Below are 72089 nucleotides of genomic sequence, written 5' to 3' on the forward strand. Positions count from 1 at the left end.
TTTATTCATCCCCTAGGGGAAATTCAGGGTATCTCATAGCTCACACAATAGACAAATATAGACAATAAAAAAAAGAGAGACAATGACTCTCAGTCGTTCACCAATGAATTAAAAGTAAGCACATGATACAATTAAAGTACAATAATATACCAATAATAATAATAAAAATTTTGTTATGTTCTACGTCCGTAGTATTTTGTATGTAAGTAGAGGTGTAGTATAAGACTCAGGAAGCAGGATTACTCGTTAGCCTTTTAGTTAAGCATAGCACGTTAGGTTACAGCATGGTACAGCAGGGAATCATCATACAGCATGTGTACTCTTCTTCTGCACTTCCTGTAGGCATAACATCTTTCTATTAACTACGGCCCATGTGGAGACTCTTGGGAGTACACCCAGGTGGCCAGCATACTCGGCACGATTCCGGCTACAGGTCGCCAACGATGAGCCGGCCTCTGGCCCGGTAATGGTTGCCGTGCCAGAGCCGACTCGGCTCGCCAAAGATAAACCGGCTCTGGCCCGGCTCTGGTTGCCGTGCCAGAGCCGACTCGGGCTCGCCAAAGATAAACCGGCTCTGGCCCGGCAATGGTTGCCGTGCCAGAGCCGACTCGGCTCGCCAAAGATAAACCGGCTCTGGCCCACACAACAGCGGTGTGATTGGCAGAATCGACTGTGATAACAGAGAGGTATAGAGGCTGCTAGAATGAAAACAGGACTGACACATGGGTGTAGAGGCTGCTAGAATGAGAACAGGACTGAAATAGATAGGTATAGAGGCTGCTAGAATGAGAACAGGGCTGAAACAGAGAGGTATAGAGGCTGCTAGAATGAGAACAGGACTGAAACAGAGAGGTACAGAGGCTGCTAGAATGAGAACAGGACTGAAACAGAGGGGTATAGAGGCTGCTAGAATGAGAACAGGACTGAAACAGAGAGGTACAGAGGCTGCTAGAACGAGAACAGGACTGAAATAGAGAGGCATAGAGGCTGCTAGAATGAGATAGATAGATAGATAGATAGATAGATAGATAGATAGATAGATAGATAGATAGATAGATAGATAGATAGATAGATAGATAGATAGATAGATAGATAGATAGATACTTTATTCATCCCCTAGGGGAAATTCAGGGTATCTCATAGCTCACACAATAGACAAATATAGACAATAAAAAAAAGAGAGACAATGACTCTCAGTCGTTCACCAATGAATTAAAAGTAAGCACATGATACAATTAAAGTACAATAATATACCAATAATAATAATAAAAATTTTGTTATGTTCTACGTCCGTAGTATTTTGTATGTAAGTAGAGGTGTAGTATAAGACTCAGGAAGCAGGATTACTTGTTAGCCTTTTAGTTAAGCATAGCACGTTAGGTTACAGCATGGTACAGCAGGGAATCATCATACAGCATGTGTACTCTTCTTCTGCACTTCCTGTAGGCATAACATCTTTCTATTAACTACGGCCCATGTGGAGACTCTTGGGAGTACACCCAGGTGGCCAGCATACTCGGCACGATTCCGGCTACAGGTCGCCAACGATGAGCCGGCCTCTGGCCCGGTAATGGTTGCCGTGCCAGAGCCGACTCGGCTCGCCAAAGATAAACCGGCTCTGGCCCGGCTCTGGTTGCCGTGCCAGAGCCGACTCGGGCTCGCCAAAGATAAACCGGCTCTGGCCCGGCAATGGTTGCCGTGCCAGAGCCGACTCGGCTCGCCAAAGATAAACCGGCTCTGGCCCACACAACAGCGGTGTGATTGGCAGAATCGACTGTGATAACAGAGAGGTATAGAGGCTGCTAGAATGAAAACAGGACTGACACATGGGTGTAGAGGCTGCTAGAATGAGAACAGGACTGAAATAGATAGGTATAGAGGCTGCTAGAATGAGAACAGGGCTGAAACAGAGAGGTATAGAGGCTGCTAGAATGAGAACAGGACTGAAACAGAGAGGTACAGAGGCTGCTAGAATGAGAACAGGACTGAAACAGAGGGGTATAGAGGCTGCTAGAATGAGAACAGGACTGAAACAGAGAGGTACAGAGGCTGATAGAATGAGAACAGGACTGAAACAGAGAGGTATAGAGGCTGCTAGAATGAGAACAAGACTGAAACAGAGGGGTGTAGAGGCTGCTAGAATGAGAACAGGACTGAAACAGAGGGGTGTAGAGGCTGCTAGAATGAGAACAGGGCTGAAACAGAGGGGTGTAGAGGCTGCTAGAATGAGAACAGGACTGAAATAGAGAGGTATAGAGGCTGCTAGAATGAGAACAGGACTGAAACAGAGGGGTATAGAGGCTTCTAGAATGAGAACAGGACTGAAACAGAGAGGTACAGAGGCTGCTAGAACGAGAACAGGACTGAAATAGAGAGGCATAGAGGCTGCTAGAATGAGAACAGGACTGACACAGAGGGGTGTAGAGGCTGCTAGAATGAGAACAGGACTGAAACAGAGGGGTGTAGAGGCTGCTAGAATGAGAACAGGGCTGAAACAGAGGGGTGTAGAGGCTGCTAGAATGAGAACAGGACTGAAATAGAGAGGTATAGAGGCTGCTAGAATGAGAACAGGACTGAAACAGAGGGGTATAGAGGCTTCTAGAATGAGAACAGGACTGAAACAGAGAGGTACAGAGGCTGCTAGAACGAGAACAGGACTGAAATAGAGAGGCATAGAGGCTGCTAGAATGAGAACAGGACTGACACAGAGGGGTGTAGAGGCTGCTAGAATGAGAACAGGACTGAAACAGAGAGGTATATAGGCTGTTAGAATGAGAACAGGACTGAAACAGAGAGGTATAGAGGTTGCTAGAATGAAAACAGGACTGAAACAGAGAGGTATAGAGGCTGCTAGAATGAAAACAGGACTGAAACAGAGGGGTATAGAGGCTGCTAGAATGAGAACAGGACTGAAACAGACAGGTATAGAGGCTGATAGAATGAGAACAGGACTGAAACAGAGAGGTATAGAGGTTGCTAGAATGAAAACAGGACTGAAACAGAGAGGTATAGAGGCTGCTAGAATGAAAACAGGACTGAAACAGAGGGGTATAGAGACTGCTAGAATGAGAACAGGACTGAAACAGAGAGGTACAGAGGCTGATAGATTGGGAACAGGACTGACACAGAGAGGTATAGAGGCTGCTAGAATGAGAACAGGACTGAAACAGAGGGGTATAGAGGCTTCTAGAATGAGAACAGGACTGAAACAGAGAGGTACAGAGGCTGCTAGAACGAGAACAGGACTGAAATAGAGAGGCATAGAGGCTGCTAGAATGAGAACAGGACTGACACAGAGGGGTGTAGAGGCTGCTAGAATGAGAACAGGACTGAAACAGAGAGGTATAGAGGCTGCTAGAATGAGAACAATATTGAAATAGAGAGGTATATAGGCTGTTAGAATGAGAACAGGACTGAAACAGAGAGGTATAGAGGTTGCTAGAATGAAAACAGGACTGAAACAGAGAGGTATAGAGGCTGCTAGAATGAAAACAGGACTGAAACAGAGGGGTATAGAGGCTGCTAGAATGAGAACAGGACTGAAACAGACAGGTATAGAGGCTGATAGAATGAGAACAGGACTGAAACAGAGAGGTATAGAGGTTGCTAGAATGAAAACAGGACTGAAACAGAGAGGTATAGAGGCTGCTAGAATGAAAACAGGACTGAAACAGAGGGGTATAGAGGCTGCTAGAATGAGAACAGGACTGAAACAGAGAGGTACAGAGGCTGATAGATTGGGAACAGGACTGAAACAGAGAGGTATAGAGGCTGCTAGAATGAGAACAGGACTGAAACAGAGGGGTGTAGAGGCTGCTAGAATGAGAACAGGACTGAAACAGAGGGGTGTAGAGGCTGCTAGAATGAGAACAGGGCTGAAACAGAGGGGTGTATAGGCTGCTAGAATGAGAACAGGACTGAAATAGAGAGGTATATAGGCTGCTAGAATGAGAACAGGACTGAAACAGAGGGGTGTAGAGGCTGCTAGAATGAGAACAGGACTGAAACAGAGGGGTATAGAGGCTGCTAGAATGAGAACAGGACTGAAACAGAGAGGTACAGAGGCTGCTAGAATGAGAACAGGACTGAAATAGAGAGGCATAGAGGCTGCTAGAATGAGAACAGGACTGAAACAGAGGGGTGTAGAGGCTGCTAGAATGAGAACAGGACTGAAACAGAGAGGTATAGAGGCTGCTAGAATGAGAACAAGACTGAAATAGAGAGGTATATAGGCTGTTAGAATGAGAACAGGACTGAAACAGAGAGGTATAGAGGTTGCTAGAATGAAAACAGGACTGAAACAGAGAGGTATAGAGGCTGCTAGAATGAAAACAGGACTGAAACAGAGGGGTATAGAGGCTGCTAGAATGAGAACACGACTGAAACAGACAGGTATAGAGGCTGATAGAATGAGAACAGGACTGAAACAGAGAGGTATAGAGGCTGCTAGAATGAAAACAGGACTGAAACATAGGGGTATAGAGGCTGCTAGAATGAGAACAGGACTGAAACAGAGAGGTACAGAGGCTGATAGATTGAGAACAGGACTGAAACAGAGAGGTATAGAGGTTGCTAGAATGAAAACAGGACTGAAACAGAGAGGTATAGAGGCTGCTAGAATGAAAACAGGACTGAAACAGAGGGGTATAGAGGCTGCTAGAATGAGAACACGACTGAAACAGACAGGTATAGAGGCTGATAGAATGAGAACAGGACTGAAACAGAGAGGTATAGAGGCTGCTAGAATGAGAACAGGACTGAAACAGAGGGGTGTAGAGGCTGCTAGAATGAGAACAGGACTGAAACAGAGGGGTGTAGAGGCTGCTAGAATGAGAACAGGGCTGAAACAGAGGGGTGTAGAGGCTGCTAGAATGAGAACAGGACTGAAATAGAGAGGTATAGAGGCTGCTAGAATGAGAACAGGACTGAAACAGAGGGGTGTAGAGGCTGCTAGAATGAGAACAGGACTGAAACAGAGGGGTATAGAGGCTGCTAGAATGAGAACAGGACTGAAACAGAGAGGTACAGAGGCTGCTAGAATGAGAACAGGACTGAAATAGAGAGGCATAGAGGCTGCTAGAATGAGAACAGGACTGAAACAGAGGGTTGTAGAGGCTGCTAGAATGAGAACAGGACTGAAACAGAGAGGTATAGAGGCTGCTAGAATGAGAACAGGACTGAAATAGAGAGGTATATAGGCTGTTAGAATGAGAACAGGACTGAAACAGAGAGGTATAGAGGTTGCTAGAATGAAAACTGGACTGAAACAGAGAGGTATAGAGGCTGCTAGCATGAAAACAGGACTGAAACAGAGGGGTATAGAGGCTGCTAGAATGAGAACACGACTCAAACAGAGAGGTATAGAGGCTGATAGAATGAGAACAGGACTGAAACAGAGAGGTATAGAGGCTGCTAGAATGAGAACAGGACTGAAACAGAGGGGTGTAGAGGCTGCTAGAATGAGAAGAGGGCTGAAACAGAGAGGTATAGAGGCTGCTAGAATGAGAACAGGACTGAAACAGAGAGGTACAGAGGCTGATAGAATGAGAACAGGACTGAAACAGAGAGGTATAGAGGCTGCTAGAATGAGAACAGGACTGAAACATAGGGGTGTAGAGCCTGCTAGAATGAGAACAGGACTGAAATAGAGAGGTATAGAGGCTGCTAGAATGAGAACAGGACTGAAACAGAGGGGTGTAGAGGCTGCTAGAATGAGAACAGGACTGAAACAGAGGGGTATAGAGGCTGCTAGAATGAGAACAGAACTGAAACAGAGAGGTACAGAGGCTGCTAGAATGAGAACAGGACTGAAATAGAGAGGCATAAAGTCTGCTAGAATGAGAACAGGACTGAAACAGAGGGGTGTAGAGGCTGCTAGAATGAGAACTTAAACAGAGAGGTATAGAGGCTGCTAGAATGAGACAGGACTGAAATAGAGGTATATAAGCTGTAACTGAGGGGTACAATTCCCTGACTGTATTAATAATTATGGTATCATTAAACCACTACTGCTTTATGTACATTACTACTGGCCATACAGTACACAGGTATATATGATGAACACTTCCACAATGACACGGTTCCACAACAAATCTTGGTTAGAATAATATTTATTAGCAGCACGAAGATTATCTTACATTACTTTACTTATCAAGATTGAGAATTGCGCTTGTAAGGCGAAGAATGTGCATGAATAGGTCAAGAGCGTAAGTCCATGAGCATATTACGCAGGAGATAATTAATACCACCTGTATCATAGGAATTATATATGGTACACTAGTAGGTCCGCTGGAGATACTAAAAGGGTCCCTCCGGTTGTAAACCAGCAGGGGGGAGGAAGGTTCGAATGCAAAAGTCTGGATCAACGGGGTAATCAATAAGCTCCAGCTACGGGAGGCGGTACATTACTCCCTTGATCGGCAGACGAAAGCAGCAGCTATAATCCAAGTATGCGCGACAGCATAGGTGAAAGCCAGCCAGCCTCTCCTAGAGACGGGCTCGAGTGATGTTCCTCACGGGTAAATCCCACACAGCAGTGGGTGTAGACGATTCTCCGCTCCAACAGCCACAGGACCAAAGCAATATAATAATCCAGCCGGAAAAGGCTCTGCATTCACCGGTGTAGATTCTCCTGTGCACGGTACTTCACATTAACTAGGTCGAACTTGACGTTATTCCACTAAGCTCTGACACTTTTACTGTCCTATTCGCACGCGGTTATAAGTGCTCTATTTAGATGCAAGGTTGCTCACTTCACTTGGTCGTTGACTCGTGATGAAGGCTTTAACGTTTGAGGGTAACACGTTTCTAGGTTAACTAACTGCTGTATCCACCTGCAACGTATTTATACGTAAGGTGAACAATCTAGTACCAGCCTTATTTCTGTCTTGTATTCTTGCGCAGAACCGGGCATGTCCAGGCATGTCTTGGCGGTGACTTTGAACTAGACATTGGGGGGTATGGCCGTGGCGCCTAGGGGATCGCTTCCAATAGGAGAACGAATATTATGGTCTGTCCTGTACCAGGTAAAGGGATATTCTGTGTATATGTACAAAGAATATACAAGGGATATCAAACGATATACAAATATTATACAATATATCTCAAGTAATAAATATATATATTCGGTTTAATCTGACCCTTCGTAACAGCCGCCTCCTAATTAGTCCGCACCTAATTAGATAAGCAGAGACAGATTAACCGCCTTGTCCACTACTCAATGTCCGTTGTGAGGAGTAGGGCAATTCACAAAGTCAGTGGGTCATGGTCGTCATTGGGAGAGTCGGGGAGCCTTGGCAACTCCATCAGCCTCGCCACGGGTCGGGTGTATGTCCGCCCCTAGACGAGCACTTCTGCCGCTCTGACCTTTCCGTCGGCACCAGTGATCACTTTGCTTACGCGGCCGGCCGGCCACGCAGCTCGGGGTAGTGACTGGTCTATGATCACGACGACTGTGTCCACTTTTAAGTTGTCCCCGTCCTTGACCCGCTTCTGACGGGCTGGAAGGGATGGTAGGGGGGTTAGGAGGAAGCGGGCCTGAGACTGCTTTGATCTGTGCTTGGCTGCGCCTCCACCTCCTCCGTCTGTTTCTCTTGTTTGCTCTGTACCCCGTCTGAGGAGGGGCCGGTTCCGGCCGCCCCATCAAGGAGTCGCTTGGGGTGCTGGGTTCGAGGTCAGCTACGTCTGGAGCGCAGCTGAGGGGGGTGGAGTTCCGAACTCCCTCTTGTGCCCACGGTTCTCTCACAGGCCTCTCGCTTAATGTCAATAGCCTCTCAACGGGCTGTACGAGGGAGTGGCCGGTGTCGCTCGCCTTTGTGTGTAGGCAGCGTGTAGACGTGGGTTGACTATCAAGTCCGTAGAGGGGGCCCTGGAGCGTCCACCCCAGTCGGGTCTGAACCGCGACTGGGCATCCTTTGGGTCCGATGTGGGCCGCCTCAATTGGGAGAATGAGGTCCGCGTGGTCGGAGCCGATGAGCAGGGTCGGTGTGGCGCCGTCGATAAGCGGTATAGGTAGTTGACGTAGGTGCACATACTTCCCCATCAGCTGTGGGATGGGGTAGGTGTACTGAGACAGGCCTATGTCGTGGCTGGTGAAGACGTTGGTAATACTATACTGCTTCTCGGGCTGGTCCACCGCTGCTATCTTGAAGGAGACCTTTTCACCCTTTATGGTCTTCTGGTCTCTTCTGATGGTACGTATTGTCATTGTACCTTTGGCACCCCGCAGGCCCAACTGGGCTGCGGCGGAAGCGAGGAGGAGAGTCTTTTCAGACCCATCGTCCAGGACGGCGTAAGTGTCCAGGACCTTGTCCTCGTAGCTCAGGAGCACTCTGACCACTTTGATGAGCACTCGGGGGGTCCCGCTATGCTGGTCAGTGTGGAGCACTCCTGTTGGTCGGTTGCTTTGGATCTTCTGGTGGGCCCCGCACAGTGCTGCGCGGTAAGCGGCGCCCGCCTGGGCCGCCTCACGCCACTGGTCAACTTGGGCGGGGTTCAGTGTCTTATATTCGGCGCACTGTGCCAGCCAGTGTCCGCCGTCGCAGTAGGTACAGTAGGGGGCGGTCTGGTGGCTCTTCGGTACTGGTGCCACCGCCTCGGCCTGGTACATTACCGCGACGGGCCCACTTTGTTGTCCTGGCAGACGCCTGTTGATGTCATGCAGGACCTCCAAGTGGGCGCCGTCGCACCTGCCGCACTTCTTCTTCAAACGGCACTCTGCTGCCATATGGCTGCGCGCGCAGCGGAAGCAGCGGCGGTGGTCTTTTATCCACTGACTCACCTCGTCCGTGGTCAGCTTCTTGAACTTGTCGCATTGATACAGCCGATGTTCCCCTTCACAGTACTGGCATTCAATCTTCCACTCCTCTTTCGTCGAGGGGGTGTTGTGGTTCTTGTGCTGCGGTACTGATTCGGCTTGGTGCATAACGGTCACCGACCGGCGGTTATCATTTGATCCCCGAGGTCCTGGTCTTGGGCTTGGGCCACTCCACACGAACGTGTCCAGTCGTAAGCTGCTGACCTCCCTGGCGAGGAACTCAGATAGGTCTAGGAGGGATGCCTCTGGGCCGTTGGGGTCGCGGTGGTCTCTCTGCCGCCTGAAGCGCTCTTGTCGGGCGGGAGGGAGCTTCTCTAATATCCTTTCTACATTAGAGTTAGCATACAGTTCGTATATCCCCTTTTCCTTTTGGGACCCCAGCATCCCTACCAGGGACTGTACCTTGATAGAGAGGTCGTCCAATGCTCTGTTGTCTCTGGCTGGGGGGAGACGGTCGATGTCTTTTATCTCTTGTATCACGTAGTCCCATATGCGTCCATAACGTTGGTCGAGGGCTACTAGAGCCGCGGTGTATGGGGTACTTGAGTTGGAATATGCCAGCGCTATATTATGCGCTCTGGGCACCTTCAGGTGCTTGAGTAGGATAGCATATTTGTACGTCTCGTCTGGGACATCGGACAGCATAGTCTCTAAGCACATCCGTAGCTCCGTGTACTGTGCTCTGTCCTCGCGTGTAAAATCCGGGAATGTCGGTGTGCCAAGGTACGATGCCATGGATGGCTGGCACATCGGTGAGCGTTGGGGGAGAGGCCTCCTGGGCGAGTCTCCCCGTACGTGTCGTCGTGGGCTGGTACTTGGTGGGTACCGAAGCCCGGGTACCCAGGTGCTGTTCCTCGGTGCTGACGGTGCGTCAAACTCACCCGTGAGTTGAGTCGGGGGTTTGTAGCGCAGTGCCTCGGGGCTGACGTCTGGGCTGTACTGGGCCTCCTGGTCCAGAGTACGTTGCTGCTGGTCGGGGCTGTACTGGGCCTCCTGGTCCAGAGTACGTTGACATTCCTCCTCTTCCTCTTCCTCTGCTAGGTCCTGGAGTCTTCTGTTCAGTCTCTCGGCGACGTCCGGTTCTTCCCGGTTGCTGGGTCTCGTATGGACCGGCCGGGGAGGGGGTTCGGAGGCGTGGACAGGATCCTCCTGTTGGCGGGGTCCCGGGTCGCTTGGTCGGGTAGGGGAATGTGCCCTAGACCCTTGTCGTGATGATCTCCGGGAGTTCCGTGCGGAGAGAGGGGGTGTCGCCATGGCGATCAATTGTTCTACCATCTTCGCCTGCTGCCGGTCGCGCTCTGCTTCGCGCTGGGCATGGGCGGCGTCGCGCTCTGCTTCGCGGTGGGCATTGGCGGCGTCGCGCTGTGCATTGGCGCTGGCATGGGCGGCGTCGCGCTGTGCATTGGCGGCGTCGCGCTGTGCATTGGCGCTGGCTTGGGCGGCGTGGAGCTGTGCATTTGCGGCGTCGCGCTGTGCATTGGCGGCGGCGTGCTGTGCATCGGCGCGGCTTCTTTCAATGTTCTCTTCCGTCTGAAGGCGTCTGGTCTCCAGTCTTATGCGGTCGTCTTCACTCCTTTGTTGCGCCTGGAAGCGCTCTCGCTCGGTTGCAGAATGTTCGCGTTCACTGAGGGCTTGCGCTTGGAGTTGCGCATGAAGGCGCTCTCGTTGGTCTGCAGCTTGTTCGCGCTCGCTCGTCTGTTGCGCTTGAAGTCGATCGCGTTCGGTGGAGGCTGCCAGGGTGGCGATGAGTGCCTGCGCCAGCATCTTGTCCGCGTCGCTGGGGGAAGACACAGGCGGAGGTGATCGGCTTCTGGCAGTGCTTGTTGGAGATCCGTTCTCCTGTCGCGCTCCGAGGAGGTCCATCTCCTGGGTGTGCGTCTCTTCTGTTGGTGGGTCGGGTTCCATCCCTGGAGGGCTTTCTTTATCCTGGAGCTCTCCGGGGACTACCTCGTTGACGTTGGCGGGGGGTAAAGTCATGTCAGGTCCCTCCTGGTCCCCCCCGTGAGCTTGGTCAGTTACGTTCGAACCCACTAGGGTCTCTACTGGCGGGGTCGCCTGGTCGGTAGGGTTTGACATACTTTTACTATCCGCTTTTTCCGCGTTTAACGTCTGTATAAAGCTAGGTAGTAGACTGGCAGCGTAGTCCTCTAGGTAACGAGGTGGCTGCCGTCTGCGCTCCGGGCGATCTAGCTTAGGAGAACCGTTTGTGGAGTGTTCATCATTGGCCATGTTAATATTAATATTATATTAATATTACGCTAATTACCCTCCGGCTCGAAGGACCAATTGTAACTGAGGGGTACAATTCCCTGACTGTATTAATAAGTATGGTATCATTAAACCACTACTGCTTTATGTACATTACTACTGGCCATACAGTACACAGGTATATATGATGAACACTTCCACAATGACACGGTTCCACAACAAATCTTGGTTCGAATAATATTTATTAGCAGCACGAAGATTATCTTACATTACTTTACTTATCAAGATTGAGAATTGCGCTTGTAAGGCGAAGAATGTGCATGAATAGGTCAAGAGCGTAAGTCCATGAGCATATTACGCAGGAGATAATTAATACCACCTGTATCATAGGAATTATATATGGTACACTAGTAGGTCCGCTGGAGATACTAAAAGGGTCCCTCCGGTTGTAAACCAGCAGGGGGGAGGAAGGTTTGAATGCAAAAGTCTGGATCAACGGGGAATCAATAAGCTCCAGCTACGGGAGGCGGTACATTACTCCCTTGATCGGCAGACGAAAGCAGCAGCTATAATCCAAGTATGCGCGACAGCATAGGTGAAAGCCAGCCAGCCTCTCCTAGAGACGGGCTCGAGTGATGTTCCTCACGGGTAAATCCCACACAGCAGTGGGTGTAGACGATTCTCCGCTCCAACAGCCACAGGACCAAAGCAATATAATAATCCAGCCGGAAAAGGCTCTGCATTCACCGGTGTAGATTCTCCGGTGCACGGTACTTCACATTAACTAGGTCGAACTTGACGTTATTCCACTAAGCTCTGACACTTTTACTGTCCTATTCGCACGCGGTTATAAGTGCTCTATTTAGATGCAAGGTTGCTCACTTCACTTGGTCGTTGACTCGTGATGAAGGCTTTAACGTTTGAGGGTAACACGTTTCTAGGTTAACTAACTGCTGTATCCACCTGCAACGTATTTATACGTAAGGTGAACAATCTAGTACCAGCCTTATTTCTGTCTCGTATTCTTGCGCAGAACCGGGCATGTCCAGGCATGTCTTGGCGGTGACTTTGAACTAGACATTGGGGGGTATGGCCGTGGCGCCTAGGGGATCGCTTCCAATAGGAGAACGAATATTATGGTCTGTCCTGTACCAGGTAAAGGGATATTCCGTGTATATGTACAAAGAATATACAAGGGATATCAAACGATATACAAATATTATACAATATATCTCAAGTAATAAATATATATATTCGGTTTAATCTGACCCTTCGTAACATAAGCTGTTAGAATGAGAACAGGACTGAAACAGAGAGGTATAGAGGTTGCTAGAATGAAAACAGGACTTAAACAGAGAGGTATAGAGGCTGCTAGAATGAAAACAGGACTGAAACAGAGGGGTATAGAGGCTGCTAGAATGAAAACAGGACTGAAACAGAGAGGTATAGAGGCTGATAGAATGAGAACAGGACTGATACAGAGAGGTATAGAGGCTGCTATAATGAGAACAGGACTGAAACAGAGCGGTACAGAGGCTGATAGAATGAGAACAGGACTGAAACAGAGAGGTATAGAGGCTGCTAGAATGAGAACAGAACTGAAACAGAGGGGTGTAGAGGCTGCTAGAATGAGAACAGGGCTGAAACAGAGGGGTGTAGAGGCTGCTAGAATGAGAACAGGGCTGAAACAGGGGTGTAGAGGCTGCTAGAATGAGAACAGGACTGAAATAGAGAGGTATAGAGGCTGCTAGAATGAGAACAGGACTGAAACAGAGGGGTGTAGAGGCTGCTAGAATGAGAACAGGACTGAAACAGAGGGTAGAGGCTGCTAGAATGAGAACAGGACTGAAACAGAGAGGTACAGAGGCTGCTAGAATGAGAACAGGACTGAAATAGAGAGGCATAAAGGCTGCTAGAATGAGAACAGGACTGAAACAGAGGGGTGTAGAGGCTGCTAGAATGAGAACAGGACTTAAACAGAGAGGTATAGAGGCTGCTAGAATGAGAACAGGACTGAAATAGAGGTATATAAGCTGTTAGAATGAGAACAGGACTGAAACAGAGAGGTATAGCGGTTGCTAGAATGAAAACAGGACTGAAACAGAGAGGTATAGAGGCTGCTAGAATTAAAACAGGACTGAAACAGAGGGGTATAGAGGCTGCTAGAATGAAAACAGGACTGAAACAGAGAGGTATAGAGGCTGATAGAATGAGAACAGGACTGAAACAGAGAGGTATAGAGGCTGCTAGAATGAGAACAGGACTGAAACAGACGGGTGTAGAGGCTGCTAGAATGAGAACAGGACTGAAACAGAGAGGTATAGAGGCTGCTAGAATGAAAACAGGACTGAAACAGAGGGGTGTAGAGGCTGCTAGAATGAGAACAGGACTGAAATAGAGAGGTATAGAGGCTGGTAGAATGAGAACAGGACTGAAACAGATGGGTGTAGAGGCTGCTAGAATGAGAACAGGACTGACATATAGAGGTATAGAGGCTGCTAGAATGAGAACAGGACTGAAACAGAGGGGTGTAGAGGCTGCTAGAATGAGAACAGGACTGAAATAGAGAGGTATAGAGGCTGCTAGAATGAGAACAGGACTGAAACAGAGGGGTGTAGAGGCTGCTAGAATGAGAACAGGACTGAAATAGAGAGGTTTAGAGGCTGCTAGAATGAGATCAGGACTGAAACAGAGAGGTATAGAGGCTGCTAGAATGAAAACAGGACTGAAACAGAGGGGTGTAGAGGCTGCTAGAATGAGAACAGGACTGAAATAGAGAGGTATAGAGGCTGCTAGAATGAGAACAGGACTGAAACAGAGGGGTGTAGAGGCTGCTAGAATGATAACAGGACTGAAATAGAGAGGTATAGAGGCAGCTAATACACAATCTGAGTGCTTTTTTCTTTTGTAGGGGACCTTGAAGACTTATATTTACTTGTTGAAAAGGACCAAAAGATGTCCCCTTTAAGACAGGACCTTATTCACACACGGAATAACAGCATTTTCTTCCACCATGCGGAGCGTGCCAGACTTCCTCTTTCTTCCTTAAATCTGTTTGCTGTAACCTTGACTCGAAAATATACCCTAAGCTCAACAAGACTGCCTGCTTAAATAAAAATGAATTACACATGAACTGACACTAGATTTGACAGGTTAATTACACAGGCACACGCATGCACGTTCCACACACACACACACACACACACACACACACACACACACACACACACACACACACACACACACACACACACACACACACACACACACACACACACACACACACACACACACACACATTCACACACACACACACACACACACACACACACACACACACACACACACACACACACACACACACACACACACACACACACACACACACACTTTTAAAGAACAACCTTGACCCATCCATTCTTTTTTGTTTAAATGTTTTATTCCTGAGTGCGGATGTAAAACACTGTTCCAGGGATCCCAACAGGGGCGGCCTTTGTTCTCCCACAATGCAACAGCACTCCCTTACGTGTGCTCTTCAGATGGAGTGAGGCGCGGCCGGGGGTGGTTAGCCATTGTCTCTCGGACAGGTGCGGTAATTACATTCTCCCTTCACACAGTCCCTATCTCCGCACGCCACCACTGCCGCGCCTCTTAAACCCCATTATATGCATGCCAAGCGGAACAAAGGGCCCACACACAAAAGTATCCGGCACTCGGGAGCGGGGGCTGACCCCTATTGGGGCGTAAAGATCAAGTTGTGTCACAGTCTCTCGTAGTTTATGGATTGTCACTTTAATTCACGGGTCCCCGCAGCGCGGTGGTACAGTGTAGCGTGTTGGCCGCAGGATATGGTTAAGCGCATTAGGAGAAGCACCTCCTTCTCCACGAGGCGGGGGTCGGGTTTATTCTCCGTTCAAAAGTTTTGAGGATTTTTGCTGATGGTGTCGTGAATTTGCATTTATTTATATATATTTTTCTCATTTACTGCGTTTTTATATGCCTGTAGTGCACAGTCCCTAGAGTGTTAGGGGAAATGTTATGTACGACACATTGCAATAATGGTCTATCTGTGCAGAATTTGAACAGAAAACTACGCAAATACGGTATATTCGTGAACCTTTGAGAGTTAAAACAAAGCTAATGTGTATATAAAAGTAAATAAATAGTCCTGCAGTCCTGTAGCATAGTGGGTAGAGCATGGCATTCACAGTAGAGTTTTGATCAGGCCCCAAAAAAACTCAGGCCTGACCATACATGAACCTTTGTAGGTTCTGTCCGAGCTAGAGCTTCTGGTCGGGGGCCAATCGGGTTCAGGCGGCCAATCAAATTTCTAGTATGGAGCACGCCCCCCCAGCTATGGACCCAGTGAGTACACAAGTTCAAGTGCAACTCAAGTTCAGATCTATGTTACTCTATTTCATTAGCACTAAAAGTGAATTTTCTGTATTGTATCAGAAACTTCAGAATGTTATCTTTCAAAAGAGACCAGGCTCATGCATGTGCTATTAGTATAGTTTATAGTTAACTATAGTTTATAGTATATGTTGTGAAGGATCAGATTAAACCGAATATATATATTTATTTATGGATATATATTTAATAGTATTTGTATATCGTTTGATATCCCCTGTATATTCCTTGTACAATATGCACTGAATATCCCTTTAGTCTACTAAACAGCCCATAATAGTTTCATTCTACCATTGGACGAGAACCTGGCGCCAGCAGCCATACCCCTAGGTTCAAGTTCAATCGTGCCGACCAACATGTCGTGGCAAGCCCGGTTCCGCGTAGGAATACGTCTGGCGAAATACGAATGGTACTATTTGTTCACAGCGCATATATATATGGCGCAAGTAAAGTAGAACCTTCTTTTAGTCCATTAGTTCTTTACCCTCCAACCGAGTAACAGACGCGAAGCCTCACCCACGACGCACGTGTGGTGCAGTAAGGCCTACTTGGCCTCAGAATAGGCATTGAGATATCGTGTGGATTAATAGTTGAATTGTCATAGTTTGGCACTATACCGTCGAGTTGGACGTATTTCTATTAAGCTAATAATAGTCTATTATGTATGGTGCATCGTTCGGTTAGAGTTATAAAGTGAGCAGCACCCCCATCGTTCCTGACGTTATCTGGAGTCTTAACCAGGCTGGGCAGACCACTTGTGGTGCTTGCATCCGAGGAGCTCCGGGCCAGGACGAGTGGACCTGTACATTGGATTACTTTACCCGGACAACGGCGAGCCTTCCACAGCTTGGATTATCTACATGCTTTGGGTGCTTTGATTATTCCATGGATAACGGCCAACACTGCTGAGTGTTGGAACTACCCCCCGGAGAGGAGTCCAGGTGAGACGGCGCTCTACCCCGAGTGAGGTCGCCTCACGTCTCTTCATCTGTGGACCGGCAGCTACCGTCCACCAGAGGGTCCAGCTGTATTCATCTGCGGACCGAGGTTCTGTGGGCATCGTGTTCAGGACTCTGAATTCTCCCAAGAAATCGTCGGCCAGATGGGATACCGCCAGCGGCTCTTCTAACCCCCCCTCCTACTGTCTTACAACCAGCGGGACCCCCCCCCCTTAGTGTATCCAGCTATAATCATTTAAGTACCATCGCTATAGTTCCCTAAAGAACCGGGTTGTATACTTACTCCCTGCGTAACCAGAGATTGGACATTCAATGTTGATTTACCTACGAATACTCATTTGCCATACAAGTGCATTTCAAATCATAAATGTCATCAAGTGAACGTTGTATATACCCTTTGCTATATAAAATATTCGATTTGTACATTTGTGTGGACTTCGTTTCATCAGGTGGGAAAGTGTTCATCATATCTATATCATGTACTGGATGGCCAGAAGTTAAAGTACAAGAGGTAGTGGTTTAATACCATACTTATCAATACAGTCAGGGAATTGTACCCCTCAGTTACAATTGGTCCTTCGAGCCGGAGGGTAACTAGTGTAATATTAATATAGTGTTATTAATATTAAAATGGCCTATGATGAACACTCCACGAAACGGTCCTCCTAACGTAGAACGCCCGCAGCGCAGACGACAGCCACCTCAGTACTTAGAGGATTACGCTGTCAGTCAACTACCTAGCCTTCGACAAACGGTAAACGCGGTAAAAGTAGAAAGTAAAATTATGTCTGACCTTAACGACCAGGTTTCCCCGACCACAGAGGCCCTAGTAGGTTCTAATGTAACTGACCAAGCTCACGGTGGGGACCAGGAGGGAGCTGACATGCCTTTACCCCCCGCCAATACCGAAGAAGTAGTCCCCGACCAGCCCCGGGAGGAAGACAACCCTACAGAGAGAGAACTCTGCACGGAAGAAGAGGAGGAGAGCGCCGAGGAAATAGAGCTCCAGGACTCCCCAACGAGTACACCCAGGAGCGGCTCACCCAGGAGCGGCTCACCTCCACAACCGTCTTCCCCCAGCGAAGCGGAGAGGATGCTACAACAGGCGTTCCTCGTCAGCCTGACAGCCTCTACCGAACGCGATCGACTTCAGGGTGAACGCGATCGACTCCAAGCACAGACGCTTAGCGAGCGCGAACATTCTACCATTGAAAGAGAACGCCTCCAAGCGCAGCAACGGAGCGAAGAAGAGCGCATACGCCTGGAGATGAGACGCCTTCAGACGGAAGAGAATATGGCAAGAGACCGAGCAGACACCCAGCGTGCCGCTGACGGTGCCCAAAGAGAGGCAGAGCGCGACCTCGCTCTCATCCAGCGCGAAACCGAGCGCGACAGACTACAGGGCGAGCGCGACAGACTACAAGCCGAGCGCGACAAGCTACAAGCGCAGCTAATGGAGCAGCTGATCCTCAAGGCAACACCCTCTCCCTCCGCCAGGGGTTCAAGGAACTCGTCGAGACAACAGTCAAGGGCAGCGTCTCCTAACCGAGCAAGCGACCCTGAACTTGACCAACAGACCAAGCCTATACCCCCCGCAGACCCCCTTCCCAGACCGGTCCAAGCGAGACCCAGCTACAAAGAAGGAGCGGCATACACTGCGGAGAAGCTAAATAAACGACTACAGGATCTGGAGGACCTGATAGAAGAAGAAGAGGGAGAGGAGGAGAACCAAGCCCGACGACAGCACAGTACTCCACCGGACCAGGAGGTCCAGTACAGCCCAGGCTATACCCCCGCGGCGCTGCGCTACAGACCCCCGACTCTATTCACGGGTGAGCACGACGCACGACCAGCCCCGAGGAATAGCACCTGGACCAGCGGGCCATGGTACCCTGTCGGTACCAGCCCACAGAGAGGCGCAAGAGGAGACTCGCCTAGGAGGTCTCTCCCCCAACGCTCGCCGATGTATCAGCCATCCACGGCGTCATACATTGCCACGCCGTCGTTTCCAGACTTCACCTATGAGAATCGAGCACAGTACACGGAGCTCCGGATGTGCTTAGAGACAATGATGGTGGATGTCGCTGATGAACGTCACAAGTATGCAATATTACTGAAGCACCTGAAAGTACCGCGAGCGCACAATATAGCGCTAGCCTATGCCACCTCTACGACCCCATACACCGCGGCCCTAGCAGCGCTGGACCAGAGATATGGACGTATATGGGATTACGTAATCCAAGAGATAAGGCATATTGATCGCCTACCCCCAGCAACAGACAATCGCTCATTAGACGACCTGTCAATCAAAGTGCAGTCCCTGGTAGGGATGCTGGGAGCGCAACGGGAAAAGGGCATGCATGAGCTATACGCCAACTCTAACGTCGAGAGGATTTTGGAGAAGCTGCCACCCGCAAGACAAGAGCGTTTTAGGCGGCAGAGAGACTACCGGGATCCTAACGGCCCCGAACCATCCCTCCTTGATCTAGCCGACTTCCTGGCGAGAGAAGTCAGCAGCTTACGACTGGATACGTTCGGGCGGAGCACGCCAAGCTCCAGAGAGGGACCCAGGAGAATAAATGATGGAAGAAGATCGGTGACTGTCATGCACCAATCAGAGTCAGTACCGAGCAGTAAGAGCCACAGTACCCCCTCGAGAAAAGAGAAGTGGAAGATGGTGTGCCCCTACTGTGAGAAAGAACACTGGCTGTCACAATGTGACCTGTTCACAAAGATGAATGCAGAAGAAGTGAGTCAATGGATAAAGTCCAACAGGCGCTGTTACCGATGTGCGCGCAGTCACATGGCAGCCGAATGCCGCCTAAAGAAAAGGTGCAGTCGGTGCGACGGAGCCCATCTAGATATACTACACGACAGTAACAGAAGACGGCCTTCACCTGCACCATCGAGCGGCACCAAGGCAAGTGTCATGTACATTGACCCCGCCAGCAGCAGCGGCGCCCAAGTGCTCTTAAAGGTAGTCCGTGTGACATTGAGCTACCAAGATAAAGTCATGGACACTTACGCCGTCCTTGATGACGGGTCAGAGAAGACCCTTCTGCTCGCGTCCGCTGCGGCCCAGCTGGGACTGCGGGGGAGCGAGAACCAAATGACGATTCGGACAATAAGAAGAGATTTAAAGACGATAAAGGGCGAGAATGTCTCCTTCACTATCGCAGCAAACGGGCAGCCAGAGCGACGGTATAGGATTACAAATGCTTTCACCAGCCAAGAAATAGGACTATCGCAGTACACCTACCCCATCGCCAAGTTGATGGATAAATATGTGCACCTGCGTCAACTACCTATCCCGCTCATAGACGGCGCTACCCCGACCCTGCTGATAGGCTCCGACCATGCAGAACTCATAGTCCCGATTGACCGGGTCCATACAGGACCCCGAGGCTGTCCTGCAGCAGTCGAGACCCGCCTAGGGTGGACACTACAAGGCCCCCTCGCTAAATCTCTCAACCGAACAGCAGCCACTAGCTGCCTCCACTCCAGAACGACAGAAGAAGACACCACTCTCCTGCAGCATGTCGAGAGGCTATGGACACTAGAGACAATGCCCTTTAAGAACGAAAAGAAAGATATTCGTTCTAAAGAAGACATTTACGCCATCAACCTACTCGAGCAAGGGACAAAGAGAGTCACAGTCGGCGGAGTGATGAGATACGCAACTCCACTCCTGAGGCGAGAGGGAATGCCCACCTTTCACACAAAGAAAGACGCCACGGAGCGCTATCTATTGAACACAGAGCGGCGCCTAGCCAAAGACCCCGCTCAAGAGAGTGTGTACCGCGCTGAGATTGAGAAGCTAATCACAGCGGGACACGTGACAAAGATTGACATTAAAGAGGCCGATCAGACGACCGAATCATGGTACGTGCCGCACCACAAGGTCCATCACAACGGCAAGGATCGCATTGTGTTTAACTGCAGCTACCAGATCGGATCCCAAAATCTGAATAAAGAGCTCTTGCCCGGCCCCACACTCGGCCCCTCCCTACTAGGCGTGCTACTGCGCTTCCGCCAGGACAAGGTGGCTATCAGCGGGGATATCAAAGGGATGTTCCTGCAGGTGAGACTAGTGGAGGAGGACAAGCCCCTGCTGCGGTTCCTATGGAGAGAGAGGATCGGAGATGAGAACCCAGCCATCTACCAGTGGGAAGTACTCCCCTTCGGAACCACATGCAGCCCGTGCTGTGCTACATTTGCACTACAGAAACACGTCGCAGAGGACCCAGCAGCAGATGAAGAGGTCCGACACAGTGTGAAGAACAGTTTCTACGTGGACAACTGTTTACAAAGCGTTTCGACTCAAGAAGAAGCCGAGGCTCTCCTAATCAAGCTACGCGCCTCCCTGATCAAAGGCGGCTTTGATCTCAGGCAGTGGGCCAGCAGTGACCCGCACGTATTGCGCAGCCTCTCCCCCGCGGACAAGGCTGCCAGCAGCGAGACCTGGATGGCGACCATCCCAGGAGAAGCCCAAGAAATGACACTAGGACTAGTCTGGCGCTTCAAAACAGACTCGCTCCACTATAGACACAAACCCCTGACTCCAGAGCAGGGAAGGTCGACGGCGACACCGACCACCAGACGGAGTGTGTACAGAACACTCGCCAGACAATATGACCCGTTGGGATGTATTCTACCTTACACCACCAGGGCAAAGATGATTGTACGAGCACTATGGGACAAAGACCAGGGCTGGGACGACCCAATACCCGCACACCTTGCCTCCACATGGAGAGAGTGGGAGACGGAACTCCGCTCACTCCCAGGCGTCAATATACGCTGCAGCTACTTCCCATCCACAGTGAGGCCAGAGACATGCAAGATTGATCTACACGTCTTCAGCGACGCCTCCGAAGTAGCCTATGGATCGGTGGCCTACTTGCGTGCCCAAGAGAAGGGAGGAAAGATACACACTGCTTTCATCCTGGCTCGCTCAAGAATAGCCCCACGAAAGCAACAATCTATCCCGCGTCTAGAGCTCTGCGCAGCCCTAGCAGGAGCGCATCTAGCCACGTTAATCCAACGTGAACTCACCATTCCGGTGCACAGAACAATCTTGTGGTCAGATTCCACGACAGTACTCACATGGATCAAGTCTGATTCATGCAGATACAAAGTCTTCGTGGGAGTCAGAGTCACCGAGATTCAAGAGTTAACAGAAGCAGCGAGCTGGCGGTATGAGGACACCAAACACAACCCCGCTGACGTCATCACCCGGGGAATGTCCCTGGATGACCTCACCCGTCGCAACATCTACAGTGTCGGACCAGAATTCCTCAAGCTCCCGGAAGAAGAGTGGCCTACGCCCACCCCACGGGAAGCAAGTAAAGAGGAGGCTGAGAACAAGAAACCTATGTTCTGTGGACTGAGCACAGTCGCCTCCACAGACCCCAACATAGATGACTGCATTACCCTACAGAGTGCGCAACTAAAGACATTCCTGTGGCACCACCCAGAGAGTCAGTCCACCACTGACATTTCAGCAGCTGACTACGAAGAAGCAGAACTTCTTCTACTACAACGAGCCCAGAGAGACTCGTTCCCCGATGAGCTAGACTGTCTACAGGGAGGAAAGCCCGTCCCATCAGACAGCAGACTGCTCCACCTGGCACCCGAGAGTGACGCCCATAATCTCATCAGAGTGGGTGGTCGCCTGCGGAGAGCCCCCGATCTACCGGATGACATTAATTACCTGATAGTCTTGAACAGCCGAAACAAGGTCACAGAGCTGATCATAAAGAAATACGACGAGGATGTACACCACGCAGGAGCAGAGAGAGTCTTCGCGGAGATCAGACGTCGCTATTGGATACTTCAAGGAAGAGAAGCGGTGCGACGCTTCCAGCGAACCTGTCTAGACTGCCGAAAGTGGCGCGCGCAGCCCAGCATACCACGGATGGCTGACCTACCCCCCTGTCGCCTCCGACTCGGCGACAAGCCATTCCACTCCACAGGCATGGACTGTTTTGGCCCGTTGTATATAAAGAGAGGAAGAGGAACCGAGAAGCGGTGGGGTATTGTATTCAAATGCATGACCACCAGAGCGATACATATCGAGCTCCTTCCGACCATGAGCACAGACTCATTCCTTATGGCCTTCCGAAGATTCACATCACGGAAAGGAAAACCGTCTACATTGTTGTCTGATCACGGGACAAACTTCAAAGGCGGAGAAAGAGAGCTGAGAGAGAGCTTCCAAGCTATGGGCCCAGAACTTAAGACCCACCTCGCTCCATCCCAGATTGACTTCCAGTTTAATCCCCCGAACGCACCCCACTTCGGTGGAACCTGGGAAAGAGAAGTACGTTCTATAAAGACAGCCCTGTACGCCGTGCTTGGGGCCCAGACTGTGGCGGAGGAAGTCCTAATGACAGTCCTCACGGAGATCGAGGGAGTATTGAACTCCAAGCCCCTCGGTTACGTCTCAAGTGATGTAGCAGATGTCGACCCAGTCACCCCCAACACACTCTTAATGGGGCGGCGGGACCCCGCGCTACCCCATACAATGTACAGGCCTGAAGAAGCGAACGGCCGAAGAATGTGAAGGTACAGTCAAGTACTAGCTGACAAGTTTTGGAGCAGCTTCCTACTCCACTACCTACCGTCTCTACAGACCCGCCAGAAGTGGGTAAAAGAGAGAGACAATTTGACAGAAGGAACAGTCGTCATGATTATCGACCAGTCACTACCCAGAGCTATGTGGCCGGCTGGCCGCGTAAGCAAAGTGATCACCGGTGCCGATGGCAAGGTCCGAGCAGCTGAAGTACTCGTCCAAGGGCGAACTTACACACGACCCGTGGCGAGGCTAATAGAACTGCCCCGACTCCCAGATACTATCGATGATGACCATGACCCCATGACTTTGTGAGTTGACTGACCCTTACAGCGGACCTTGAGTGGTAGACAGTAGGGATGTCCCGATCCGATCACGTGATCGGAATCGGCGTCGATCACGTGCTTTTCAGAGGATCGGGGATCGGGAAAAAATAATAATAAAAATCGGCAGTCAAAAAAAGAAAAATTTTATTCAACAAACATGACCATGTCCACGTCTTAAACTCATACGGAGGCCTTAGTTTTGGTTTTAAATTACATATAATATATCATCATTAATGTATTTATTGTCACACAGAGCAGAATAATTATCCACAACAAACACATTCCCCTTTAATTTTCACCGTTGCAACAAACATTCCCTTTAATTTAGACGCTACACGCTACACGCGACCACATTGAATTGATCACAACAACAACACGTCGCTCCCGAAACACGGTTAATATCCACTGACTTGAGCAGCTAGACTTAATGTCAGAGGTTTGGAACTAAGCATTTTAAAATATAAAGTCAAGCCAGTTGCAATGTTTGCAAGGAGGAGATTCCGCGTGGAGGAAAAACTCATGAAGCAGCAGGCTGGAGGCGAAGTTTTCAGACTAAGGATAACGTTACGTGACTGAGGATGATCGTCGCCGTTTCAGACCAGAATGGACCATTACGTAAGTCGAACACTGAATGTATACTAATGTGCAAACATATATTGAAACTTTTAATATTTCTCATATGAAGCAGAAGCACATTTCTCAGGGTGAATATAATAACAAAAGCCTCCGCTCTCGCGCCCCGGACTATTATACTAGGCAACTATTATACTGGGCTTGTCTCGCTCTGCCAGTTTCTGACAAAAATGCGTCAAAATTGATTACTAATGTGAAAGATCGGATCGGAAACGATCGGATCGATAGATATTTAAAATCACATGCTCGGGATCGGATCGGAAGCAAAAAAAGGCGATCGGGACATCCCTAGTAGACAGTGCGGTTAATCTGTCTCTGCTTAGCTAATTAGGTGGGACTAATTAGGGAGCGGCTGTTGTGAAGGATCAGATTAAACCGAATATATATATTTATTTATGGATATATATTTAATAGTATTTGTATATCGTTTGATATCCCCTGTATATTCCTTGTACAATATGCACTGAATATCCCTTTAGTCTACTAAACAGCCCATAATAGTTTCATTCTACCATTGGACGAGAACCTGGCGCCAGCAGCCATACCCCTAGGTTCAAGTTCAATCGTGCCGACCAACATGTCGTGGCAAGCCCGGTTCCGCGTAGGAATACGTCTGGCGAAATACGAATGGTACTATTTGTTCACAGCGCATATATATATGGTGCAAGTAAAGTAGAACCTTCTTTTAGTCCATTAGTTCTTTACCCTCCAACCGAGTAACAGACGCGAAGCCTCACCCACGACGCACGTGTGGTGCAGTAAGGCCTACTTGGCCTCAGAATAGGCATTGAGATATCGTGTGGATTAATAGTTGAATTGTCATAGTTTGGCACTATACCGTTGAGTTGGACGTATTTCTATTAAGCTAATAATAGTCTATTATGTATGGTGCATCGTTCGGTTAGAGTTATAAAGTGAGCAGCACCCCCATCGTTCCTGACGTTATCTGGAGTCTTAACCAGGCTGGGCAGACCACTTGTGGTGCTTGCATCCGAGGAGCTCCGGGCCAGGACGAGTGGACCTGTACATTGGATTACTTTACCCGGACGACGGCGAGCCTTCCACGGCTTGGATTATCTACATGCTTTGGGTGCTTTGATTATTCCATGGATAACGGCCAACACTGCTGAGTGTTGGAACTACCCCCCGGAGAGGAGTCCAGGTGAGACGGCGCTCTACCCCGAGTGAGGTCGCCTCACGTCTCTTCATCTGTGGACCGGCAGCTACCGTCCACCAGAGGGTCCAGCTGTATTCATCTGCGGACCGAGGTTCTGTGGGCATCGTGTTCAGGACTCTGAATTCTCCCAAGAAATCGTCGGCCAGATGGGATACCGCCAGCGGCTCTTCTACCCCCCCCTCCTACTGTCTTACAACCAGCGGGACCCCCCCCCCCCTTAGTGTATCCAGCTATAATCATTTAAGTACCATCGCTATAGTTCCCTAAAGAACCGGGTTGTATACTTACTCCCTGCGTAACCAGAGATTGGACATTCAATGTTGATTTACCTACGAATACTCATTTGCCATACAAGTGCATTTCAAATCATAAATGTCATCAAGTGAACGTTGTATATACCCTTTGCTATATAAAATATTCGATTTGTACATTTGTGTGGACTTCGTTTCATCAGGTGGGAAAGTGTTCATCATATCTATATCATGTACTGGATGGCCAGAAGTTAAAGTACAAGAGGTAGTGGTTTAATACCATACTTATCAATACAGTCAGGGAATTGTACCCCTCAGTTACAGTATAGTAAAAAATTATGCAGTCCTCAAGTTCAAGTTTAAAATTAGCCACTTTTCTGGGCACCAGTTATTCAAGCTAGTAAACCGTAACTAGGATTTACTGTATCTGTTATCTCTATCCTATATTTCAGAATTTTAGACAAACTGTAGAGTTCAATGTAAGGGTAAAGTGTCAAAGCACTGATTTAATGTCACAAGCACGATATCAAAGAAGAGAAGACAGATCCTCCCTAAGAGATAATATTCATACTTTGGTTGATTTACATCTGATAAGAAGTGTCAAAACTTGTTTATGGCAAGAGTTGTTCAAGCTGGTGTTGCAGATATCATCCCCCGTCCATGGCTACGTGGAGGAAGGGAGATACTACTGCCACGGGCAGAGGAGAGTTAATTAGGGAGCTGATTAAGACTGATGGAATACGCCTGTGGACCACGTGATCACCCACATCCCACACACACATACGCACCAGACACACATAGCATAAAACCCTAGGAGAGACAGAATAGGTTGAGTGGAGGTGAGGAAGGAGCAGAGAGCAGAGAGAGAAAGAGTGATATACAGAGTTTGTGAGGTGAGAGGTAGTTGAAAGGAGAGGAGAAAGCGAGAAGGTGTTCGTGGTACTGGACCCTAGACTGGCTGAGAAACCCCCTTGTGAAACTGACCCTGGACCGAAGGCAAACCATGAGTATTGAACATTCCCTTTTTGTTACCTTTTGTACGGCTCACCCCCCTCCAGGCTCACCACCCGTGCCGTGGCCACGCTCCGGACCACAGAGTCGTGGTCGGGCTATCCTTGCCTGTCGGGGGGGATCCGGACACCGGTCGGGACAGAGCTGTGGAATAATATATTGATTCCCCAACTCTCTCATGTAAAGACATCCCCCAATACATTAATCTCACCCACATTATAATAGAGAAAAGTGAGTAACTGTGGAATAATATAATGCCCTCATGTAAAGACATTCCCCTCCCCTTTCTCCCCTATCCTGTGTCCCCCCCCCATTTGACCTATCAAATGGGACCACCTCCCCCCCCCCTTTTAACTATATAATGCTCCTCCCAACAACATTCCAGGTCTCTTTACCTGGGTCATTTCAGCTGATCACCTGGGGCGAGAGCCTCAGCCATTCTCTCTAAATACTATTTGTATATTTCTATCTGTTTGGTTAATAAACCTTTGTTATTAACTGAACCTCGGTTGACTGAGAACATTCTTCTTCAGGATATCCACGAATATCCCACAGAGCCCTGGGGACTACAGGTGTTCACTCTACTACTCTAATTTCCCATCGGACTTTTGTGCTTTCATTCAATAAATATCTTTTATTAATTGAAATTGTGCTTGTGTGGACAATTTAATTGGTTTTGTAAGAGCCAAAGCTATATATTTAGGTTATTGTATTGTATGAATGTTTATATGTTTATTTTTATAACCTTACATTGAAACGGCATTAGGAATATTGATTGGATTTAGATAAAGTCATTGAACCGTCTTATTTGTCATAATAGAACCTTCTAGAACATTGGTGATGTCACCGTATGATGTCATAACCGACATTCTAGAACATTTGTGTCTCTATATATAGTCCACAATTCTCTCTCTCTGGCAGTGTGTAGCTTGAAACAGGACTGAACAGATGGACTAAACAACATGGACTGAAGCCTGCATTTCTCAACCAAGGTGCCAAGCCTACCTTTTGCTGTGGAAAGAGCCGGCAAGAGGAATTACGGCTTTCCAGTGTGGAGGAATTTTCATGTGTCGAGTCGGCGGTGATTTTGGAGACTGGGAAAATACAGTTTTCTTACCTTGTAGTAGTGATGTGAATATTTAGGGAAATGACTTAGGACCACTTCTGTAAAGAATTGGCTATGCGTAGTTGAAATAATGCTAAGTTTGTTATAGATAGTTTTTGTTTGTGGCTTATTAAGAAAGACGGGGCTGCCTTGTTATTTGACCCAACAACAGTGATTGGAAGAAGAGTCATGGTTTCAATCGATCACGTGGCGCACAAGATCTTCACTTACATCCCATATGTTCTTGTTTTGATCGATCTGCGATACGAAGGAGTGAGATGCGGTAAGGAAGGCAGTGTGGAGAGCCACTTGGAGATGGGCAAGAAGCTCCATGCTGCCGGACAGTTAGCCGATGCTCTGTCACACTTCCACGCTGCTGTCGATGGAGATCCTCAGAACTACATGGCGTACTACAGGAGAGCCACCGTCTACCTGGCCATGGGGAAGTCCAAGTCTGCGCTGCCAGACCTGAGCAGAGTCATCGAGCTCAAGCCAGACTTCACCTCCGCACGGCTCCAGAGAGGCAACCTGCTGCTGAAGCAGGGCAGACTGGATGAAGCAGAGAGTGACTTTAAGAAAGTGCTCAGGTCCAGGCCCGGCGCCCAGGAGGAGCAGGAGGCGCAGGCTCAGCTGGTGCGCGAGGACGAGGTCCAGCGGCGCGTGGCCCAGGCACGCTCCCTGTTCCACAGCCAGGACTACGGGGCGGCAGCCGCGCCCCTGGACGCTGTCATCGAGCTGCGAGCGGAGTGCTTCATCCACCTGGGCGAGACAGGCAAGGCCATCAGCGACCTGAAGGCCACCTCCAAGCTGAAGAGTGACAACACCCAGGCCTTCTACAAGCTCTCCACCATCTACTACAGCCTGGGAGACCATGAGATGTCCCTCAACAAGGTGAGGGAGTGCCTGAGGCTGGACGCGGACCACAAGCTGTGCTACAGCCACTCCAAACAGGTGAAGAAACTCCACAAACAGATCCAGACTGCAGAGGAGCTCATCCAACAGCAGAGGTACGAGGAGGCGGCAAGCAAATATGAGTCTGTGATGAAGACTGAGCCTAACGTTCCCCACTACTCTCTCCACGCCAAGGGCCGCATCTGCCACGCTCTGGCCCAGGCCCAGCAAGGCAGCAGAGCTATCTCCGTGTGTACCGAGGTTCTCCAGTCGGACACAGAGAACATGGGCGTCCTGAAGGACCGAGCCAAGGCCTACCTCCAAGACGAGCAATACGAACAAGCCATCAGGGACTACGAGACGGCTGGGAAACACAGTGAGAATGACCGTCAGGTAAAAGAGGGCCTTGAGAAGGCCCAGAGGCTGCTGAAACAGTCACAGAAGAGTCAAGTCAAGAGTTTTAATTGTCACGGCATACAGGTATACAATGAAATGCGGGTGGTCTTGCCCGCAACGATGTGCAATACAGTGGTACATATAATAGAATCAAAAGAAGAAAACAACATTGTGCAGTAACAGGTAACAGGTAACATGGAGTGACATCTCGGTATCTGTACATAGTTATTTACAGAGCATATGGGACATGCTAGTTAGCTTTGGTAGTGCAATACACTGTTCCTGTTATTCTAATTTAAAGTGTCCTTTCCTTTGGCCATAAGTGTGCGTGTGTGCGACATGAGTGTGTGCCCGCTCATGTTAAAGTGTTAAGTGGCTGCTCGTGTGTGAGCGTGCACAGTGTGCGTGTCGTGTGTGTGTTCATGTGTGCTTGTGTGTGGACAGTTCAATGTTCTGAGCACTCAATGTTCATTGTTCATGGCTCTGATGGCCTGGGGGAAGAAGCTGAGCCTAAGCCGCTCTGTCCTAGTAGCTGGGGTTCGCAGGCGTCTGCCTGACCTCAGCAGCTGAAACAGGCTGTTATTGGGGTGGTGAGGGTCTTTCATTATCCTGCAGGCTCTGGATTTGCACCTCTTGTTGTATAGAACCTGCAGGGGGGGTAGTGCAATACCCGTGGTACGCTTGGCTGAGCGCACCACTCTCTGTAGGGCCTTCTTGTCCTGTGCCGTGCTGTTTCCATACCAGGCAGTGATGTTTCCGGTCAGGATGCTCTCTACAGCAGTAGAAGGACTGGAGTATCTTTCCCGATACTCTGAACTTCCTTAACTGTCTCAGGTGGTAGAGACGCTGTTTCGCCTTCTTTACTACTGTGTCTATGTGTGTTGACCATGTCAGGTCCTCTGAGATGTGGACCCCCAGGTACTTGAAGCTGCTCACCCTGTCCACGGTAGCCCCGTTAATCATCAGTGGTGTGTGTGTCTCCTGCTGTCCTCTCCTATAATCCACGATCAGCTCCTTGGTTTTACCAATGTTCAGGAGCAGGCTGTTGTCCTGGCACCAGCGTTCCAGTACCTCAACCTCCTCCCGGTAGGCCTTCTCGTCGTTGTCCGAGATCAGCCCCACCACCACCGTGTCATCTGCGAACTTCACTATGGAGTTGGAGCTGAACTTGGCCACACAGTCGTGTGTGTAGAGTGAGTACAGCAGGGGGCTCAGAACACAGCCCTGGGGGGACCCGATGCTCAGGGTGATGGTGTTGGAGGTCTGAGCTCCGCCCTGAGCGCCTGGGTACTGGACTTTCTGAGCGAAAGACCCCAGGCGGTCCGCTCGGCACAGGGATGATGGTAGACATCTTGAAGCAGGGACTACTACTACAAGATCCTGGGGGTCAAGAGGACGGCCCAGAAGAAGGAGATCATTAAGGCCTAGAGGAGGCTGGCGCAGCAGTGGCACCCAGACAAATTCCAGGATGCAGAGAAGAAGAAGGCAGCAGAGAAGAAGTTCATAGACATCGCCCAGGCCAAGGAGGTTCTGACTGACCCAGAGATGAGGGGTAAGTTCGACCCGGGAGAGGACCCCCTGGACCCGGAGCAGCAGGGGGGGCACGGCCAGCACTTCCAGGGGTTCAACCCCTTCGGCTCCAGGCCCTTCAACTTCAAAATAATTGTATCTATTTTTATATTTTTTTATATTTTATTCTTTGATCTACTTTTTTCTCCCCTGTTTTTTTTATTTTTTATTGTTTTATCCCCCCCCCCCCTCCTTTTTTCCGATTTTTCTCCCATCCCACTGTTAGTCATTATGCCAATTCCCAACCCCCTTCCTGGTTGTTGCGCACCCCCCCCTACTGTTGGTCCGGGAGGCCGGAGACTGTCACATGCTTTCCTCCGACACATGTGCAGGCAGCCGGCAGACAGCCTGGCAGCGCAGGCTCTCACTGGGAGAGTGTAACGTGTGGAAGGTCACACTACCTCCCTCCAGATCCTTCCCTCGCTGAGCAGGCGCCCCAACCGAACTGTAGGAGTCGCTGTCCACAACGCCCAGGACCCACCCACCAGCTTTCCCACCCCTAACACTGCCAATTGTGTTAGTATGAGCGACCAGCCAAGTTGGTAGCAACGGCGAGAGCTGGGCTCGAACCCAGCATCTCCAGCGTTGGTGGCGAGCGCCTTGCCCACTACACCACCTAGCCGCCCTCTCCCCCATTTTTCTATTTTTCTCCCTTCCCCAATTTCGTATTGTCCAATTCTACCCCTCCCCTGTCTCGAACGTTGTTAGGCCATGCCTCCCACAGGTCAGCTGCAATGTGGACGAAGCCTTGCATCACGTGTCCCCTCCGGTACACGAGGAGGCAGCCGTCGCATCTTTTCACCTGCACAGCGCAATCTCAGCGGCGAGGGTCTGCGTGGGAGAGACACGCCGGCCCCATTGCTTCCTGATTCTGCTGCGCAGGCGCACAAACCGACCTGTAGGAGTTGCTGTCCACAACCTCCGATCCCCACCCACCAGCTTCCCACCCCCTAATACTGCCAATTGTATTAGTATGAACGACCAGCCAAGCTGGTAGCAACGCCGAGAGCTGGGCTCGAACCCAACATCTCCTGCGTTAGTGGCGAGTGCCTTGCCCACTGCGCCACTTAGCCGCCCCTCAACTTCAAATTCAACTACAACTGAGAGGGGGAGAGAGACTACAACTAAGAGAGGGGGAGAGAGAGAGAGGGAAGAACAGGAGGCTAAGCTAAGAGCAGAGAGAGAGAGGAGTTACAGGTCCAGATTGCTTTAGCTGCCGCAGAGGCTAAATGCAAAGTACTGGAAGAGTACAAGGGCCAGCGAGCCTCATTCAGAGTGTCCCGTAGGGATGGAATGAACTCTTACATAGAAAAAAAGAAGCCCTTCGAATTGCAAGCTCACGAGCAGGCTACGCATACTCCCCAGGCCGTAGCGATAATAAGAGAACCTGCTTACAGTAGCAGCTCCAGAGCACCTGGCGGTGCTACACAGAAGGAACAAGAGTCTCCGCAACAAGAGTCCACACGAGCCATGGTGGATTTCCTATACAAAACCATGCTACTCTGCCCCCTCAACAGATTCCTATATTCAAGGGAGACCCTATGGAGTACAGGCTATTCATCAGGGCCTTTGAACACGGAGTGGAGGACAAGACAGATAGTAACAGAGACCGGCTGTACTTCATGGAGCAGTACACGGATGGATAGCCAAGAGAGCTGATAAGAAGTTGTCTTCACATGGAATCAGAGCGAGGCTATCATGAGGCAAGAAGGCTCTTGAAAAGGCATTTTGGAAATGGATACAAGATCTTAATGGCATATATAGACAAGGCACTGAACTGGCCTACTATCAAGTCCGATGACGGAGAGGCCACTCCTTTGGCCTCTATCTCACTGGATGCCTCAACGCTATGGCTGACGTGGAGTACATGCAGGAGCTTGACAGCATATCAAATATGCGTGCCATCACAGCCAAGCTTCCGTACAAGCACAGGGGCGGGGAAGAAGAGGGCGAAGCCAGTTCTATGGTCAGTGGATGCATCAATGCAGAAACGAGGACCTGCAGAGCTACTGGGGCCGGCAACGTCGAGAGCATCTTGGCTATCGTTCCGGTCCACATCAAAGCCAAGAACGGCAACAAGATGGTGGCTACCTATGCGTTCCTCGCCCCAGGCAGCAACGTCGCTTTCTGCACAGAGAAGTTAATGGAAGCGATTAACGTCACCGGCAGGAAGACAAGTATCCCGTTAAGGACCATGGGAGGCGAGCAGGTCATGAGCAGCCAGAGGGTGTCTAGGTTAGAAGTCTGTAGCTTGGATAGTGACAACTTCCTAGAGTTACCCAACACCTTCTCTCAGAAGTCAATACCTGCTCGTAAACAGAACATCCCACTGCAAGAGGAAGTCGATAAGTGGCCCTATCTCAGTGAAGTGCAAATACTGAAGATCCAGGCGGCGATAGGCCTTCTCATCGGGACTGACGTACCCAAGGCAATGGAACCAGGGCAGGTGGTACCGAGCGTGGAAGAAGGGCCGTACACGGTAAAAATGTGATTGGGCTGGTTTGTCAATGGCCCCCTCAGAGGAGAAGATGGCCATGAAACTACCAGTGGACTCATACAAGCCACGTACAACCTCACATCCGTGGCCATGCTAGATGAACTTTGGAGTCAACAGTTCAAGAACGATTTCCCAGAGTGTCAAGACGACCGGCTTGAGAAGTCGAGGGACGACATCCAGTTTCTGGAACTGGTCTCGCAGTCCGTGAAACTTACAGAGGGACACTACAGCATCGGCCTACCAGTGAGGAACGCAGTCTTCAAGATGCCAAACAAGAGAAGAGTAGCTGAACAGCGAGCGCTCAACTGAAGAGGTTCACGAAGAATCCCCAGTTCCACGCTGTTTACTCAGTGTTCGTCGACGACTGGATCGCAAAGGGCTATGCAGTCAAGGTTCCCAGTGAGGAGCTCAGCCGCAGCTATGGAAAGGTTTGGTACTTGCCACACCATGGCGTGTACCATGCCAAGAAGAAGAAGAGCCGCAGGGTGTTCGACTGGGGGGCATCATTCCAAGGCACCACCATGAACAACCAGCTGCTACAGGGGCCGGATCGAGTGGAGACCATCTTGAAGCTGTCAGAAGTAGGACAGTGGCGGTATGTAGATACTGCAACAGATCCTGCTGACCACGCATCGAGAGGACTCAATGTGGAATCATTCCTGCGCAATGAGACTTGAATACAGGGGCCGGAATTCCTCACCAAGCCGGAAGAGGAATGGCCTCAGAACCCAGAACACCATGGGGACCTAACCATGATGGAGGACTCTGAGGTAAAGAACGCCGTGGTCAGTGCTACTGCACCAGAAGAGCAGTTCAACCCAGTTCAGCAGTTCCTGGAATATTACTCCAATTGGAACCGTCTCAAGAAGGCAGTCGGTTGGATGCTGAAGCTTAGAAGCACTCTGCTGATGCTGTGTCGCAAGAGGGTCCGTGTCGAGACGAAGACGACCACTTTAGATTCACTAAGGTCTGTCTTCTCCAAGAAGCTGCATGAGGCGGTAGTAAAGACCGTCCTCCTACGGTGTGCCATGTCCTAGTGACCTCTGGCACCAGGTATTAGTTATCCAGCAGCAGAGACACTTATCAGTTAAAATAGTGTTTTGTTTTAGCTCCTTGTTTTTTAGTTGTTAGTAATTTTCTCTAGATTAGAAGTACAATTAGGGGCCGGTGTATATATTTAGGTTATTGTATTGTATGAATGTTTATATGTTTATTTTTATAACCTTACATTGAAACGGCATTAGGAATATTGATTGGAGTTAGATAAAGTCATTGAACCGTCTTATTTGTCATAATAGAACCTTATAATAGAACCTTCTAGAACATTTGTGATGTCACAGTATGATGTCATGGTCGAACATTTTAGAACATCGAACATTCTAGAACAAACATTCTAGAACATTTGTGGTGATGTTATAGACGAACATTCTAGAACATTGGTGATGTCACCGTATGATGTCATAACCGAACATTCTAGAACATTTGTGTCTATATAGTCCACAATTCTCTCTCTCTGGCAGTGTGTTGCTTGAAACAGCACTGAACAGGACTGAACAGATGGGTTCCAAAAGTCGGGGTCGTGACCCACAGGAGGGTCACGAGCCGCCGTGGGGGGGTCGCCAGATGATTTCCATTTTTTTTTTTTTTTTATGCAGTCAGGCCACTGAACTTAGAAGCAGGCCAGGACAGTGTTTCTAGTTGCAGCAGCGCAATAGTTAGATAACCTAGGTGGGGAACAACCAGGAGATCACTGCAACTCACACAAGTTGGAGAACTATCTCTCTCTCTCTTGCTCTCACACACACACACAAAAGGAGCCGCATGTGATTGGTGGAGGTGGGACCCTTACAAAAAACTGTTGTTGCTAATCATTGACACACGCTAGCCTGTAATAATCCCCCCCAGAAAAATCTACTTTGCATTTGATATATTGCAAATATATGCCATCACACACACTGGCATTTAAAGGGTTAGAATTATAAAATGAACATGTGGTGTTATGATCAGGGCTGAAGTTCAATAAAAGATTGCATTATTTTCAATCTGATATTACAAAAAAACTGAAAATCCATCAAAATCAGTACATATGCTAGCCTGTTTTTTAACAATAATTTGTGATGCCATCACAAACACTGGCATTTAAAGGGTACAATTAAAAATATGCCTGCACCAGAATGCAGGAAATTAAGTCTTTGTAACAAGAAAAGTCCTGGTGGGGGACCCCCTGCTAAAAAGTGGCCTGACTGGGGCTATATTTTGCACTATATTTCCTGGCCTGAATGATTTCCCCAGTCCGGCCCTGGTTAAAAGCCTCCAATGCTTATTAGTGTGTGTGCGTTTGAACGTGTGCATGTTTCAACCATACATTTCCATTTATTAAAAAAAGAAATATATATATATATATATTTTTTTACCTCCTATTATAGTGGGGGTCGCGGCTCTCTGACACTGTTATTTTTGGGTCGCGGCCTGAAAAGTGTGGAAACCCCTGGACTAAACAAAATGGACTAAACCCTGCATTTCTCAACCAAGATGCCAAACCTACCTTTTGCTGTGGAAAGAGCCGGCAAGAGGAATTACGGCTTTCCAGTGTGGAGGAATTTTCATGTGTCAAGTCGGCTGTGATTTTGGAGACTGGGAAAATACAGTTTTCTTACCTTGTAGTAGTGACGTGAATATTTAGGAAAATGACTTAGGACCACTTCTGTAAAGAAAGACTTCGCTGTGGAAAAGAAATAAACCATTTGGGTATCTTTGTTTTACACTGGAGCGGCTGTGGACATTATTTTTCTTTATCAATGAACGTACTACTCACGAGTAAGCAACTTTAACCAGTAGAGTGGAACGTCGGCCCTCATAAGTTTTGTTTTGAACCGTGTCAAGCCTGAACACCACCAGGCTCGTCACACTGGATATATGTACGTCATTCTATAGAATATAGAATAATATAAGAAAACCTGCATTAAGTTTGACGCAGTTTGCTCTCTGTGGTTTCTTGTTTCGGTGTGAGATGAACTCATCATTTGTTTAAATGATTATGATGTTTATTCAAAAAGGTTTGTTGAAAACGCATCGACGGATTCCAGGCGGTTCTTCTCTCTATCTTCTTCAAAAATAAACTACAAACCGACCAAAACCTGGAGGGGAATCTAAGCTCTAATTCACACAACCAGATTTATAAGGTTAAAAACCTGTTTATACGAGCTTCAATTCACTGGGGCCACCCTTGCTGAAAATTCATAGACATACAGTGTGGTACAGTAAGGCACTAACAATAAAATCATCCACCAAATGGCATTTTTATGTAAAAAGCGATGAGCCAAACCCAAGCACACAACATCGTGGGTACAGTACCATATCATAGCATGCACCACCCGTCTGTGGTAGAGCGTCCACGCAACCTGCCCGATCACACCCTACAGAGGTTTCTTCAGATCTCACAGTTATTAAAGAGAAACATTTGTCATTGAATTATACTCAAATGTAATTGTGTACGCATTGTGTATTTGGGGCATAGGTGCTAAATGTACCTAAATTGAGGGGTTGGGGCGCCGCTGAGCGATCTGTGATGAATATGAGGGCCTGGCAACATCTCACGCTCAGTTGGTTTTAGAGTGCACAGATGGCGCGGCGGAGAGGGAAGTGGCGCACAAAGTGATGTACTTGTCTTGTCCGATGAGGGAGCTCATTTGGAACTGCCACTGGCAGACGTATGATTTATAGCTCAGTCTGGTGCTCCCGCACAATTGGAGCTGGGTGATTGCACTCCAACAACATGAGTCTAGATTACTCTCTCTCTCTCTCTCTCTCTCTCTCTCTCTCTCTCTCTCTCTCTCTCTCTCTCTCTCTCTCTCTCTCTCTCTCTCTCTCTCTCTCTCTGTCACTTTCTTTTAAATTTGTATACTGTAATTTAATTGTATTTGACTTAACACTGTGCAATAGTGCTCACCATTTATTTAATTCATTGTAACTTTTTACTTCAGCGCTGACCTTCATTGTTTGTTTGTTGTATTGGTTGTCCTTTCTTATCGCTTGCATTGTCTGTCTACTGACTGAGCTGCTACTGGATACCTGAATTTCCCCAAGGGGATTAATAAAGTATCTATCTCTCTCTCTTTCTTTCTCTGTCTCTGTCTCTTACTCTTTCTCTGTATCTCGCTCCCTCACAGAATTGAAGTAAAACATGTCGTGAAGCGATAAAAGAGTCATTCCACCAATCCAGTCCGATTTGGACTTTGGGATTTTTTTTTACCAAGAGGTATTACTTTTCTGAACACCCCTCAAGATGAATGACATATTTAACTTCCAGAAAAATATATCTTCCCATCTCAGGCATGAAATCTCTATTATTTTTGGTCATTATTGTATGATATGGACACCATTATTCTTCAACCCCGTTACGGACACTCTGGAAGCTCTCTGAATAAGATTAAAACATGTATTTGTGCTAAAGTCAACATTTCTATAAGTAGATGTCCTTCACACCATTTCTATAATTGCTCGTCTAAAAATTACGTAAAATCCTACACTTTTGCTATTCTGAACCCTGAAATGTGCCTTTTTTTGACAGCGGCCGCAAGCTTTTTCATCAGAAATGTGATTTGACCTCAGATTTTGAACTAAAATCGATATTCTTATGTTTGCTCTAAACGTTTCAGACAAAATTATTCAAAAGTTTAATTTGTTTTTCATAAACTTAAAGAAATAATTAATAAACATGTAGCTGTAACAGGGTTGAGTCTAGGGTAACATGTGAGCACACACACACAGCAACATGCACATTACAATTAATATGTATGGCATAAGCATGTTGAAAAAGCTCAATAATTAATTTAACTATTATTGTATAACTTCAAAATCAGTGTTAAAATCACAACCCTGTTTGTTACAATCTCACAACCCTGTTACATTCAAACATTACATTCAAACGTAACGGGGTTGAGTGTAACGGGGTTGTGATTTTTTGCACAAAATGGTTGCTACTCCACATGTGGTGAATACCAGGAGAGCACATGGCATGCATGATATTAACACTTTAACTGCCGAAAACGCCGGAACTCGTCATTCCCCGCCATGCTCAAGTTGCCGAGGACGCCGTAACTCGTCTTTGATATCAATATTTCAAAATTCTGTGATCGAAATCATATTTCCGTTCTGGAGCCTTGACACACAGTTCTGATCTCCTCTCAATCCTCTAGCGGTTCAAGAGCGCCATCTGGTGGCCGATCGGCAGATCGAAACCGGATGTCAACCTTTAACCCGGCAGGACTCACTCCATATGGGGTTCATGGTATACCATCCCTTGCCAGCTCTATTTGTCTATGGAGAAGTTCCCCTTCTTTGCAGGGCTATAACTTTTTAAATTCTATTGCTAGATTGCCATTATTAGGGCCCATTCAATGTCCTATATGTATTGTTCAGGGTGTATGAACGTTAAACTTTTTCATTCACATATTCATACTAAAATATGGTCTAAAGTATAAGTATGTTTTTATCTTTTTCTGCAGCTTTCTCCAGAACGTGATTTATAGCTCCGAATGCATTATATTGATGATGAAATACAGTTTGATAGCAATCTGTGCCAGATAAAAAATTTCAACTGGAGGTACTTCTAGAAGTTACTACACGTCATCTGATGTTGACCGGATGGGCGAGGGGGCGTTTATAATTCCGTGGGCAGCGTTATACTATTCATCTAATGTGGGTCATATGTTCATCAGATCAGTTAGTAAAGAAGACGTTAGAGAATAACGCTGAATCTTACCGTGGCTTCCTCGCGCCGCTGGCAGATGATCGTGGAACAGAATTTTTTCCATTATGGGATGTCGAAATACCCGATCTATTTCCAGGTTGTATAATAGTATATACGTCCAAATCATGTTGTTTTTTCGAGTTATTTCCACCGATCGATGTTCACTGTGTGAAGACAGAGTCTCTCTAGCATTAGCGAGTGGTCGGACCCCATATGGAGTGAGTTCTGCCGGGTTAAAGGTTGACATCCGGTTTCGATCTGCCGATCGGCCACCAGATGGCGCTCTTGAACCGCTAGAGGATTGAGAGGAGATCAGAACTGTGTGTCAAGGCTCCAGAACGGAAATATGATTTCGATCACAGATTTTTGAAATATTGATATCAAAGGCGTCCTCGGCAACTTGAGCATGGCAGGGAATGACGTGTTCCGGCGTTTTCGGCAGTTAAAGTGTTAACAATAATAATAGTAACAATAACAACAACGACGACAACAATAGTAACAGCACAAGACAGGCAAACAAGAAAGTAAAATAATACAAATTAAATTAAAAATAAATGTGGCTCTTATGTGTGTGCATTATCTATGTGTGCTATATATATATGTGTGTTCTACCTACCCATGTGTGCGTGTGCCTTACCTATGCGTGTTTTATGTGTGAATGTTTGATATGCCTGTGTAATTTACGCTTGCATGTTGCATGTGTGTGAGTGACGTGTGTTCTATATATGTGTGCATGCGTACATGTGTGGTGTGTGCATGTGTACGTGTATATGTAAGCACCTTCGCATCAGTTACGGTTCCCTTGGCAACAATGCCAGCACAATCAGACAAAACAAGGCCATTGGTCTATTGGGAGGTTATGGGTAATGGGGAAATCCGGCGAGTACAGTGGTGGATAGCGCAGGTCCAATATGTGACAGATAAGGGTCCCATACTTCATAAAAAGTGTCCAACTTGGAATGCAGCATGCACGTGAAGAAAGTGAATATCAGGAAGGCAGCAGGACCGGACGGCATCCCCGGCCGCGTCCTAAAAGTCTGTGCCGACCAACTGGCCCCGGTATTCACTGACATATTTAACCTGTCCTTAGAACAGGCTGTCATCCCCACCTGTTTGAAGAAGTCCACCATCATCCCTGTACCCAAAAAATCTACGCCCACTTGCCTCAACGACTACCGCCCTGTAGCTCTCACCTCCATAGCCATGAAGTGCTTTGAGAAGCTAGTGAAGGGCTACATCTGTTCCTCCCTCCCCATCAACCTGGACCCCCTGCAATTTGCATACCGCCCCAACAGGTCCACGGAGGACGCCATAGCCCATGTGCTGCACACAGCAGCATCACACCTGGACAAGAGGCAGGGGAACTATGTGAGAATGCTATTAATCGACTACAGCTCAGCATTCAATACCATAGTCCCCTCCAAACTCATAGCCAAGCTCAGGGACCTGGGCTTGAACTATGACCCCTGCCAGTGGGTCTTGGACTTCCTGACGGGCAGACCCCAGGTGGTGAGAGCAGGCAACTGCACCTCCTCATCCATCACCCTCAACATAGGGGCCCCACAGGGCAGTGTTTTGAGTCCCCTCCTCTACTCCCTGTACACACATGACTGTGTGGCTCAGCGGAGCAACAACACAATCATCAAATTGGCTGACGACACAGTAGTGGTGGGCCTGATCTCTGCAAACGACGAGAGGGCCTACCTGGAAGAGGTCAAGGTCCTGGCGGGATGGTGCCAGGAGAACAGACTCTCCCTGAACGTCAGCAAAACAAAGGAGATGATTGTGGACTTTAGGAGGTCGGGGGTCAGGGACTACAGCCCCCTCAGCATCGACGGGGCACCGGTTGAGAGAGTGAACAGTTGTAAGCCCACATATCCGAGGACTTGACATGGACCACACACATTGACAGTGTTGTGAAGAAGGCACGACAACACCTCTACTTCCTCAGGCGCCTAAGGAAGTTCCAAGTCAGTCAGAAGATCCTTAAGAACTTCTACTCTTGTACAATAGAGAGCATCCTGACTGGCAACATCACCTCCTGGTTTGGGAATAGCACTGCACAAGACCGAAGCAGACTACAAAGAGTGGCATGTTCAGCGGAACGCACAATTGGAGGGGGGCTTCCCACCCTCCAGAACATTTACAACAAGCGGTGCAGGGGGAAGGCTAAGAGAATCATCAAGGACTCCAGCCACCCGAACAACTGCCTCTTTGAACTGCTGCGGTCAGGCAAGTCTCAAGGCGAGCACAGAAAGACTCAGAAGAAGCTTCTATCCCCAGGCCATCAGGCTGCTCAACGAACAATAAACACTATGCAACAACCATCAAATGCACACAGGACACAAATCCACACGCACACATTCACTTTAAACAAACAACACACTGCAGCACCCACTCTCCACACTTTAGATCACCTAAACACACTTTATATTTATTGGTAAAGGATTTGCACTACAACTCGTACACCTTACTGTAAATTGTACCTAAATTGTACCTCATCCCATTTCTGCTTTGCACTATATAGTATTGTATATTAGTACATTGCATAGTATATTGTATATTGTATGGTAACTCAGTTACTTCTATTCTGCATCGAACATTGTACATATGTCTATACTGAACACTGTGATCTCTATTTTTACTTCTTTTTACATGCTACTTTGTTTTATTTTATTTCATGCTTATCTTGTCTAGCACAGTCTCTGGAGCGTAACAGTAAGAAGCATATTGTATAAAAGTATTCTGTACTTCTGTATGACAACTATTAAAGAAACTTGAAACTTGAAACTTGAAACATGATATACTCACAGGGAATGCATTCCATTATGATATTGTGCCATGACCTCTTTGATGGGACGTCATCCTTGATCCAAAACAACAGGATGTTCTTCCTAGCAGCAAATGTCAGCAGATTGAACAGTCTCTTATGTTTGAAATTGGCAATATGAATATCTGGGAGGCCTAGTAAAAGGCAGAGGGGATCTAGCTCGATGGGGGTGTGAAATATGTCAGATAGTTCCTCTACGATGTCGAACCAATAGCTCTGAAGCTTTACACAGGTCCAAAAGCAGTGGACGTGGTTTCCAGTCTCTATCTTGCATTTAAAGCAAAGTGGGGATGTATTGGGATCCATTTTACTCTTAAGGGCAGGGGTAATATGAATGCGGTGCAAGATTCTAACTTGAATAGCCTTGGTGCGGTTGCAAACAGAGATTTTTTTTGCGTAGGTCCATGCATCCTGCCGGTCTACATCTGTGATCTCTATGTCCAGGTCTTTTTCCCAGGACTGTTTAGTAACAAGGGAAGATAAAGATGAATTAAGGTTTAGAGTACTATAGAAGATAGATATTTGTTTTTTGGGGATCTGCAAGGAGAGGGCTTTCTCCACCTACGAGGTGGAGCTGTTAGTTAAAAGTGAGGTGTCCTTGGTGATAAACTGCCTAATTTGTAGGTATCTAAAAATGTTTCGCTTTCAATAGGCCATACCGCTGCTGCAGCTGTGTAAAGGACATTAGGGTCTGGCCATCAAACAGGTGGCCAAGATCAGTTATGCCCTGCTTATGCCAGGTCTTGAAGCTGCCGCCAATTTGGTCTGGCTTAAAGTCAGGATTGCCTACGATCGGGGTAAGAGGAGAGGTCAGCTTGGCTCGGCTCTCCACCTTACGGACAGTCTTCCAGGCCTTGACGGAGCATAGTGTGATGGGGTTGGAGCATATTTTCCTAACAGACTTAAAGTCTTTGATAAATAGTAGGTTCCATAGGGGGGACTTAGACTGCGAGGATTCAATGTCCAGCCAGATTGACAGTGGGTCTTATCTGAACCAGCCGACAAGTACCCTAAGTTCACTATCCATCTGTAGTTTGGCCATTTTCAGACGCGGTTTCTTCCCATTCCAAATGAATGAGCTTAGCCAGCCTTCTAGCACCTTGATAACCTTGTTTGTCAGCAGCACTGGGATCATTTGGAGAGGGTATAATAGTCTGGGGAGTACGTTCATTTTGACGAGGTCTAAGGAGCCGTCTCATGTTGTCAGTAGAGTTCCTACCCTTAATAAAACCAGTCTGATCTTCGTTAATAATAAAAGGGAGTACTTTTTCTAGGCGCATGGACAGGATCTTGGAGAGCAATTTTTGGTCCGAATTAAGTAGGGCTATAGGCCTATAGGAGGCGCACTTTTCAGGGCATTTACCCTTCTTAAGGAGAAGGCAAATATTAGCTTCCCGTAGGGACTGGGGTAATATCCCCACCTCAGAGGAGTGATTAAGCATTGCCAGCAGGGGATCCAAAAGAATATGACCGAATTCCTTATAGAACTCGCATCCGAAACCGTCCGGGCCCGGAGCCTTACCAGATGGCATAGCCTTAAGGGCGCCCATAGCTTCTTCCTTCGTAATTGGGGCATTAAGGAGCAAGTTCTGATCTTTCGATACCTTAGGGAGGTGCAAGTCAGCGAAAAAAGCGTGCATGTCAGAGAGAGCACCGTCGGGTCGTTCGGTCCTATAGAGTTGGGCATAGAAAGAGGCAAACTCTTTATTGATAGTTTTGGTGTCAAAGGACCTGACCCCGTTCGAGTCCGAGATTGAGCCTATTACTTGGGTGTCAGCCCTTTTTTTTGCCAAGTTAGCTAGGCACCTACCAGGCTTGTCACCGTATTCGTACATTCTCTGTCTGGCAAATTTAAGGGAGTATTCGGCATCCTGGATCAAAAGAGTGTTTAACGCGGTTCTGGTGGCCGTAAGCTCTATAAGCACAGCCGGGGCTGGGTTTGAAACATGTTGATTCTCAAGGTCAGCTAGTTTGGATTCAAGAAGTTTGCATTGTTCATTTTTCTTGCGTTTCTTGGACGTGAGACATAATCAGTCCGCGAGAAAAGACCTTGGATGTTTCCAAGAGCAGAGACAGGTTATCCGTAGAATGCGAGTTAATTGAGTAGAACATTTTTAATTCTGATTAGAAATAGGAGACAAACATATCATCCTTGAGGAGGTATGGGTTGAGGCGCCAACGCCTCGACAGCGCCCTCTCTTCAGACAGGGAGTAGACCAGATATATAGGGGCGTGATCCGATAAAACAATACTTCCGATTGTGCAGGACGATACTAGAAAGAGCTTAGAGGAAGGGATGAAGAAATAGTCTATTCTACTGTTGCTCTTGTGTGGGCCGCTAAAAAAGGTGAACTTCAGTTCGGATGGGCAAAGGGTTCTCCAGACATCTGAGAATCCGATGTCTTTGCATAGGGAGGAGAGCGTCTTTGCTTGCCTAGAGGGGGGAGCCAAACTGGGTGGGAGTTTGTCAAGAGACGGTATAAGGTGACAGTTAAAGTCCCCGCCCACAAAAGCATTCTGAGAGGCCAGGCCATTAAATTCAGTAAATATTTTGGATAGAAAGTCAGGGGAGTAGCCTGGGGGACAGTATACATTCATAAATGTCATTTCTTTACCCTTAACACTTTAACTGCCACACACGAGATATCTCGGGTTTCCAATAGTTATGTTGAAAGCCACTCACGAGATTTCTCTGAATTTTTTATTTTTTTAGCGATCTGAAATCATATTGCATCACGCGAGCCTACCCGAGTATACCCGAGCACCGCCGGCGATCATATGTGGAAAAAAGCGCCCCCTATCGTCTCCCAGATGACATAAGGGATTTTGGAATGGACTCAATGAAAATGGATGGGGAAAAAAATCCGGTACTCCACATTTTCCAGTCCACTGATCCAGCCGGGGTTACCACAGTTCATTCTGGAGCCTCTCAGCCCCGCGGAATCATGTACTGCACTGTATACACGTTGGATCCATACACTTATCGATTTTTTCTAATGGTGATCAGGAATTGGAATATACCAGTTGGATACCATCTGATGTCAGGTAAGGAATCTATGTTATCAGTGTTAGGATAATCAGACTAATTTTGATGAAGATATAGGCTGTTTTGTGAAATGGGCTCTTTCGGTTTCACTGGAAAAGTCCAAGAGGAAATGAACACGCCGATTATCCGTGCGCGGCGCGAATGTGCTTGCGTGCACGTATAATATTGATCATCTAGCGTTTATTTGAAAACGATTCATAAATAGGCCGACGAATATCGACGTTCTGGAATATTCCAGTAAAAGACGATTATCACAGAATGGTCTAGAATGAACTGTTTTTTATTTCAAAACGGGTGCTTTTCAAAATGCTCTGAAATGGAAATTAAGCGATAAAAAAACAATCTGCCTTGACAGCACTGACTGGAAAATAGTCTTTGATAAGCGACGGGCAGATTAGACACATAGCCATAATTTAAAACATAGATTAGGTGATATTAACGTTAACATTGAAGTGGACCGTGGCATCAAGGGGGTAAAAAGGAAAACCCGGCGTGGCACTCAAAGTGTTAAGAACCCCTTTGATAATCACATAGCGACCTTGGCTATCTAAAGAGGAAGTTATGAGTCTAAAGGGGAGATTTTTATTGATCAATATGGCCACTCCCCTACTGAATGTAGAATAGTTTGTTGGCGAAGACCTGTCCCACCCAACTCTTTTGGAGTTTAGCGGTGTCGTTGGGCCCCATATGGGTTTCCTGTAATAAAGCAATAGAGACATTCTCCTTCTTTAAAAAGGTCAGAATCGCCTTCCTCTTTGCCAATTTCTGAAGACCTCGAACATTCCAGGAGCAGAGCTTAAAGCTCTCAGAGTTAGCCGTAGCCATAGAATATTGAGGGGTGTGTAGGTGGGGCAGACCTGGACAAGCCTGTGGGCATGCAGAATTCACTTATCTTAAACACTATGCACACGTACTTTGATCATACATAAAACAAATATTAATGACATTAAAAACATATAAAGGTGTGGGACCAGTGGGTCTTTCCCCAACATCACAGGGACTCACCAACATTTCCAGAGACTTCAAACCTACCATTCGTAGAACCATCTCTCATTGGCTAACTGCCACATTCCCCTATACACAAAAGTGCCTCAAAGTGTAGAGTAAACAAGAAAATTCAAATTGAACCATAAGCCATTAGTAAGGTCAACGGCTGGAGCCCAGAACTAGTGGTAAAAGGGGGGGGGGAGGTTGTATCTCTCAGGCATGTTGCAGGACAGGTGTGCAGTACATCCATCAGGCCGGGAGGGGGCGATACTTTGTCCGTGGGTCTGTTATCTCCCATGATGCTGGTTTGACCCTGTACAATTAGGCCTCCACGCCAGCGAGCACGTTATCAGCAGCAGATATTGACGGGAGCCATGCTGGTGGCTAGCTGTATGTAGCCGACAAGGCCCGGCTGGCGCAGTCACGATACCCCAGTTCGTTCAATGTGCAAGCAACAGTAAACGCATCCCGGTGGCAATGAACCAAAACACGGCTGGGCGCTGGTGTAGTGCGTAAAAGTTATAAGGTTGGTAGAAATATCCGAAACAGAATAAGCATCCTAGCCCGTGGCTATAGCCATGCAACAACAGTACAACAGTCATATACAGCAAAATTGTCCCCCCCCCTCCCCTTATGTCAGATAGCGAGAGAAAAGAAAAGATAAACTTCCAGGCGAAGCCTAACATCAAGTAATCATCCATAACTACATATGTGATAAAATATTAAATGCCACCCCGCTCTGTGTGATAGCCGTAGCAGGATGCTAACGGCCCAGAGTCATGCCACTACCACGTCTGGATCTGATGAGGCCGGTATCGAGTCCGCGTCTGGCATCTAAATCACTACTCATTGAAGTACTACATCAACCAATATATCAAATGTTAGCCAGTTTACAATGCAACACATTGCAGATGACTCTGACATCCGAGGTAATAAGCTGTAAACGAGGAGATGGCTGATCCCATTCAACTCGATGTCGGCATAACTGAAAGTTTGCACTCATGGCACCAATGTGCGTTCACACGCTACACAGTGACGTGATGACCCTTCCTTCTTTTATAATTTCCTTGAGACCATGTCCCCAGAGAGCGTGCGGTGGGATGTAGTGATGGAGGTGGAGGTGGAGGGGGGAGGAGTGGTACCTGTTCCAGGGCTCCCAGTTACTGTAGATTGACTTAATGTCTCTTTCTCCCTCCTGGCTTGATATCATAGATGTACTAAATGTCCCACCTCTTAACCCTGCTGTCAGTGCAGGTCAATCTGAAGTGTCAGGTTTAGAGCGAAACTCTAATCTCTCTCTCTCTCTCTCTCTCTCTCTCTCTCTCTCTCTCTCTCTCTCTCTCTCTCTCTCTCTCTCTCTCTCTCTCTCTCTCTCTCTTCTCTTTCTCTGACACGCTGACACACAACCTGCTCCTATGGGAAACATGGAAACCAACTACCCCCTCCCTCCTCACTCTGTCTCCCCCATGTAAAGTGTAAGAATGTGAGAAATATGACAGGGGTTTCATAAAAATGTGAAAAATTAAACTGACACATACACTCTGGGGAGGGACACATTGTTATAGAGGGCTTGTGGTTATGAATTGGTGTTGGCGGAGGACCCAAACACAGAACAGGACGAGGAGAAGGCAATAGGCAAATGAGACGTGGAGCCAGGGGTGAAGTCAAAAATATAGTTTACTTAAAAAGGGTAGAAACAAAACAAGGAATCTCTTGGTTGGTTATCGCAGAATTAGTTTTCATTGAAGCCATGAATAAAACACGCAAAACATGAAAACGAGTCAGATAGTTATAATTTTTTTTTTTTATCAAAACATTGACCATGACAGAATGAGTAGAGGCAAGAGACCCAGATGGGCCTCAACTCATGAATTAAATCATCAGATAAAAAAAGGGGAAAAAATTATATTAACTCATTGGACGCCACGTATTATCCTCATCCTGTAGTAGCTACCGCCAGCGCTGTAAACAGTGGGAGTCGCTCACCTTGTTTACAGGGCTATAACTATTTAAATATTATAGCTATATATGCAATACTATGGCCCATTTGACATTGAGTATCTATCGTTCAAGATGTGAAAAAGGAATATTTTTTCCATCCATACATTCTTGTTTTATACTGTGGTGAATATAAGTATGGTTTTATAGTGGTCTGGGGTAATTCCTGGGAGGCTAGTAATAGCCCGCAACGCTTATTATACTTAATCCATTGGAATTTCATCCCTATACATGCTACAATAAAAAATTCAAATGCATATGATCGGTATATTATGTTACATCATGAATGCATGAAAGGGGAGGTGGTCGTTTCTGATTAATTGATTGTCAATAACGGCATTCGTTAGTACAACAGCATACGCTGATCAGGGCGATGGCTATGAAAACAATGGACAACCAAGCTGAAATTGACGTTAAATTGCTCTTACCTGTGGCCGATGATATTCAAAAAAGAATATTCCAATTATTTGATTGCCATCTGCTAGATCGTATGTCCATTTGGCCCAGGCCATAACCCCCACAGCATAATGAATCTGGCGTCCTGAAAGCAATTCAATGCAATCGGGTATACCCCTCGGCCCACGTTACTCAAAAACTCCGCCCGGAGGAATTTCAATGATACACAGAGTCATACACAGAGTCAGAAAGGAAGTGCGACATCGGACGCATACCACCAGGCGGCGGTATTGGACCTTTGCGATCTCAGACACATTGCCACACAGTACCACACCCTTCCAGGATGATTTATGAATGGAAATAATAAATAAAAGAAATAACGATCATAATAACAAGTATACTCGTTGTTGGCGTCCAACCATTGGCGGGCTATAACGAGTATACTCGTCGATGGCGGGGAATGAGTTAACACTATGATCGCCGCGGACGGGTTTTCACGTCATTCCGAGCCATGCTCATTCTGCCGAAGACGCCGTAACTCGTCTTTGATGTCAATATTTAAAAAATCTGTCATCGAAATCATATTTCCTTTCCGGAGCCCTGAGACACACTGCTGATCTCCTCAACTCTCTAGCGGTTCAAGAGCGCCATCTGGTGGCCGATCGGCAGATCGCCAACCGGATATTAACCTTTGAACCGGTAGTGCTCATCCATATGTGGTCCGGCCACTCGCTATAGCTCCCGCGACTCCATCTTGAAACACTGGATAATAGATTGCTCGCCCTAACTCAATAAACGACGTTATTTGGACGTATATACTATTATACAACCTGGAAATGGATCGGGCATTTCTACATCCCATAATAGAAAAAAATCTGTTCCACGCTCATCTGCCAGCGGCGCAAGGAAGCCACGGTAAGATTCAGCGTTATTTTCTAACGTCTTCTATACTAACTGATCTGATGAACATATGACCCACTCTGGATGAATCATCTAACGCTGCCCACGGAATTATAAACAATCCCCCGCCCATCCGGTCATCATCAGATGCTGCGTAGAAACTTCTAGAACCACGTCCAGTTGAAACTTTTTATCTCGCACAGATTCCTACCAAACTGTATTTGATCATCAATATAATGCATTTAGGGCTATAAATCACGTTCTGAAGAAAGCTGCAGAAAACGATAAAAACATACTTATACTTTAGACCATATTTTAGTATGAATATGTGAATGAAAAAGTTTAACGTTGCTACACCCTGAACAATACATATAGGACATTGAATGGGCCATAATAATGGCAATTTAGCAATAGAATTAAAAAAGGTATAGCCCTGCAAAGAAGGGGAACTTCTCCATAGACAAATAGAGCTGGCGAGGGATGGTAAATTATGAATTTAACCCATGGCGATTAAAGTGTTAAGATAATATTAATAATAACAATAATAATCAAAGTAATACTACTTATAATAACTAAAACAACAACATTAATAATTAGTCAAATCAAATGAACATGAAACTGTAAACTGTTATGAGTATATATTTCCAAGAGAGTATTCTGTCTGGTGTTTTGGCTATTTTGCATTCACTCAAGACTGTGTCTGTGGGGTTGTTGATTCTGCTGAGGGTGGACGTGGAGCCGATGAGGAGGTGCTCAATTTAGTTTGAGTTTGAGGAAATTCTAGACTTGATGTGAGAGAGGGGTGGGTTGTGGCAAGATTTTTTGCTGAAGTATATCCAAGTGCCATCTGCATAGCAGTGGAAGTCCATGTTGAAATGGCAGAGAATCTGACAGAGAGGGAGAATGTAGATGATGAAAAGGATTGTGCAGAGTACGGAACCTTGGGGAACACCTTGTGTGACTGCGGATGAGACGGAGGAAATTAATTGTGATTGGTTGGAGAAGTAGAACCGGAGGCAGCTGAGTGTGGCTCGCGGTAACAAAGGCTGTACTCAGATCAAGGAGGAAGAGGATGTTAAGGGCTCTGGTGGATGTCAGCAGAGTTGAGGAGGTCATTGAGTACTTTGAGGAGTGCAGTTTCTTTGCTGTGGAGTGGGTGAAAACCAGACTGGAGGAGCTCGGTTAACACATTCAGCGCCGACCCGAGTATAGTCGGGTTACCTCGCCATCGCTTGAGCGCCAATCACGAGTATAGTCGGGTTTTAATCGTTATTTCTTTTATTATCGATATCCATTCATTTTCATCCATCCAACCTGATGTTATCGTTGGGAATGGGTCTGAGCTCTCAAAAGGGCAAATACTACCGCCTATCGTCTCCCGGATGGTATTGCACATCATTGGATTGGATTGGCTGGGGATGTGCATCAAAAAAATAACTCCGGTCCAGGTTTTCCTTTTCGGGCATGCAGTATCGTTATAACAGATGGACTGGGGACACTCAGAGCAGCGTGGATTATGTGTTTTGGATATATAACGTTGGATCAATAAACGTGATCAATATTTGGAATGGCGATCAGGAATTGGATAAATCTTTTTGCAGAACATCAGATGTGAGGTAAGGAATCTATGTTACCAGTCTTGGGTTAATCAGATGTTCCTTTCACCGCCATCGGAGCGCGCGCGTGTGTGTGTGTGTGCGTGCTGTTGGCGCTGAGCTTCTGTATCGTGCATAAGGACACATATACTATCGATAATCTAGCTTTTATTTGAAAACTATTAATAAATCAGCCGAAAAATGACAACGTGTTTTGTGTATTCCACTAAAGGGCTATTATCGCGTCTTTCTCTGGAATTACTAGAAATCACCAAAACTATACTCGTATTCAAAACGGTATAAACCGGAAATGTAGGCCTACCGATGAAAAAACAATCCATTTCATACATGTTGACTGCAAGCAAGTCATTGATAAGCGACGGGTGTATTAGACCCATAGCCATAATTTAAGATATATTTTAAGCACTCGCAAATATCCCCGTCCTCCCATTGATTAAAGCATTGGCGTACTAGGCCTAATTTCCCGGAAGGGGCGTGGCGCTCAATGTGTTAATGATGTGCAGATGGGTTTGGAGTTAGGAGGTTGGCTGGTAGTGGTTGAGGCAGGATGGATCAAGATCAGTTTTTTTGAGGATTGGGGTGAGAGCAGCAGCAGTTTTGATGGTGGAGAGACTGATTCCATCATGACAGGTAGGAGTTGAGGAGGTTGGTGAGGTAGGAGGAGAGGACAGGGAGGTGTTGAAGATGTTGGTGAGGTAGGGGCAGAGGACAGGGAGGTGATGAAGAGGTCGGTGAGGTAGGAGGAGAGGACAGGGAGGCATATCTTCATCAGGGCAATGAGGAGGGGGTCGAGTTAACCAGTTTCTGGATTTGGATGAGCTGATTCAATTAAATTCAAAACCTTTATTTATTCTCTAAAGGACAATTGAGGTCACAGAGGCACTTCACTTAGCAAAAGCGAAAGGCCTCTCCTCTGTCCTGATTCTCCTAGATCTATCTGCAGCCTTCGACACAGTCAACCATCAGATCCTCCTCGCGGCCCTCGCAGGAATGGGAGTGGCTGGCTCTGCGCTGACATGGCTGACATCATACCTCAATGACCACTCCTACCAAGTGTCATGGAGAGGGACTCTGTCGGCCACCCGCCCCCTGCGGACAGGTGTCCCCCAGGGCTCGGTTCTAGGACCCCTTCTCTTTTCCCTCTACACTAAATCACTGGGTAACATTATCACGTCTCATGGCTTCTCCTATCATTGTTATGCCGACGATACTAAACTCTTCCTCTCCTTCCCTCCCTCAGATATCCACGTCTCTGAGCGGATCTCTGCCTGTCTGTCCGACATCTCCGCCTGGATGACGACCAACCACCTCAAACTGAACCTAAGCAAAACAGAATTGCTTCACTTGCCGGCCAAATCCTCCCCCCTGACAGACCTTTCCATCACAGTTGAGAATGCAGCTGTGACCGCGTCCCCGACCGCCAAGAACCTTGGTGTTGTCCTCGATGACCAGTTGAACTTCTCTGCTCACATCGCAGCGACAACCAGAACCTGCAGATTCCTCCTGAGCAACGTCAGAAGGATCCGCCCCTTCCTGACAAAAGAAGCCACCCAACTCCTCGTCCAATCAACGGTCATCTCCCGCCTCGACTACTGCAACGCACTGCTCGCTGGCCTCCCGGCCACTGCCACTAAGCCTCTTCAACTCATTCAGAACGCAGCGTCCCGCCTGATCTCAAACCTACCAAAGTCGGCCCATGTCACCCCACTTCTTAGGGACCTGCACTGGCTCCCCATTGCTGCACGAATACGCTTCAAGGCCCTCGACCTGGCATACCGTGCGGCAAAGGGAACCGCTCCCGCCTACCTCCAGTCAATGGTCTCTAACTACACACCCGCAAGACCCCTACGCTCTGCATCTTCTGGCCGCCTCAGACCTACTCCTATCCAAGCTCCGGGAGGGTCATCAAAGAGAAGTCGCCTATTCTCAGGCCTTGCCCCACAATGGTGGAATTAACTACCCACCCCAGTTAGGACAGCCGAAACCCGTCCAATCTTTCGCCGTCGACTAAAGACGCACTTCTTCAACCATTATCTGAATTTAAAAAAAAATTAAAAACAAATCTAACCCTAACTAACCTTACTGTCATGCACTTGTCCTAATAAACTAACCTACATTGTAGCACTCAACACTTTATGAACATTGTTACTCAGCTGATAGAGTTGTGCCCTTCCTGATGACTTGTCGTACAGAACTTGTAAGTCGCTTTGGATAAAAGCGTCAGCTAAATGACTAAATGTAAATGTAAATGTAAATGAGGTCACCCTCATTTTCAATGTCATCGAGACTATTTCAATGCATACATTTTTTACAATGTAATAATAATAATAATAAATATGAATAACTCTATCTATATAGCACTTTTCATACATGGACCGAAGTCCAGAGTTTCCCACAGCAATTTTTATAAAATGAACATAGGCATAAAATCTGCATATAGTTGACAGAATAAAAAACAATGCATAAATTGCAGACATAAGAATAGGTATAAAAGACAATAAAAGTAGTACAAAGTAAACATGCAGACATAAGAATAGGCATAACATAAGTACAATAAGTACAATGTTGCTCAAAGCCATGTGAACCCCCCGAAACAGCCAGTCCCCAAACACCCCACACATCAATCCCCACCACATCCCCATCCAAGACACCCTCCCCCGATAAAGCGTGCCATGACCGAAGGAAAATACAAACAGCCTGCGCGCTGCACCATCTCCCCCAGTCCCGGCAACCTTGCCACCATGAGGAAACCAATGAATCCCACGCCCCCACCCCCAAACTCTACGGAGGAAATTACAGGCCACACGCCCCAGGACCTGCAGCCACGCCAAAGGAGCCACGACTCCAAACACTCAAGCAGACAGACACAACAGCGGTCAAATGAGAAGACATGCAGCACCATGGATGGTCCGAGGCGACACAGGGACACCCAGGACACCCTAAAATACAGCAGAAGCCGCAGCAAGCCCCTCACGCAAGGAATCCCCAAAACGCTAGCGAACCGAGGGAGCCCAATGATGAAAATCCAAAATCCATCAAAGCACACACAAGAGACCAGCACCCAACTCCAGGAAAGGTCCGGGAAAGGCCCAGCCGAAGCCATAGGCGCCATAGGCTCCAACCAAACCCCCCCAGACCTCCCCCAGCCTCCCGCACACATCCTGACGGACCCCTGCCAGTCCCCACCACTGAACTCTACCATACCCACTGACACCCCAGGGACCCCCGCATACAACGTTGTGTAATGTAGAGAGCCTTCCGAAAGACGTGATTCACCTTATCTTTGCTTGTTTAGAGATGCGTTTTTAAAGATAATGGAGGGGGCAACTGGACGCCTGTAGCTGTTCCGCAACTGTAGCTATTTCCGGGGTAGGCCTGATTGGCCCCGACAGGCACGTGACCGCCGCGGCCACGCCCCGCGGCAGCCCCGCAACGCGGCAACGAGGCTGCTATGGTTCACAGGCGCTTTCCGCCTTCAACGCCGCCCGCAGCAGAAGGAGTTCGCGGCGCCTTTCACTGTCATCAGTCATAATAATATCATCAGTCATCTCTAATAATATTAATCACTGTTCAATGTACTAATATACAATACGGCTCACTTTTCCCACTTCAATGACAGAGCCGCTGTTTAATAATATTGTCGCGGCGGAGCTCCGTCGCGGCAGCATTATGTAGCAGTAATCCCCCCTTCTTTACCATCGACAAACTAGCTCAATTGGTAACTCTGCTTGGCTGTGGATCCTATCATCCTAAGTTCAATTCCCTTAAGTTTTTTTTTTTTTAACGTGCATAGCGTATTGTATATTGTATGGTACAATTTACAGTAAGGTGTATGCGTTGCAGTGCAAATGCTTCTTACTGTTGCGCTCCAGAGACCGTTACTGTACCATACACGCTATAGTGCAATGCACGTTAAAAAAAAAAAAAAAAAAACTTAAGGGAATCGAACTTAGGACCATAGGATCCACAGCCAAGCAGAGTTACCAATTGAGCTAGTTTGTCAATGGTAAAGAAGGGGGGATTACTGCTACATAATGCTGCCGCGACGGAGCTCCGCCGCGACAATATTATTAAACAGCGGCTCTGTCATTGAAGTGGGAAAAGTGAGCCGTATTGTATATTAGTACATTGAACAGTGATTAATATTATTAGAGATGACTGATGATATTATTATGACTGATGACAGTGAAAGGCGCCGCGAACTCCTTCTGCTGCAGGCGGCGTTGAAGGCGGAAAGCGCCTGTGAACCACAGCAGCCTCGTTGCCGCGTTGCGGGGCTGCCGGGGGGCGTGGCCGCGGCGGTCACGTGCCTGTCGGGGCCAATCAGGCCTACCCCGGAAATAGCTACAATTGCGGAACAGCTACAGGCCAACTGGACCAAGGCAGTGATTGGGGGGGGGGGGGGGGGGGGGGGGGGGGGGTCAAGAGGTGTGGAGAGAAGAGGGGTGGAAAGAAGAGGGGTGGAGAGTAGAGGGGTGGAGAGTAGAGGTGTGGAGAGTGGAGATTTTATCTGCAAAAGATGTAAGGAATGTGTTGCATTGTTCAGGTGGAGAGGGCGTTGGTACAGAGCTTGACGAGGTTGTTCGCATTGGAGAAGAGGGCATGGAGGTTACAGTCATTGGTGACGGCAGAAGAATAGGCAGACCTGCCCGGCGGTGAGGGGATCTTTGTTAGCGGAGAGGTGGAGTTCATAAGCTTCTCGGTGGACAGTTTTCTTGGCGACAGCGGCCAGGCTGTTTTCATTGTGCGGAGCTCAGCGGTGAACCAGGGTGCAGAGGTGTCCGATGTCCTGTCCAATGAAGCGGAAATACTGAATATCTAAATCAGTGGAGAGGAAAAGTCTGAAAACTATAAGACAGGTTTGAGGTGGATTCCTACCACAGTGGAGAGAAAGGACACATGAGGAAGGGATGTAATTTCTTCACACCGCAGCCTGGAGCTACAGGAGATTCATGTGGAAGAAAACATGGTTTCTCCATCCCCTCAAATGATGTGTAGCAGTCAGACGTCACCTTCATGGAGACGATGCCAGGGGAGGGTGTTGGGAAGAAAGTGATGCATCACGTCTCAGATATAACGTCTAAATAAGACTATATGACTCTTCTCAGAGTGAGGTGCCTATTTCTTTTGGAATCAGCTGGATGAAAGCCGCTGCAACGTGCTCATTAAGGCAGGTCCTCATCCAAGGAAGATGTCAAATGGAGGGCAGCTCTACAGTACATAACTACAGTAGTTCAGTTTCGATTTTGGCACTTTTTTATTCTCTCTCATACTCCCCTCAGGGCAAAGAGAGGGGGAGGGGTCCTGCTTCCCTGAAGGAGTCTCAAGAGCCCCTCTCTCTCTCTCTCTCTCTCTCTCTCTCTCTCTCTCTCTCTCTCTCTCTCTCTCTCTCTCTCTCTCTCTCTCTCTCTCTCTCCTCTCTCTCTCTCTCTCTCTGGTCCTGGATCATAGAAACGAACTTTTACCAATATGATTTGACAGATTTCATGTTGACCGTTAGGATGGCGGATTAACCTCTTAAGCCCTATAGCCATATTTTCAGAAAAGTAAATGGAAGATTGCTCTTTTACAAGTCCATTTGCATGTTCTTGGTATAGGAACATTTATGGATCTCAGGGAATGTATTCCCAGTGTCAGAAATAATGTGTCTGTTACTAGGCTTGAGTACATTGTAATGAACCAAAGGAGAATATCAATTATTATATTTTTTTCATCTTTGACGGTGAATAACACCATGCTAACATTGACCAGACGTGAAATTCAGCACCTTCTTGAGATCAAGTGTACAAAAAATCTAAGCAAATTAATAAAGGGCAGATGATCTGCAGGGTTTTTTATAGATACAGTACTGAATTTTGCCATCCGGACACATGCAATTTTAAATATGAATATAGAATATCAGGCATATAAATTACTTTATTATGGCCAAGTCACACATCTATGGATCTGACCAAATCTCCTCTTTCCAATGGCAGAGTTAAATCTGGATTTAGTACCACCAGGTGCCCCTGACAGGGCAGCAAAAACCGTGAATGAAATCTACTGTAAGTACAGTTACTTTTTTATAATGTTCATAGCTCCGCCATTTTTCATCAGACTGTGACGCGTTTTTTTCTATGTTTATGTTTATGTTTATTAAAGGATCCCCATTAGAGACGAAAGGAGGCGGCATTGCTTTCATGGTAAACAAGGAGTGGTGTGATATAGGCAACGCAAAGGAATTGTCTAACCACTGCTCCCCAGACCTGGAGTATATCACCATCAAATGCCGACCCTTCTTTCTCCCGAGGGAGCCAACGTCCATCATCATGATCGGAGTATATATCCCACCACACGCGAACACTGGGGCCGCACTTTCAAAGCTACACGACGAGGTAAACAAACTCCAGACAGCTAATGTTGACGCTGCCATTTTGGTTCTGGGCGATTTCAACAGCGCGCGTCTTAAAAAGGTGTTGCCGCATTTCTATCAGTATGTGACCTGTCCCACCAGAGGCGAGAACATATTAGACCATGTATACTCGCAATTTAAGAATGGGTACAAGTCACAGGCTCTTAGTCCATTCGGTAAATCGGACCACGCCGCCATCTTTCTTTTGCCAAAGTATAGACAGAGTCTCAAGCGAACGCCGGTAGTATCGCAAGAGGTTAAGCGTTGGACTGTGACGTCAGAGGAGACACTCCAAGCTGCACTTGAATGCACAGACTGGAGTGTATTCCGTGATAACACACGAATACACTGAAACGGTGCTTGACTTTGTCTGTACTCTGGTAGAAAAAACAATCCCCTCTACCACAATTAGAATCTACCCAAATCAAAAGCCTTGGGTAGATAAATCCGTCCGTGAGGCTCTGAAAGTGCGCACCTCAGCCTACAACACCGGGCTGATGACAGGCAACATGGAAGAACACAAGACGGCAAGATACAACGTTAGGAGAGCAGTAATAGAGGCAAAATGGCGTTACAGGGATAAAGTTGAACTTCAGTTTGAACAGGCTGACTCTAGAGGTATGTGGCAGGGCCTCAGAACAATGACAGATTACAAAGGCACCCCCCTCAAACTGAACAGTGACATCTCCTTAGCAAATGATCTCAACACCTTCTATGCGAGGTTTGAGGCTGTGAATAACAACACCAGCCTACAAGCCACGGCAATGGGGGGGGGGGGGTCTGCTGATGGAGACTCAGTGTTCAGGGTAACAGAGCATGAGGTGAGGCGGACCTTTAAAAAAGTGAATATCAGGAAGGCAGCAGGACCGGACGGCATCCCCGGCCGCGTCCTAAAAGTCTGTGCCGACCAACTGGCCCCGGTATTCACTGACATCTTTAACCTGTCCTTAGAACAGGCTGTCATCCCCACCTGTCTGAAGAAGTCCACCATCATCCCTGTACCCAGAAAATCTACGCCCGCTTGCCTCAACGACTACCGCCCTGTAGCCCTCACCTCCATAGCCATGAAGTGCTTTGAGAAGCTAGTGAAGGGCTACATCTGTTCCTCCCTCCCCATCAACCTGGACCCCCTGCAATTTGCATACCGTCCTAACAGATCCACGGAGGATGCCATAGCCCATGTGCTGCACACAGCAGCATCACACCTGGACAAGAGGCAGGGGAACTATGTGAGAATGCTGTTCATTGACTACAGCTCAGCATTCAATACCATAGTCCCCTCCAAACTCATAGCCAAGCTCAGGGACCTGGGCTTGAACTATGACCTCTGCCAGTGGGTCTTGGACTTCCTGACGGGCAGACCCCAGGTGGTAAGAGCAGGCAACTGCACCTCCTCATCCATCACGCTCAACATAGGGGCCCCCCAGGGCTGTGTTCTGAGACCCCTCCGCTACTACCTGTACACACATGACTGCGTGGCACAGCGGAACAACAACACAATCATCAAATTTGCTGATGACACAGGGCCTAACAAAAATAATAGTTGGTTTCAGGTTGCCGACCGACCCTGCCGATTTAGGTGCGACCCAATATATTTTATGAGTTTTAAAAAAAAATTATATATAAAATTTTTTTTTTTTTTTATTTTTTTTAAGAATAAAGTTTCATAGAAATCTTAGTCAAACATTTAGTATTATGGATATTAAACATGCTGGCAGAGTACATGCATCCATGTTGTTGTGAACATTTTAATTAAATAAAGAAATTCCCTATCCATAGTCGCCATGGGAAAGAATAAAATAAAAAAATAAAATAAAATAAATTCCCTACCTACCCATGGCCAAACTGACAACCAACCTGAAACCAACTATTAATTTTGTTAGGCCCAGTAGTGGTGGGCCTGATCTCTGCCAACGACGAGAGGGCCTACCTGGAAGAGGTAGAGAATCTGTCACAGTGGTGTCAGGAGAACTGCCTCTCCCTGAACATCAGCAAAACAAAAGAGATGATTATGGACTTCAGGAGGTCGGGGGTCAAGGACTACAGCCCCCTCAGCATCGACGGGGCACCGGTTGAGAGAGTGAACAGTTTCAAGTACCTCGGAGCCCACATATCCGAGGACTTGACATGGACCACACACATTGACAGTGTTGTGAAGAAGGCACGACAACGCCTCTACTTCCTCAGGCGCCTAAGGAAGTTCCAAGTCAGTCAGAAGATCCTTAGGAACTTCTACTCATGTACAATCGAGAGCATCCTGACTGGCAACATCACCTCCTGGTTTGGGAATAGCACTGCACAAGACCGTAGCAGACTACAAAGAGTGACACGTTCAGCCGAACGCACAATTGGAGGGGGGCTTCCCACCCTCCAGAACATTTACAACAATCGGTGCAGGGGGAAGGCTAAGAGAATCATCAAGGACTCCAGCCACCTGAACAACTGCCTATTTGAACTGCTGCGGTCAGGCAAGCGATACCGGAGTCTTAAGGCGAGCACAGAAAGACTCAGAAGAAGCTTCTATCCCCAGGCCATCAGGCTGCTCAACGAACAATAAACACTATGCAACAACCATCAAATGCACACAGCACACACATCCACACGCACACACTCACTTTAAACAAACAACTCACTGCAGCACCCACTTTACACACTTTAGAACACCTAAACACACTTTACACTTTATATTTATTGGTAAAGGATTTGTACTACAACTCGTACACCTTACTGTAAATTTTACCTAAATTGTACCTCATCCCATTTCTGCTCTGCACTATATAGTATTGTATATTAGTACATTGCATAGTATATTGTATATTGTATGGTAACTCAGTTACTTCTATTCTGCATCGAACATTGTACATATGTCTATACTGAACACTGTGACCTCTATTTTTACTTCTATTTTACATGCTATACTATTTTATTTCATACTCATCTTGTCTAACACAGTCTCTGGAGCGAAACAGTAAGAAGCATTTTGTATAAAAGAATTCTGTACTTCTGTATGACAACTATTAAAGAAACTTGAGACACATGAAAGAGCCTCTAGTCTTCCTGGGGTCTAGACGTTCACAGAAAGGTAAAGAAACTAACTACGTTCTATTTTATGGCAATAGCGTTCAGGTTTGTTCGACCCATGAGATATGATCCCGAAAACAATGAATCTCTTCCACCCGACGGGTCCGGTAACCGTCCCAAAATGACATCACGTCATAAATCAATCTGTCTAGACTGTATGACATAATGTAGCATTTTTCCCCCTCAAATGTATCCAAGAGTAAACATCCTAACCATGTCACAACAGCAGCCATAGTGTATATTTTCAGCAATACGTTTGTGTCATGTTTTTTGCTTTATTTTTCCTTTCTGTGAGGGGACAGCTGTCTATTTCGTCTCCTGTGAGGGATAGCTGTCAATCACTGGCCTCTGTGGTTGATTGCCTCATGGGTTGGCTGGTGTGTGGGCTTGATTGCACCTGATTCGGCGCAGCTGTGCCTTTGGCAGGGCTGAGTCTATTTGAGTTTGGAGATCGCAGTGTCAACTGCTTTTTCATTTCCTTGTGTTGGCTATCCTTTTGGTCAGGTTTATTATATTAAAGTGTAGTGCTGCCCTATTCAGCATTTAGCCTTCTTTTGTAGCCATAGTTGTTTTGGGCTACTGGTTTATTTGACACTTTATTTTATAGAGGCTGATCCCTTTATGGTAGTGTTTTCTTGTGTTCTTTTTGAACTGTCCTTTGCACATAAACTCCCTTGGTGGAGGTTTATTGTTTTATGTTTTCAATATAAACTCTGTTTTTAGAAGTTGCCTTTGTGGCTTATTTATTTTTCTACAATACCTCTTTAATGAGTGTCGTCCTGTTTTTTGGACTTTACTTAATTTCTTAAATACTCACTTTGAGGCTTTGTAAAGGTTGTTTTTTTGTTTATTCTTCCCCTTCTCCTTAATGTCTGCGTAAGAAGTTTAGTGGTTATTCATACACGGATAACTTAGAGAGTCCCTATTATCTGCTCGTGACCCACACACACACACACAGCCCTTACAGTTTGTTTACCAATAGGTTAAAAAAAAGTCACGCTGGAAGTCAGATGATTGACAGGGGCTGGCGTGAGCTGGGAAGTGTAGTTTTATGAAATTCGAAAGCCCTGGGTCTCTTCTTTCATAGGACCACACACAAGTATGACAGCTTCCTTTATTTCCATCCAACTTCTCCGGTTTCTGCCGGGATGAGCCGAGATATTTATAATAATAATAATAATAACTTTATTTATATAGCACTTTTCATACAAGATGCAGCCCAAAGTGCTTCACATTACATGATAAAAGAAAGATAAAACAATGAATAATAACAGATTAAAAAAAGAAAAGAAGAAAAAAATAACATAGAGCAAACCAATGAATAATAACAGATTAAAAAAAAGAAAGGAAGAAAAAAATAACATAGAGCAAACCACACAAGTCAAAATCACAAGTAAAGAAAATGGATAAAATCGAGTATATAAATAAAAATAATAAAAAGAGTTGCTAATTAAAAGCAATATTAAAAAGGTATGTTTTCAACTGTCGTTTAAAAATGTCCACTGAGCCAGCCTCTCTAATATTTTTTGGGATTGTGTTCCACAGCTGTGGTGCATAGAATTTAAAAGCAGATGCCCCAATTTTCCTTTGGGGCACCCCAGGAACAATTAAAAGACCAGCTGTGGAGAACCTTAGGGCTCGTGAGGGGACATAAAAGGACAGGAGATTGGAAATGTACGAAGGTGCTAAATTGTTAAGAGCTTTAGTAGAAGGACTTTAAAATCAATTCTAAAGATACAGGGAGCCAATGCAATGCTGCTAAAACCGGAGTAATATGCTCTCTCTTCCTTGTTTTCATTAGAAGTCTAGCAGCAGAGTTCTGAATTAGCTGTAGCTTGTCTATTGATTTTTTTGGAAGACCAGTAAAAAGAGCATTGCAATAGTCCAGTCTGCTTGAAATAAAAGCATGAATCAATTTCTCAGCATCCTGTTGGGTTAAAAACAATCGAACTTTAGCAATGTTTCTTAGATGGAAAAAGGCTGTTTTGGTCACCTTATTTAAGTATCGCTCATCCATCGATCAATTGCAGACAAACAGGTAGTCAAGGAGCATAGAGCGTTTGGATCTTTTGGCTCGACAGAAGTATACAATTGGGTGTCGTCGGCATAGCTATGGAAGTCAACATTGTGTTTTCTAATAATATCACCTAAAGGTAGCATGTATAGTGAAAAAAGAAGAGGACCAAGGCAGCTTCCCTGTGCAACACCAAAGGACATGTCATGTTTCTCAGATACAAAGTCACCTAAACTAACATAAAATGTTCTCTCTATAAGATAAGTTCGAAACCAGTTCAATGCACAGTTGGATAATCCAACCCAGTTTTCCAATCTATGAATTAATATGCTATGGTCAAGTGTATCAAATTCAGCACTCAAGTCCAGAAGGATGAGAACTGAGACCCTGCCATCAGCAACACTAAGTCTCAGATCGTTTGTTACTTTAATCAGAGCTGTTTCAGTACTGTGATTAGATCTAAAACCGGACTGGCATTTCTCTAGGATACCATTTTCATTTAAAAAAATTATTTAATTGATTAAAAACTACTTTCTCAAGTATCTTACTCATAAAGGGTAAGTTGGAAATAGGCCTATAATTACTTAAGACATTATAGTCTAAATTAGATTTCTTTAATAACTGTTTCACAACAGCCGTTTTGTATGAATTAGGAAAGATTCCAGTCTCGAGGGATGTATTAATTTTTTTTTTTTTTTTATTATTAACAAAAAAAAAAAAAAAACACAACAAAAAACAAAACATGACAAACACAATAAATCGTTAGTGGGGGTTAGGTTAGGCCGTTAGGGGGGGGAAGCCGTGGGTGGGAAACTGGCGTTGTGGACAGCGCCGCCTACAGGTCAGGTCTGGGCGCCTGCTCAGTGGAGGGGATGTCCCATCAATGCCTCTTTTGCTTCCCTCAGTCTCTTCCCCTCTTCCCTCAGTTCTTCCCTCCTTTCTTCCTCCAGTCTCGTTTCTTCCCTCACTCTCTCCATCACTCTCTTCAGTTCCTCAGTCAGTCTCGCTTTTTCCTCCCTCAGTCTCACACAGTTGGCACATCTCAGTATGTTGGGCGTCGGCGCACTGCCAGCTGTGGAGGAGGGGTAGGCAGGGCCAGCTGTGGAGGAGGGGTGGGCGGGGCCGGCTGTGGAGGAGGGGTGGGCAGAGCTGGAGGCGCCCCCTGCCTGCGAGGAGGAGGAGCCGTCCCCTGACCTGTTATCTGCTGCACTCGGTTGGTCTGAGCGGCTGGATCTCCTGGAAGACATTATGATTTTACAAAAGAAACTATAAGTAGAAACTATAAAGTGGACCTGTATTAATTATTTTAAGAACTGATTTAGAGAGACTATTAAAAACATTTTTCAAAAACTTTGTGGGGACAGGGTCAAGATTACAGGTTGATGATTTACTCTGTGTTACAATTTTTTGGAGTTCTGGTTCAGAAATGTCACAAAAATGTCTCAGAGTTGCTGGTCTGTTGCAAGGCAAGTCATGTGTAACGCTGGTATGTCTGACAATACCAGCTCTAATGGTCGTTACTTTATTGTTAAAGAATTGTGCAAATTCCTCACATTTTTAGGTAGAGGCTAAGCTGAGGATGTCGGAGACTGGTGCGGGATTTAATAGATGGTCAATGGTTGAGAATAATACCCTGGAATTGCCACTTCTCTGCAATTATCCTAGAAAAGTGGGCTCTTTTCTCAGAGCAATTTTTATTTTTTTTTATTAACAAAAAAAAAAAAAAAAACACAACAAAAAACAAAACATGACAAACACAATAAATCGTTAGTGGGGGTTAGGTTAGGCCGTTAGGGGGGGGAAGCCGTGGGTGGGAAACTGGCGTTGTTGACAGCGCCGCCTACAGGTCAGGTCTGGGCGCCTGCTCAGCGGAGGGGATGTCCCATCAATGCCTCTTTTGCTTCCCTCAGTCTCTTCCCCTCTTCCCTCAGTTCTTCCCTCCTTTCTTCCTCCAGTCTCGTTTCTTCCCTCACTCTCTCCATCACTCTCTTCAGTTCCTCAGTCAGTCTCGCTTTTTCCTCCCTCAGTCTCACACAGTTGGCACATCTCAGTATGTTGGGCGTCGGCGCACTGCCAGCTGTGGAGGAGGGGTAGGCGGGGCCAGCTGTGGAGGAGGGGTAGGCGGGGCCAGCTGTGGAGGAGGGGTGGGCGGGGCCGGCTGTGGAGGAGGGGTGGGCGAGGCCGGCTGTGGAGGAGGGGTGGGCAGAGCTGGAGGCGCCCCCTGCCTGCGAGGAGGAGGAGCCGTCCCCTGACCTGTTATCTGCTGCACTCGGTTGGTCTGAGCGGCTGGATCTCCTGGAAGACATTATGATTTTACAAAAGAAACTATAAGTAGAAACTATAAACTATAAAGTGGACCTGTATTAATTATTTTAAGAACTGATTTAGAGAGACTATTAAAAACATTTTTCAAAAACTTTGTGGGGACAGGGTCAAGATTACAGGTTGATGATTTACTCTGTGTTACAATTTTTTGGAGTTCTGGTTCAGAAATGTCACAAAAATGTCTCAGAGTTGCTGGTCTGTTGCAAGGCAAGTCATGTGTAACGCTGGTATGTCTGACAATACCAGCTCTAATGGTCGTTACTTTATTGTTAAAGAATTGTGCAAATTCCTCACATTTTAAGGTAGAGGCTAAGCTGAGGATCTCAGAGGCTGGTGCGGGATTTAATAGATGGTCAATGGTTGAGAATAATACCCTGGAATTGCCACTTCTCTGCAATTATCCTAGAAAAGTGGGCTCTTTTCTCAGAGCAAATCGTTTTTTCTTTCTTTTTTTTCTTAACAAAAAAAACAAACAAACACAACAAAAAACAAAACATGACAAACACAATAAATCGTTAGTGGGGGTTAGGTTAGGCCGTTAGGGGGGGGAAGCCGTGGGTGGGAAACTGGCGTTGTGGACAGCGCCGCCTACAGGTCAGGTCTGGGCGCCTGCTCAGCGGAGGGGATGTCCCATCAATGCCTCTTTTGCTTCCCTCAGTCTCTTCCCCTCTTCCCTCAGTTCTTCCCTCCTTTCTTCCTCCAGTCTCGTTTCTTCCCTCACTCTCTCCATCACTCTCTTCAGTTCCTCAGTCAGTCTCGCTTTTTCCTCCCTCAGTCTCACACAGTTGGCACATCTCAGTATGTTGGGCGTCGGCGCACTGCCAGCTGTGGAGGAGGGGTAGGCGGGGCCAGCTGTGGAGGAGGGGTGGGCGGGGCCGGCTGTGGAGGAGGGGTGGGCGAGGCCGGCTGTGGAGGAGGGGTGGGCAGAGCTGGAGGCGCCCCCTGCCTGCGAGGAGGAGGAGCCGTCCCCTGACCTGTTATCTGCTGCACTAGGTTGGTCTGAGCGGCTGGATCTCCTGGAAGACATTATGATTTTACAAAAGAAACTAAGTAGAAACTATAAACTATAAAGTGGACCTGTATTAATTATTTTAAGAACTGATTTAGAGAGACTATTAAAAACATTTTTCAAAAACTTTGTGGGGACAGGGTCAAGATTACAGGTTGATGATTTACTCTGTGTTACAATTTTTTGGAGTTCTGGTTCAGAAATGTCACAAAAATGTCTCAGAGTTGCTGGTCTGTTGCAAGGCAAGTCATGTGTAACGCTGGTATGTCTGACAATACCAGCTCTAATGGTCGTTACTTTATTGTTAAAGAATTGTGCAAATTCCTCACATTTTAAGGTAGAGGCTAAGCTGAGGATCTCAGAGGCTGGTGCGGGATTTAATAGATGGTCAATGGTTGAGAATAATACCCTGGAATTGCCACTTCTCTGCAATTATCCTAGAAAAGTGGGCTCTTTTTTCAGAGCAAATAGCCTTGTTATATGTGGTGATATGCCCCTTAAAAATACTGAGGTGAGTCTCTAATTTGGTTTTTCTCCATGTCCGTTCTGCAGCTCTACACACTCTTAAGGTCACGGATAGTACTATTTATCCATGGGGATATTTTATTTCGTGACCTCTTTTTAATTTTAACTGGTGCAACAGTGTCCAATGATCTGCTCAAGTTACTATTAAAAGCATCGACCATTTCATTTACAGAGTAGTGTATATTACAAGGATCAAATGAGTTTGCAAGTTCCGAGAATTTAGTTACCGCTGTGGTATCTAAATACCTTTTTTGAATAGTGAATTCTTTTTTGTTACTAGGTGTACCTAATCGAGCATCAAAGAATACACGGTAGTGGTCAGAAATAGTCATGTCAGACACTAAAACATTTTCAATATTGATCCCTTGTGATAATACCAAATCAAGTGTGTTTCCCAACTGGTGCAGCTTCCGTAACATATTGTGTTAATCCTAGGTTGTCTATGAGATTCACAAACTCCATAGCCCATGAATCAGTACTGTTATTAATGTGAATATTCATATCTCCACTAAGGATTATTCTGTCATAGTTTGTGAGAATAGTGGACAGTAGCTAGTGAGTGACCTAACATTAAAAAGTGCCATATTAATGTTGGTATTAGACTGTGTGCCATTCTTGGGACAGTTAATAAGTGGGATTTTGATCAAATTATCAGCATCCAGTCCCCTCTGTAGCCCACGCTGTCTGTGGTTATACTGATGATGAACAAGGCTGCGAATGTTCCAATGAGTCACACGAATTATAGGAGAGGGAGCAGGAGGGTGTTGGTCCAGTAGGCATCCAACACAGACAAGGTTTTATGTCAGGCCTCGGTGTTGGAGATGTGAAATGCAAAGTTTTTGGCCAAAACTGCAATTCCATTGTGATTTGGGTGGAGTTTGTCATGCTTGTAGAGTTTAGACTCAGTCCAAAATGAGTCAAAGTGGCTAATAAAGTCGTGTCCACAAGCTGAGCTGAAATGTCGCAGCCACTGATCAGCACTGTATAGCCGACTAAAGTGTTCTGAGCTCTGTCTAAGGGTGGGAATTAGACCGGAGAATGTACAGGTTTTCCCAAGGCTCTCTATCAGCTCTGCCAGCGCTTCGTAATCTTTGGTGAGTTTGATGTGCCCGTATGTCTCGTGATGGTCTACCGATTGTTTACACCTGAGGCTGACGTCATTCACTCCCACATGCACGATGACTGTATGAGCAGATGGGTAGCGCTCCACAATGGATGGGATATGTTTGATTAGATCACAGACTTTTGCACCAGAAAAGGAGTAAGAGATACCCTTGGGAACCGGGACGTTTCTCACGATGGAATCCCCCACGAGGATGTTTTCGGGAGGAGAAAGGAAAGAGGGCTTACCGTTATTGGCGGTAGCAGGAGGAGGTGGGTGACTATCAGCTATGCTAGCTGTAGCAGCGTTACCAGCATGTGAGGAATCGGGAGAGGCTGTGGGGGCCAGCGGGGAACATTTTCGGGGACGCTTACCGGAGGGAGAGAGAGAAGTAGACCGTGACCTGGAAGCGTTGCTCAGATTCAGTGGGGGGGGGGGGGGGGGGGACCTGAGGCATTGATCAGCCTGGCGGCTGAGGGGAAGAAGCTCAGTCTGTGACGAGCTTTCACAGCCTTTGGGATCCTCAGCCTTCTCCCAGAGGGGAGCAGGGTGAAGAGGCTGTGACCGGGGTGGGATGGGTCGGCCATGATCTTCCTCGCCCTCTTCAGCGCCCTGGAGTCGTGCAGGGACCTGAGGGAGGGCAGGGGACAGCCGATCACCCTCTCCGCGGAGGGAATCACCCACTGCAGCTTGGCGAGATCTTTTGCCGCTGCAGCGGGGAACCAGGAGATGATGGAGTGGGTGAGGATGGACTCAATGATGGCCGTGTAGAATTGGGCCATCATGGTCCTCGGCAGTTTGTATTTCTTCAACTGCCGGAGGAAGAACATCCTCCCCTGGGCCTTTTTGAGCAGGCCCGTGATGTTGAGCTCCCATTTCAAATCCCGGGAGATGGTCATGCCAAGGAATCGGCATGACTCCACGGAGGCCACTTGAGTGCCTCCCAGTATGATGGGAGGGGGCAGGGCTGCTTTCCTCCTGAAGTCCACTACCATCTCCACTGTCTTTTTAGCATTGAGCTCCAGGTTGTTGCAGCTGCACCAGCTCTGCAGCCTCTCGATCTCCCTCCTATAGGCCGACTAGTCCCCCCTGGAGATGAGACCCACCAGGGTGGTGTCGTCAGCGAATTTCAGGAGTTTGACCGAGGGGTGGAGAGAGGCACAGCTGTTGGTGTACATGGAGAACAGTAGTGGGGACAGGACGCAGCCCTACGGGGTGGGGGGATGGAGGTTGTGGCTGAGTGGGTGAAGGAAGAGGGCGGGGGGAACCTCTTTCTCAAACCTACAGTAAAATTCATTAAGCTCGTTCTCCAGGGGGAGGTTATCAGGCGCCTGTGGTGACTTCGGCTTATAGTTGGTAATGGTCTTGAGGCCTTTCCATACGGAGGAGGAATTCCCCTCAGAGAGCTGCTGCCGCAGTTTCTCTGAGAAGCGAAGTTTCGCCTCCCTCACCTCTTTGGCGAACTTTTTGCCGGCAGAAGTGCGTTTCCTACGCAAGGTAGCCCCGTCACTCTTCACCCTCTTGGACCAGGCAGCTAGTCCAGCGGCGCTGCACGGCCGAATTGGAGAAATCGCAGGGCAGTGTGGCGTTTCACCGTGGAGATGAAGAGGTTCCTCATCGCTCAGGGGATCAGGAATCTGCGGCGAGGTCAGCCTCCTTTTCTTTGGTTGCAATCCATTTGTCTCCACCGAGGCCCAGGAGGATGCGGTGTGGGGCTTGCTACTTGCGGCTAGCGTTAGCCCAGGGTAGGCAGCCAGCGAAGCAGCCGGGGGGTTGGTGGGGAAGCTGCTCCCTGGATAACAGTATGCTCGCCAGAAGGTGATCCTGAGGCGTCTAAGCGTTCAGACAGTGGAGCATAACGGTTTGAGAGCAGCGGGGAGTCCATGGGGTCGAAGAGAGGAATGGATACCTTTCTTTTCCTCCTCACAACTGTTGCCCAGGAGGAGCGAGTAGGCGAGGGGACAGCGGTCGATGGCTCCAGACTATCCAGCCGGGACAGGAGCTCAGTTTGACGACTGAGAAGTTCCACAATGAGGTGTTCAATGGATTTAATTTCAGCCCGCACTTCAATAATGTCCGAAGTCGTGGCCATACTTCCGCGTCAGAGTTGCCAAGCCAACAGGCCGGTAAGTAAACAACCTCCGGAATGTCTGATTGTTGTGCGTAGCCAAGTTTTGGAGAGAGTGGTAAAAACAGGATAAAATAGGGTACAATCGGATAAAACAGGCTAAAAGCACTTAAAAACAGAGTATCAAACGTGAGTATCAAACGTGACCGCAGCCCAATGTAGTAAACAGTTCCCGGGAGCTCTTTGAAATGCGACCATTGTAATGACTTGTTTACCCAGAAAGCAATTAAGGAGCATATGGGCACAATCTGAAGATTAGAACGAGGTGTTTAACGTAGTCATCATTGCCTGACGTTTTAACCCTGCAGTTGGTCAGCGATGAGAGCGAGGGTCTGTCTGAGGTGATCTTTCTTCTCTTTCCGATGGGCCTCCGGGCTTCTAGCTGCCATCAAGATGCCCTCCATCTGACTCAACTGGGACACGCCCAACACCGCTCGCTCACTGTTATGAACTTATAACACTTCAAATCATTGGTAAACAAATGTAGTGCTGAAAATATACACTTTGACTGCTGTTTTGATAGCGTTACGGTCTTTACTCTTGGCCACATTTGAAAAAGAAAAAAACGCTACATTAATTCATACATTCATACAGACGGTCTGACTCGTGCAGATCAGGGAATCCCTCACATCGCGGAACACACATATGCCCATATATGGGTAGTAAGAGAGGTTAAAAATGACCGCTAGCGTCATCTGAATCAGACGGATAAAGTGATGATTTTATCCAGATACATTGATTAATCTAGCTACTAACTGGGGAGATAAATTACAGATAAAGGAATATAGCAGGACGATCGGTTACAATTGTTAACCCTACGCTGAACAGGGATTCTCAGTTAAACTGGGCATCAACCCCAGTCCTGTCGCAGCCGCTCAATCTCCAAAAACATTGGAGCAAATTTCTAAACAGGCGTTATTTGGATGAACTGACTACATATTTGGAATCTAAATGGGTACATTCTCACCTGAAATAAATATTAAAACTGTATAATAATGGTCCTAGGTCGTACGTGAAAACAGTGTCTGGCCTTGGTAAATAGTAGGGATGTCCCGATCCGATCACGTGATCGGAATCGGCGTCGATCACGTGCTTTTCAGAGGATCGGGGATCGGGAAAAAATAATAATAAAAATCGGCAGTCAAAAAAAGAAAAATTTTATTCAACAAACATGACCATGTCCACGTCTTAAACTCATACGGAGGCCTTAGTTTTGGTTTTAAATTACATATAATATATCATCATTAATGTATTTATTGTCACACAGAGCAGAATAATTATCCACAACAAACACATTCCCCTTTAATTTTCACCGTTGCAACAAACATTCCCTTTAATTTAGACGCTACACGCTACACGCGACCACATTGAATTGATCACAACAACAACACGTCGCTCCCGAAACACGGTTAATATCCACTGACTTGAGCAGCTAGACTTAATGTCAGAGGTTTGGAACTAAGCATTTTAAAATATAAAGTCAAGCCAGTTGCAATGTTTGCAAGGAGGAGATTCCGCGTGGAGGAAAAACTCATGAAGCAGCAGGCTGGAGGCGAAGTTTTCAGACTAAGGATAACGTTACGTGACTGAGGATGATCGTCGCCGTTTCAGACCAGAATGGACCATTACGTAAGTCGAACACTGAATGTATACTAATGTGCAAACATATATTGAAACTTTTAATATTTCTCATATGAAGCAGAAGCACATTTCTCAGGGTGAATATAATAACAAAAGCCTCCGCTCTCGCGCCCCGGACTATTATACTAGGCAACTATTATACTGGGCTTGTCTCGCTCTGCCAGTTTCTGACAAAAATGCGTCAAAATTGATTACTAATGTGAAAGATCGGATCGGAAACGATCGGATCGATAGATATTTAAAATCACATGCTCGGGATCGGATCGGAAGCAAAAAAAGGCGATCGGGACATCCCTAGTAAATAGTCTGCATATCTGCCCGACTATGAAAAAAGAATGCCAGCTAGTTGTTAAGACCGATGCACACAGCGGGCGATTTTTGCCAGGCGACCAATTTTTTTAAGCCAGGCGACCGATGGAATGTTATCGCTTCCATTGTTATGAATGAGAGAACCCACACAGCAGGACATTTTCAATCGACAATCGCGCAGCAAGTTCTGTCGCCTGGCTAAATATTGTCTCAATCCAATTGTTTTGGGGCAGACAGGTGAAACAGCAAGGATTGATTGATTGATTGATTGATTGAATAGTTTATTGATTTAGAATGGAAAATCAAACATATACATTTGATCACAATATGAAACAGGTATACATTTCTCCATTTACCAATAGGATTCCAATAAACACAATAAAGCCATAGGCTTGTTTCCATTGTGGTCCTTCATCATTGGTGTCAGTGGATTTATGTACTGGTGTGTGGACGTGGGTGTTTGTAGTGTCTGTATGTCAGGATGTGTGGTATAAAAGAAAAATACATACAATAATATTCCATTTTATAGACAATAAAAGAATAAAAAAGGAATAACACATATTAAAAACCCTTTGTTCACTACTCCCAGCTTCTGCTACTTATGATCCACCTCTTTATAGCTAATTTAAAAGTGGAGAAGGGGCTTATGGGCTTCAACTCCATTGGTAGGCTATTCCATTGTACTGCTGCTGAATATAGGAATGAGTGTTGGCCTATTTTTCTATTGCATCTCACTGGGACGATGTCTGTAGGGCTCCCCCTGGTGGCGTGTCCATGTACATCCCTTACCATGTTAAAATATCCTCTAAGATATTGAGGGACAGTATTCCAGAGTATCCTGTGTGTCATGTTGAGTTTTATTTGAGAGACCCTCTCCTCAACCCTGAGCCATTTGAGGCTGTTAAAATGTGTCTGTGTAAGGTGAGTCCTGGGATGGAGTTTTAAAATCATTCTAACTAATTTGTTCTGAGCTGTCTGTAGCCTACCTTTCAGTGCTACTGTGATGCCAGTGTACCAGGAGGAGCATGCATAGTCATAATGACATTGGATCAGTGCCCCTGCCAGGACTTCCATTGCTGACCTGTTAATATAGGTGGACACTCTACCGAGAAATGTTATTCTCTGATTGATCTTTGTGACCACCTTTTGTGCCATGCTCACCCCTTATAAGGTGTTGTCCAAAATACATCCTAAGTATGTGACTTCCTCCTTTGCTGTTA

The 72089-nt window shown here is 47.0% G+C and overlaps 1 pseudogene across 1 annotated transcript; it reads left to right on the forward strand.

The window, feature by feature from the left end:
- The first annotated feature begins 27655 nt into the window (after positions 1-27655).
- LOC311225894 (dnaJ homolog subfamily C member 3-like) lies at positions 27656-31968 on the forward strand (annotated as a pseudogene). The gene is made up of 3 exons: positions 27656-28807; positions 30122-30418; positions 31840-31968. The product of its transcript is annotated as a dnaJ homolog subfamily C member 3-like (transcript).
- Positions 31969-72089: the final 40121 nt, after the last annotated feature.

Source organism: Notolepis coatsorum (assembly GCF_963971535.1).
Source record: "Notolepis coatsorum genome assembly, chromosome: 1".
Taxonomy (NCBI): Eukaryota; Metazoa; Chordata; class Actinopteri; order Aulopiformes; family Paralepididae; genus Notolepis; species Notolepis coatsorum.